Here is a 72,089-nt window from a genome sequence, read left to right as displayed (position 1 = left end):
AGAATTTAGTTTCTTGTAGCTGTAGGACTGAGGTCCCCAATTTTAGCCATTGGCTGGAGGCCATGATCATCTTCTAAAGGCCACCTGCATTCCTCATGATGTGGCATTCTCCATCTTTAAATTCTTCTCATGTTTCTAATCTCTTGACTTCTTCTTCTGCCACCAACCTGAGATAACTGTCTGCTTTTAAAGTATCACTGATGGGGTTAGACCCACGTAGATAATCTCTGTATTTTAAGGCCAACAGGCTTAGAACTCACATTACATCTGCAAAATCTCTTCAAGGCAGCACCTAGATTAGTGTTTGAATAATCAAGGTACAGGTAGCTAGGGGGCCATCTTTAGAATTCTGCCTAACACAGGTAGGAAAAAATCACATTTTCAGAAAAATAAAAGGATGTGCAATTTTTAGGCTTTCATTGCAAGAATTTCTAAAAGCAATGATCTCTAAGAAAAAGAAAACTAAATCCAGCTGGCAGACTGGAGATATGAGAAAGAAGGATGAACAAAGAAACAGGAAAACAGGAGTAAATTTAAACAAACGTGGACTATACAAAATAATAAAAGAGTCATAATATTAACTAATTGATGGAGGGAATAAAAATAGTGAAAGTGAATTAATGGATAAAAATAACGTAAGATGGGATAATGGTGAAGAGATACAAAGCATTTTAAGTACTTAGCTTTGTTTAGGAGCATGAAAAAGATATCAATTATCTTTAGACTCAGAAAGTCAAGTATGTATGCTAAAAATTTTAAGGTTAGCCAATAAAATAATAGAATTAAAATATATAACTTCCCAGAAAGTAATTATAATAGTAATATAAAAGTTCAATGAATCCAAAAGAAAGCAAGAAAGGAGATGAAAGAAGCTAGAAATAGAAACAAGTAAGAAGCATAACATTGTTCACTAATCTGTGAGGAATCTCAATAAATGTATGTGGACCCAACTCCCAAGCCAGAAGACAAAAAAGTGTCAGACGAGGTTTATAAAAATGCATCTTTATTCCATTTCCAAGAGATCCTCTTAAAACATAGAGAAATTAAAAGTATTTGGTGGTTGTTACATTAATCCATACAGGTATTAATATTGATAGAATATTAACAGAACACTGTGACAAAAGAAAAAATAGTCCATTTTACTGTACGATAATTTAAACATAAAATAAAAAAATAAAGGTAAAAGAATCAAAATTATATGCCAGAAAATACAAAAACAGCTTATATAGCCATATTAATATTTAATTCTATTAAAGAAGCTATTAATAGGATTAAGGAGATATCATAATCAAATGAGATTTCATAATCAAATGAAACATTAACAGTCCCTCAAATTAGTAAAAAAGAGTAATTTATTATGCTTTGCATAAAACCCAGTAACCATAAGGATAAAATTAAGCTATATAAATTTTCAAATATCTGTCATGTAAGAGACACCATGAACAAAGTTAAAAGACTGGGAGAAATATTTGTAAATTATATGAGAGAGAAAGGGTTACTTATTCTTTATAAAGATCTTAGAAAAAACGATAATAAAATAATAGCTAATGTATTCAATGTTGATTTTCTACCTCCATTTTGGATAGATGTTATTTAATATTGATTACAACTCTCGAGGTAAGTATTACTTATATCCCCATTTTCAAAAGAGGGATCGGAGGCTTAAAAAGATGAAGCAAGGTCATGAAAGCAAGGGACAGGATTTAGAATGCAAACCCTGCAATTCCGCCCCCAGGGCACGGGCTGGATTAAGAGCACCACACTAGACGGCATCCACAGAAAGGGAAGGAACAGCCCAACTGGAAAACTAAAAAAGAAGACGGAAAGTACCAGAAGCAATATACAGGAAATGCAAATAAGAAATAAACGTGTCAAATGCTCAAACTTACTAGCAAAGAAAATGCATATTAGAACAAAAAGAATATACATTTTTATCCACCAGATTTTCAAGAAAAAGTCACTTCAAATATCCAGGGTTTGTGATACTCAGGGGAAATAGACATTTTCATACACTTTTGGTGAAAATTTGGTACAGCATTTTTGGAGTGTAATTTGGCACTATTTATGAAAATATAAAATAAATAAGTTCTTTATCTCATCAAACTACTAGCAAGGATTTGGAAAGATCATTTTAGAGGAATGGTTATTGTAACATTGTTTAATTGTAAAGTACTCCCCCACTGCAGGGGCTACAACACAGGAGAAATGTCCTAACAGTGGCGGGAGGGGTGAAGAAAAGTTTTGGAAGATACAAAATTCAAAGGAGCTTACTTCACAGCTTTGAGGATCCTGAGGAATTGCATAATCTTCCTCCAAAAGTCGCTAAAATGGCCATATGGAGAGAGATGAACTCTCCATGTGTACCTCCTTTCAAGAGTTTCTAGAAATGCATCTGCATTTTTCCCTCAAGAGAGGTGTTTGCCTAGCCTTTAGGAGGTAATTATTACAGATACTAATCAAAACTCTGACAGTGATTTCCTAAGAGAAGTTTTCAATTTATATGTATATGTCAGCAACCATTATTTATTGTAAATTTAGTTTCTTTCTTTAGATGCACAACTGTGTAGAGTAAAATCTGGCAGAGTTGCTGATGACGTTAGGTCAAAGTGGTGAAGTATTGACTTCCCCCTGGAAACATATCATCTCTACATTATTCAACATCTTTATAATGCTGTTTGCATAGATAGATGTCCTGACATAAATAAGCAGGTGATATTTTTACTCTAGTACAGGTGATGTTTGTGTTGATTTCCCCCCTTTTCCCAGTTCCTAATAACCATGCACGTAAGTATGAGATTGCTGCCCAGGTGCCACCTGTGGCCATGTAGCTGCGAGGATCGGACACACGCAGATGTGGTTTGCACACAAGGCTCTGGTCTCATAATTCCACCCTCCCATCAATTGCTCCAGCCAACAAGAAAGAACCTGTTTGAGCCAAACATCTAGAAGCTCTTCATTGTGATAATACACTTTCCTGAAGGAGGGACAATGGATACCCTTTAATACAAGTAAAAACAAAATTTGAGCTGTCAAATTTCATGCAAGCATTTACAGAAGGAAAATGTACTTTGAGTATCAAAACAATGCTATTTTAGGAGACGTACTATGGGACCACAAAATAAGTGAAATTGGATTACAACAAAGTCTTTGCTGACTCTAGTAATTGGAGTAGAACTTCCAAATTTAAATCTGTTATGCTGAAGTGTGCTTTATAATCACATGTAGAAAACCAAGGTGATTTTGACAAACCAGTTCTTAATTTGGAAGCCTTCTTCATCACATAATGTTCTCGTCAGGCTCTTTTGAATGTCGGAGAGTTTTAACAGACAGGTAGCAAAGCACAACAGAATGTATGGGAAGGTCATATTTTCCAGGTGAAACTCTATCCTGAAGGGGTAAAGTCTGAGATACTGTGAATTTTTCATGGGATTTTCTAACGATGAACATGTTTTTCATTGTCATAAATTTAGTTCCCACACGGGAAGTGACCGTGAACGATAGAGTGAGAGCAGCTCTTTCCTGACAGTGCTGTCTGGAGCTCGGCTGGTAGACTGCTGCGCTGAGCTCTCTGCCAGACACCTGCACAGTAACAATGCGGCGTAATGACAGAAAGATTACATTCGTTTATGTTCTGGAGAACTACAAGGAGATCTGAGAACATCAGGTAACATGGTAATTATGTTTAAAGTAACTTGGTAATTTAAAAAAATATGTTACTAAGTAATCTGCTGAAACATGCAGTTATTATGGGGCTACACGTCCCTTTCCATTATGTTATCACCAAATTATGGGTTAGAGTTCCTATATCTACCTTTTGTTACTCTCTCAACAAAAGATGCGAGAGTTGAAACACTGATGAGGAGGGTGAGGAGTTTTTCCATACCACAGTTGACAAAAGAATGAAAGTTTCGAGCACAATGTAACGTATAATTTCTTTCAACTTTCTTCTTAAGCCAACATCTGAGCAGAGCAGGGAGGCTCTCTAGAAGACTATTTTTCTCATTTTGAAGCTGGCATCGTGTTCTGCTGATGGAAGAAGAAAGCAAGAGAAAATGTCATTCAAAGTACTCTTTGTAATGGCCATCTGGGACTTCATCTGAATGTCTGCAGCAGAAAATCCTCTGGCCATACCAAACAATTCCAGTTCAACTGCGGCTTGTACACAGCCACCATGGACACTTGCAGCGATTCTAAGTCACTAAGGTGTGAGCTGAGTTTATTGAAAGGTGTGGTCACACATGTTAAGGGAGCGAATTAGAATTGCGTTTGGAAAAGGGGAGTCAAAGGAATAAGTCTACACGTTCACCGATAGCAAGGTTCGTTGCTGGGAAATAATGCAGAAGGACAGGCAGCTGCAGTCCTGGTGAGAATCTGAGCTCCACCGTGACAGGCAGGAGAGAAGGGTCGACTAGAATCACTACACACACGCTCGGGCTCATTGTTGGCGGTGTTTCTAGAACATTAACGTGTTGAGATATTGGGCCATCTGTTCAGAACAGAATTTCTGATTAGATTGGAATGTGACATTAAGCTAATGACAGAGAAAGGTAAATTGGTGTGGAGGAGTAAAATCAAAATGAGAATTAACAAACACAGCAGAGGGATGAGTAACCAGAGGGTGAGAGCCACGAAGTGAAATCTTCAGGATACAGGACAAAGGAGTGAATACATATGTCAATCACACTCACACTCTCGAGGTCCGTGTTTTTCAAAGAGTTTTCTGTAGCTCGTTGGTGGTTCCTGATTTTCTGCAGAGTGATTCTCTGATAGTTTGAGAAGAGAGATAAAGAAATGAAATAATTTTGTGTTTATACATTTCACAGATTTAAAGGTCAGATTAATTATGATTTTCACAGATACTTCATTAATTTCTCAAAAGTCACTATGTTTGTAAAAGTTACATATACACAAAAACACTGGGTTATTCAGGTCCTTTGGGCTAATACTCAGCCAGTAGGGAATCAGTTGGATGTGGTTACCAACACCTTCCTGGTATTTCCCTGCTATTGTTTATGTTGTCACAGTGCCACTTTTCATTGTTACTATTGTGGTGTATTTTTGCCCCAACTTTAATAATATGAATTAATGGCTCAAAATTGGTCATTGCATCATGAAGCTTGTTTTCTAAACAATATTTTTGGAGTGTCTGTTTTGTGCCAGCCACATTTTTATGCCCTGGAGATACAGCAGTGAGGAGGACAGACATGGTGCCTACACCCTGACAGTCTAGTTTTGTGGTAGAGGGAGACAGACAACAAGTTACAAACAAACAAATAATGAAAATAATCAGCCCACAGTACGTAGGATGAGGAAATGGGGCTACCAAAGAGTGAGTTGTCAGAGAAGGCCACTCTGAGAACAACTGTGACTTGGATAATAAGAAGAATTGAGCAATGGCAAAGTCCAGGGAAGAGCATATCTGGTAGAGGGAACAGCACGAGTGAGGGCTCAGAGGTGGGACCAAAGGAATACTGCCACTTGGAATTAGATCACAGGTATTAATAAGGAAGAGGGCTTACTGGAAATTAGAACGTGAATCTTCATGTGTCTAAATCTGTTAGTGAGATGCTTTGCAAAAGTAACAATGAAAAGTACAAATAAGGCAGCAAATTCTGAAATATTTTATTCAATTATTTATTACTAGACTCCAGTGTGTTTTCTGTCACGAACAGGGTAACATAAAATTTTATCAACTAAACTGGTATTGTTTTGAGAGTGAAAGAGGTCACTGACATAATTTATATATATATTATATATATAATTTTTAAAATATTTATTAATTTACCTTAAAATGGGTTTCTTATATTGGAATTAAAATGTCTATTAAAACTATTTTAAAAACTAAATATCTTTCCTTAGAAGAACTACACACATCATGTGGATTGGCAGAAGATTGAATATTTACTATTTAAATACTAATTTTAATAATCTAAAAATTAAAAATAGCATAAGCAGAATAATTATTCTTGATATATATTCATGTTTTTTACAAGTTTTATAACTAATCTCTTTATAACTGTTATATTTCTGATGAATGCACTTACTTTCACAATAATATTACCTCTCATCTTCTACATTGCATTTGTGGCTAAGAAATCAGAAACTATGCCTTCGACTGATTCTTCTCTGTGGACCACATGTGTAGTTGAGAAGACCCTCTCCTTCTGGTGCTGAGATGCCCGGTAAACTAAGAGTAAATTCTGCTAAACAAAGGCCATCTTAAGTTTATTTGTTTATTTTAAAATTCAAATATTTAACCCACATATTTTCACAGCTTCCGTGTTTTTGCTTCAATTCAGAACACCTGCATTCAACAAAATTTTTATGCAACAAAAATTCATCAGATAAATTGTCTTTATTATATTTTTGAATGTCTTGCCAACTTTAGATTTTAAATGTTGTGGATCTTCTGAATTTCATTCCTTTCCAAATAGGAATGCACCATTATCTAATTAAAAATATGAGCTCCATAAAAAAATTCTTCCCATATTTAAAACTATTCCAAAACAGAACTTTAGAATTACAAAATTTGAATTGTATACACTTTGAGCTCTTATAACTTAATTTAGTTAACTTTTCCCCCTGATTTTTGGGAATATATTTCATTATCTCCTTTTTACTAGCTTTCTTTTTAATAGATAAAATTTTCTAAAAACTTCACATGTTGAAGTTTTAGACACTCCATTGAAACTTGGTTGAAATATTTCCAAGTAATTTTGATAAAAATGCAATCAAAATTTAAAATGCACATTATCTTTTTTTAATTTAATGCCACAGAAACTTTGGTTGATTTAAAAATAGTTGTCCAAAGGCTAAAGTATTTCTAGAATCCAGTTAATGAAGGGAAGCACAAAGGAAGCAGCATGCTGCTACGTTCTGCAACACACAGCTGAGTCTGGGAGTGCTGAGGTAGACTATGTAAGCAGGAGTTGTCCGAGTTAACTTCCATGTAGAGTATCTTTCTAGGTAAAAGATTAAAGTGTGCTAATTTGAAGCATACATGTAGATATGTATCACTAAAGCTCAACAGTAATTATAGAAATTGTTTAGAACTTTAACCAAAAAATGGTTTTAGAGGAGGAAGTGACTTGTCATTGACATCGTTTAGAATTGCTGGGTCATGTTGGTGATGATGGTATTGAACAAATGGTATTTGTGTTCAATTCTCGACAGATAATCACCCCTTTATCTCTGGTTCCCAGGCAGACCACCGCTTCCATCGCTCAATCTGTAGTCTGCATTGCCACAAGCAATTCCAAGCACGTTTATGCTCCTTAATTTTCTTAATTGAATGATAACATTGGTTTACCTATGATACAACACTCCACCAAAATTTGTGTCTCTACCATCACTCTCCTCCTATCCCATACACAATTTATCTTTAAGGTTGAACTTTTTAATTGAATTTACAATAGCATTTGCCAAAAATGTCAGAATTATCATCTTTGACAGAATGAATATCCAAAAGCTCTTTAATTTTATGAATTAGAAAAAATAGAATTATTGTTGAAATTTACTTATTTTTTATTTGAATTACCAGATGACACTGATACTTGCATCATTTAACTATTCACAAGATTCTTCTACTAATAGAGTCAACACATGAACATCAGTTCACTTTTTACACATCCACAAAAAATTACATGAGAAAATTAAGGAGAGCAGCTATTTGGTCTAAATGACGTTTTAGCTTACAAAATAATATGTAAACACAGAAGCATGTGATAAATTGTCGTTTTTGAGCAAAGTCTTTGTGAAAGTAACTATTAATTTTGAAGCAGATGCTGATGCTTTGCCAGGAGGTTTGTGTCTTCTGCTGTTGGTGTGGTGATAGCAATAGCAATAGCCCAAATAGCAGAGCCCAATTCCCAGAGAATGGAGCCAAGAGCCATGGAAAAAACACTCCCAGAGGGCGGAACTGGACCCTAATCAAATTCTTGGATATAAAGTCCTATCAGATTTCAGAATTTCTGTAGACCTTTGACTCTTGTGACTCTTCTGTCCCCAATTTTTGAATGTGTCAATAGTTGTTCTCTTGCCTCTGACTTACCATTCTATATTTGGTGTGTGTGTTGTGGGTGAGGGGGGAATAACTTGTCTCTTTAATATAGAGGTCTTCAGATCAAGAGGTGCCTAACTCAAGAAGACTTATTTCCACTTCTACCTGATTCAAATGATGAAACTCATACTTCTAACCTAAACCATGCCATAATGGGATGAGATTTAGTGGTATTGGGAAGGCATAATTGTACTTTACATGTAGGAGGGATGTGAAACTGGGAACAAATGGACAGAATGTGATAGCTAGTCTCATAGATGTCCCCCAGTGACTCGCACCCCTCAGTATTCACATCCTTTTACAGTGGCCTCCCACAGTGAGGCTGGGCTGGCCTGTGACTCGCTTTAACAAATAGAATATGGTAGAAGTGATGTGGTGTTATTTAGCAGCCCACACCTTAAGGAGAGCTAGCACATCCACCTCTGTGCTCCTGTTGCTCTGAGGCACACGTGAGATGCCCAGTCTTCCCTGCTGGAGAGAGAGGCTATCCGGAAAGCCCCTGGGAACAAGACACTACACAGAGAAAGATCCTCATGGAGAAGCACTGAGATGCCAGACTTGTGAGGGAAGAAGCTGTCTTGGGTGGTTTGGCCCCAGCCACCAGCTCAAGGCAATGCATTAAAGACCCTAAACAGGATCAGATAATTATCTGAACCTGGGGTTAGCTAACACAGGGTTAGCATTGGTTGTCATTCAGATTTAATCACCTTATTTATTGCACATGGATCTCACACACTATCAGACAATACCATGGTAGAAATTGGAAGATGAAAGAAAATTTTTAAAAAGTTGAAATGGATGGAGTGTCACAATAGATACAAATTTAGACTATCCTAGGCAAACCAGGATATATGGTCACACTAGTTATAAATTTCTGTAATTGATAGCATGAAGTAATAAAGGCTTTCATGTCATTTGCAAAGTCTGTGACTTCTTCAGTAAACATAATTTTTCCAGAACAAACAAAAATTATGCTTTTTAAATAATTATTTTTTAAAGTTAGTGGAGATAACAAAACTATAGGAGTATCAGTTTTAAGTGCAAAAACAGGAATATGTCATTTTTTTCTGAAGAATATGTAAAGCTAGACATGAAGTTACTATCAAATATATTCAGAGAAAAGTAAAAAAAAAAACTATTGATCAAATTCCTTTATCAAATGATTATGTTGGGTGTCTACAATAACAGTGGCATATAACAAGAGCAACTGAGCAATGGCTATGGTGAATGAATACAGATTTTGCTTTAAAATTGACTAAAACCACTAATACTCAGTGCATAAATAGCTTGGTATGTGCAAGACACACGCATAAGGAAGAAGTGGTTTACCACCTTTTGTTAGGTTTATCAGTTATAAGACATCTTACTAAAGAGGCTTTGCAATTAGTGACGATTGTTTTGTGAGCTGTGACATACACTGTAAAAGGTGCATCATGACCAGGATAGTGGTGTGTCAAGTAAGTAGTTGTGAATAAAAACATGCATCTGAACGGCAGTCTCTATCCTACTTCACCCTAACAGGAAAGTTTGGAGTAAATTTCCTGGCTTTGATTTAGTATTAAAGGAGATAATAAAATGTTGAATTTGACAGACTTTTGGTTTTTATCTCCAATATGTAAAGAGCTTAGCAGTTGTTATCCTGTCCTTAAAATAAGAAAAATCTGGACCAACTGACAATCACTGAGTTTCCTCAGGCTCATCATAACACTGATGTCACAGGGCAAATCATCATCCGCAAATCTGGAGAGTCAGGCACACCCAGGTAGACACAACACTCGAGATTTGTTTACCTGGAACAGGAGCCTCCAGATCCATAAGCCAGTAAGAACCCTTTCCTAGTAATTTGACTGGAGGCTGAGTGCAGACTAGCATGTTACCACGAAGTTCCTGGGGACCACAGTCATAGCAGGACCCACATTTTTGCAGGCTCTTCTGCCAGGAATCCTATCAGATTCTCCTGGGGAAGATCTGAGAAAGCTCCCCAGGTGGCCTGGGCAAGGGGCAGAAAACTGTAAGCCATCGTAAACTCCCCCAACTTCCTCAAAAGCCTCTTGTCCCTAATAAAGCCTTAATTTCCTGGGGGAAGGGCTTCGCTATAAAACAAAACTGAAACCTTATTCCAACTGGGAGAAGGGAACTCCAACACACTCCAGCCTACTCCAGCCTTCCTGGGTCATCTAATAAAAAGTAAATAAATAAAAGATATAGTCAACAGGGGGAAGGGCTTTAAGGAAACGGACTGGAAAGCTGTAGTGGGGAACGGACTTGGGCAGTGGGTGAGGGAGAGGCATTCTTCTGGAGGAGCTTCACAAATACTTTGAAGACCACACCTCTGACACACAGGCTCAATAAAATACTGAGACTAAACTAGAAGACCAGAGAATGGCCCCCTTCCCCCACACCTCACAGCTAAACTAATAAGCCTCCGGTAATAACAGTGGATTACAGCTGAAAGAACTATCAGAGGCAGACTCTCTCTGAGGAATAGTACAAAGGGAAGCTCCAAAGCCAAGAAGGAAGACAGAAACAAGGACACCAGAGGAAGCCTTTTTATAACTATAACTACAACAAAGACTAAACATGGCCCAGTTCCTTGCCAGATTAACATAAATCCTCACACTAAAGGTCTATTTACCCTGTACCTATTACCTTTTGCACCACACCTGCTTTCAAAAAAAAAGAAATTACAAAGCATGCCAAAGGCAAGAGAAAACACAGTTTGAGGAGACACAGCAGTGATCGGTGCAAGACTCAGGTGTGACATAGATGTTGGAATTATCACAGAGGGAGTTTAAAGTCACTATGGTTAATATGTTAGTGACTTTAATGGAAAAAGTAAACAACATGCCAGACCAGATGGGTAATGTCAGCAGACAGACGGAAATATAGTCAAAAGGAAATGCTGGAGATAAAAAACACAGTAACAGGGGCCAGCCCCATGGCTTAGCGGTTAAGTGCTCGCGCTCCACTACTGGCGGCCCCAGTTCAGATCCCGGGTGCGCACCGACGCACTGCTCATCTGGCCATGCTGAGGCCGTGTCCCACATACAGCAACTAGAGGGATGTGCAACTGTGACATACAACTATCTACTGGGGCTTTGGGGAGAAAAAGGAGGAGGACTGGCAATAGATGTTAGCTCAGGGCCAGTCTTCCTTAGCAAAAAGAGGAGGATTGGCATGGATGTTAGCTCAGGGCTGATCTTCCTCACAAAAAAAACCAAACAAAACACAGTAACAGAAATGAAAAGTTCCTTCAATGGGCTATCAGTAAATTAGACATAACCAAGGAAAGAATCAACGGATTTGGTGATAGAGCAATAGAACCTTCCAAACTCAAACATAAAAAGAAAAATGAAAATTACAAAGAAAGAGCATCCAAGAACTGCAGGGCCATATCAAATGTAACATATGTATATTTGGAAAAAGAGACAACAGGCAAAAGAAATATTTGAAGAAACAATAGCTGAGAACTTTCAAAATTGATGACAGACACCAAACTATAGATCCAAAAACCTCAGAGAACCTCCAAGCAGAATAAATACAAAACCAGAACAACAACAACAAACCACGCAGACATGTATATTCAAAATGCAGAAAACCAAAGAAAAAATCTTGAAGGAAACCAGAGGGAGAAGAAATCTTACCTACAGAGAGAAAGTGTTGAATTTAGCAAAATCATGTCCAATTTATTAGAAATGAAATATAGGAAATTAAAACTATTGGATGAAGAACTTGAGTTACAGCTCAATGACCTGCCATCAGGCTTTGACACTTTGGGCATATTACGATTCATATTGCAATTCAAATCATCTAATGTATAATAAATAATAATTAATTTAATAATGTGCTGTTTTATGTTTATTTATTAATGGTTATGATTTTTAAAAACTTACCTATTTTATTGATCTAAAGTTTTAGAGACATTGCTGCAGTTTTTATATTTTTTTAAATCTGAGGAACAAGTATTAGACATTGCCTCATCAAAGAGTTGCAATGGTTTAGAAAGAACATTTCTATCAGGAGGAGCCTTTAATGGCAGTCTTATTGCTAGTTATACCTATGTGAATCTATGACCTCAGTGAATATTATTTATTATCATTTAGCTTGTACAAGCTAAGAGAAATAGCTGTTAACATAGGAGATAGAATCAAGCATACCAAAGAGTAGAGTGCTGGATTGAAACAATAGGCAGGGATAAAGTCCTGAATTTGGCTTCCAAAATTTGTATTTATTCACGGAATGGGAGAGTCAGGCTGTCTAGCTGTTCCTGTGTGCATGTTGGGTGAGAAGGGTGGCAAACAGCGTCTTGGATTTTTAGTTGCCCATGAACTTAAAAACAACTAACATGATGCCATTTCTTTTAAATACAGTAATAGGCTCTGACTGTACTGCTAGGCTGTGAGCTCTAGATCACAAAGGTCTCACAGCACTGTTTTCACGATCAGGTCTGGGACAGTGTTCATTCTGGGCAGCACTATTTCAAAGAGCTGTTTATAAAGTAGCGTGAAGGATCTGGAAATGAAAAACACCCTGTGGCAGAACACATAATAAAACTGCGGCTGTTTAGCCAGGATAAAAGAAGGCTCATGGTGGACATTATTGTGCCTTTTAATATCTGAAATTCTGTCATGTTGAATATGTAGTAGCCTTATTTAGCTTTGCTCTTGGAAGGCAGAATTGTGAACAATTGTCAAAAGTTGCAAAAAATAGCCAACTGGCTTAATGTGAAATGGACATTTCCAACTTTTAGTGCTTTTCAGAACTCAAACAGACCTGAGTGACTGCTTCTCCAGAACAGGGCAGGAGGCATTCCTGCCCTGGAGTAGAACCATGGCGTTTTCTTCTCACTCTGAGTCAGTGGTTTGAAATCGTCTTTGCTTAGTGGTACAATAAGCAAAATTTTGCAGTAAATTTGTTAGTAAATAATCATTACTACAGTTATAAGTTAAAAATAATTGCTTCTTGAGCCAGCCCTGATGGCCCAGTGGTTAAAGTTCAACGCTCTCACCACTTCGGCGGCCCAGGTTCATTTCCCTGTCGTGGAACACCACCACCCATCTGTCAGTAGCCATGCTGTGACAGCAGCTCATATAGAAGAACTGGAAGGACCTACAACTGGGATATACAACCATGCACTGGGACTTTGGGGAGGAGGACAAAAAGAGGAAGATTGGCAACAGATGTTAGCTCAGGGCAAATCTTTCCCTGCAAAAAATAAAAATAAAAAAAATAATTGCTTCTTCACATGAGTTCAAATCAGCTTGGTAAATTATAAAAAAATATATTTCTGCATGTATTGGGATAGGTTACGATCCTTTGTTTCAGTTTCCTAATATCTTTTTAAAGTGAATACCTAAAAACTTAACAAAATAATCTAATGAGGCAATATTTTATTAAAATCCACTGTTTTGAATAAACATGCAGACATTTCTTTGAAGTATTAAAAAGTATAAAAAGTTTATCCATGAGCATATGAAAGCTGTCACCACATTATTTGTACACATGTGTAGGAGTCAGGGTAATTGTAGATAGAATTATTCCCATTTTTTGCCATATAATCAGATATTTGAAGAAATTTTCTAGAAAAAGTGTAATAAATTTGAAAAATTGGAAAGATTGTATTTTATATGAAGTATATGAGAAACAGTATTTTAATATGGTAGTGAGGCAGCAGGCATGACGTGGTTTCTGTTTCCAGTCACCTTGTCTGACTACTGGTTAGAGGTGGAGAACTCCCTGTGGAGTTGTTAGAGGAAGCTATGTTCCTGGTATCCTGCAGAGAGTGGGCTTGAGCCTGGAAGGAGCCATGACTAAGGGCCGTTCTTGAATATATTTCGGAAGATAAAAGGTGTGCTTCAGACAGCAGAGCTGATACTAACCCAAGAAGAAAGACCAGAATGTATGTGGACGTGACAGTGCAAAATAAGAGAAAGAAATATTCGGCAGTGTGGTCTTTGACCTGGGAATTCAATAAAATGAGCATGGTAGCAGGAGAAAGGGACCATTACAGAGCAGTGACCTGTGTCAGCCAGTCCTGGACCAGTGTTATAGTGAAAGAGGCTCAGGCTAAACAGCAATTCCAATCTTTACTCACATTGTCTTCAAATACTCTATGGGGTCAAAGTAAATAGTTCCTGAAAGCTCATGAACCTTTCCTTGATCTTCCTATTCTGTTTTTGTTTTTTTTGTGTGTGAGGAATATTGGCCCTGAGCTAACATCTGTTGCCAATCTTTCTCTTTTTGCTTGAAGAAGATTGTCCCTGAGCTAACATCTGTGCCAGTCTTCCTCTATTTTGTATGTGGGATGCTGCCACAGCATGGCTTGATGAGTGGTGTCTAGGTCTGTGCCTGGGATCTGAACCCATGAACCCCAGGCCACTGAAGCAGAGCGTGTGAACCCAACCACTACACCACCGGGCCAGCCCCAAACTTCCTATTCTTTAGTACCTAAATTCATTCTCCAAAGGCAGAGGGAGAAAACAAACACTCACTTATGCAGTCTCTTTTCTCTCACCCCATTCCCTCTCTCTCCTCTCCTTTCCACATCAGCTGTTGCTACATGCTGCCTTTTACTCTTCACAGTATACTTAACACTTCTCCACTATCACCTTCCCACACTAGACCTCTGGTTTGTGCTTCTTCTTTTGCCCTGCTTGTCTTTATCTTTATCAAGATTCTGTTCGGGCAGAATCCTTCCGTCCTTTTCTACTAGTTGAGAAGGGCATGTGGAGCCCAAGCAGGCAGCTTCTACATGCACGAGGTGAGGGGAGGCCACGGATACTCGCACTGAATCACTGTCATCTTATCAGAGGAGGAATGTAGCCGCTGAGGTGTGAACATCAAGCATTGCTTTTATGGAAATCTTTGTATGTGCTGCCTGATTGGATCATATACCAGGTTATAGACCATATGACGTGGGTTCAATGTCCCAGATTCTCCATTAACTAGTGGTTGTCCTAGTCTCCTAACCACTCAGGGGCTGGTTCCCTCATTTATTTATAAAGATTGTTGTATAATAACAAATTCCTAAAATGACACTGTGAGTTGAATGAGATATCAAAAGTAAAATATACTTTATGAACAATAAAACGTAAGTGATGATTATTTTTCCATAACTGCCTAGCCTCGAATCATTGGTCATTTCAATTTTCCCTTCTCATACCCAATGTAATTTGTTATCTATGACCTCTCATTATTTTCTTATTCCCGATTATGTGAACAGAGCTGCAAAATAACGAAATTTCAAAGTCAAAGAATAGGCAATAACGAGGTTAAAAGCATGGAAAATATCAGGATAAATCAAGAAATTTAAGGTCAATATAGTGTATTGTAAACAGATCATAAACAATAGGTGGGCATCATCCATCTATTCATTATTTATCCAACAAACTAGAACTTAGTGCTGATTACCAAGCAGGCACTCTCGTAGAAAGAGGACCTCCTTTTTGTGTTTCCACGAGGAGGGACTTCCATTTGAGTGATTTATGAGCTCTCTCTTTCTCCTACTCACGTGAAGTGACGTACCAGACTGCCTGACTCAATTTTCTCCTCCTTTTCTCTCTCCACTCTTTCTCCTTTTGGGAAGGACTGTGATTATTAAGGCTGTGACTAGCTGGGAAAATTCAATCCAGAGGAACAACATTAACCAGCTCACTTAGCAAACAGACCTAAAGTCATGCTCTTTAACCTAAATTTTATCAGAAGTGTAGGTTATACTTTAGTCTCCGTTTGTTTGACACATTTTGTTCCCCCAAATGTGCGTGGGGAGAAAGGGGCAGTTTTTATTGTGTATCCCTTACTCTGCAGTAAGTACTATGCTAGATGACTAGGACATAATTGGACCTTAAAATATTTTCTAACAGGTAGGGTGAAAAAGCGAACACAAAGGAAATTTAAGATAGATGATTCAGAAACCTTGGTTTTGAGTCTCAGAGTTACCATTTACTAGCTGTGTGCTTTGGGGGAAAGTTGGCTTAATCTCTTTGAGATTCAATTTCCTCATCAGTAGAAAGCGAGGAATCACCCTGCCCTTATTGAGATGATATGAGATCAAAGAAAAGATTGATGTGAAAATGTTTTGTAAACTCTAGTGCTAAACAAACGTTTTCCTAGCTTGTCTTCCTCATGTCAGCCTCTCCCACACCCACCCATCCCCACCAGCCAAGTCCCTATCCTGATTATTTACCTTGCATGTCACAGTATTTTCCTTGTCTCCAAACAGGGATTGGACCCGTAGTCCTGAAATCCAGTTCCTAAACCTGAAATCACCAAAAACTGATCAGTCCTAGATTCCATTTATCAACTGTTCCCTATTGATATCTCCAGATTATTTTACCCAGAGAGCTTGTCATTGACCATCTCTTGCCTAGATTTCTGCCTATAGCTGATTGTCATATTTTCCTAGCTTTGTGCTTTCCACATCTTCCTAAACATATGCATATATATATGCCAATATATAATAATGTCAAGAAGGTAAAATGTTGAAGTTTCTTCCTTCTTTTATTTTTAAATAGGTGATACATGTTGGTTGAATCCAACCCCTGTAGTGTGAGTTAGTTCCAAATAAAATTTATGACCTTAAAACCTTATAATCCAAGTCACTCTTGGTAAAAGCAGCTGAAAGTGCCATTTATAGAACTTATTTAGAGATTTTCCAGATAATAAGGATTGAAGAGAAACACCAAAGACTGCCCCAGAATAGCAACTAGGGCATTTCCTTTGACAGCTGCAGCAGACCTAGTGGAACTCTAAATCAGTCTCAAAACTGAATTGAGACTCTGAAAATAGACTAGCTTGCTAACAATAGTGTATGGTCCTGCGTAATTGCTAAGGGGGAAAAACACACAAAAGAGAAAGAAATAATACATCCTATTATTCATATTATTTGATGATACTTATGAGTCATTAGAGAGAAAATTCACCAGAAAATAATATTGCTCATATCAACTCCCATCTAGTTAAAAAATAATAATAATGATTCTATTGTTACTGAAAGTAGATGCAAATGTAGATATGTCTTGAGAAGGGCACTGCCATTTCTCTTTGAAACTCTTTTGAATAAAGATACTCGTGCCCCCATCTACATGAGGTCAGTTATTCCACCTTTACTGTATACTTTGGCTCCAGCATCGTTTCTTCTTTGTATTGTTAGGCAGAGTGTGAGAGGCTGCTGTTGATGACGGAATAATAACCACCTCTGAGATCTAATGCAGAAAGAGATTTCATCCTTGACCTTGGTAATACATGCCAGGATTTATCAATCCTCAGTGCCAGGTTCTCCAGCCAATTCCTTTGGTCTATCCTCAGGCAAGATGGAGGTTGGTTAAGTGCCACCCCGGGAGAGGAAACCTGTGAGCCTGGAGCAGATTCTGAAACACACATGGGCTCCACCAAGTGCAGGAGCTGGCTGGGCAGCATCTCTAAATCTTCCAGTATTTTGTCAGTTTGGGAATACAAAGGTGTATGCAGAGGCATTGCTGTTAAAATAGAATCCAGAAATGATGTTTCTAGGTGTTCTGGCTCTTTGAATTAGGAGTAGTACAGACGGCACTGGATTCATTTGATTTTCACAATATGACAGAAGAAAACACGGAATAACATGTTTGTGATTCTGGGCTGTAGAAAGCCTTATGAAGAAAGATTTAAAATTCAGAAGGCTTCCAGAAAAAGACAGATAGATTTATTAGCATCAAACATAAAAACTTATGGTTGGGAAAAATACCATAAATATCATTAAAACTTACGAGGCACTCTAGAAGAAAATATTTGCGACAAACAATAGACATATTTATATCCCTAATACACACACAGCTACTAAAAATCAACAAGAGAAAGATAAACAATTTAATAGAAAAATGGTGACCAAATATGAACAAGTAACTAATTCATAAAAGAAAAAAATACAAAACATAATGTCATAAAAACAGCAATTATAATTAGATAGAAGCAAATTAAAACTATATCATTTTATTTCCCACATTTCCCAAACAAAGAAAAACAAAATGTAGCACCTCAGCTTGTCAAAGGTATGGAGAAACAGTATAAGACAGTATTGGTGGGGCTATACTTTAGCACAACTTCTTTGGAAGGTCCTTGGTTGTATTTAACAAAACAAACAATGAACAAATGCTATTATTCAGCAATTTCAGCACTTGACAATGATCTGTAGCGATGCTTACTCATGTGTATAATGATGCATACACAAGGATGTCCAATCCATATCATTTATAAGAACAAATGGAAACAATCTAAATAATAAATAGAATAATTTCTAAATTATTACAGTATAACCATACAATGTGTTACTATGCAGTCATTAAAAAAGACCATGTAAATTTTTCATGATATATATATATATTTTTTATAATTTTATTTATTTTTCCCCCCAAAGTCCCAGCAGACAGTTGCATGTCATAGTTGCACATCCTTCCAGTTGCTGTATGTGGGACGCGGCCCCAGCATGGCTGGACAAGCGGTGCGTCGGGGCGCGCCCGGGATCCGATCCCAGGCCGCCAGCAGCGGAGCGCGTGCACCCAACCGCCAAGCCACCGGGCCGGCCCTCATGATATATTTTTTAAGTGCAAAAAGCAAGTTACACAGCAATATGATAACTGTGTTTATAAAATAAATTGTGTGAGCATGTGTATATGCATATAAAACAGAAAAAGCCTGAAATGACATCTGCCAAACTTCCAATTATAGTAGCTTCAATTGGATGAACTGGATGTAATACGCTTCTCTCTCTCTCTCTGTCTGAATATATGTAAAATATGATATATCTTGACATTTTTCTTGTGTTTCTCATATATTCAATAAATTCACCACAAATGTGTAAAACATGATTATTCATAAGATATCAAACTGACTTTTTAAAAATTGTATTTTATAATTATAATAGGATAGAAAAAGAATCTTAATAACGATATTTCTAATTTCAGGATAGCTTGAAAAGGCCATTGGCATGATATATAATGCTAATCGTTATAAATGTATTAAATATTAAGTCAATAATCATCAAAATAAACAAGGAATTTCTACTGCTGTAATACTAGACATCATTTACATAGAACCTATGTATCACAAAATAACCCAGATGACATATTGTGAGATATTTTAAAGAAAATATTCTGCGATCAGAAGAATCAAATTGAAAAAGAAATTTAGAAATTTCTTGGAGAGTAAAATTTTCCATTTTGAATAACAATAACGTTTTTAGCATAACCTTGTTAAATAGCTTTAAAAACATGTCACAGATGTTCTGTTGTCCATCTTAAGTTTTAAGCAAGCACAGAAACAAAACCTCACAGTTTACAAGTTCAGAGGAACCTGTTTATGTGCTTCTGCCTTATTTCATAAAAATAGAGGAGCTGAAAGAATTCTCAGTGAAAGCATAACCTAACTCCTCATTTCGCAAATGAGAAAGCCGAGGCTGAGAGACCAGAAATATTAACCAAGGCTCACATAGTTTGTTAGAACTCTACTGGACTAGAACCCTGCCTGAAGCCAGAATCACAAATGGTCACTGGCCTCGTCACTCTTGCGAGAGAGGGTTGAGAAATAAGAATAGAGAAAAGTGAATTAAGGAGATAGAAATGTATGACATAATGTATTGCTTAAAAGGTATGCTGTGATCAGGGGTACATGTGTGTAATATGAGATTAAGAAAGAAAGTGTACTGTGCTGGAAAAGTCTGAAGGTGATCCAAGAGGGGACAGGCTACATAGAAACTAGAGAGAAAGATAGCTCCTGCAGCAGAAATAGACCTGAACAATATCGGGAGGTTAGTACTGAAGTTATCTTAATAGAACTAGCATCTGTGGGGACAATAATAATAGCAAATTCTTATGAAGTGCTCAATATCTGCTCTTTAAATGTAATAGTTCTCTTAATTCTCCTAACTGCCCTATAAGGTAGCTATAGTTACAGCGCAGTTAACCATGGACAAAATAATGCTGCGTAACACGCACGCACTAAATCTTGTCAGCTTCTACCAGCAAGCATTTCCTTAGCTCCCCAGTGTTGCGGGCAGGCTGTCCTCCGCCGGCTTGCTCAAGTGTCTGAGAATCTGCTGATCTAGCTTGAGCTCTGCTGGGGTTTCTCAGCTCTGTTTCTGCGTCTCTCTTACCCTTCTCCCGGGTCTAGCAGGTTAGCTCTGCCGTGTTCTTCCCATCATCATCCGGCAGAGGTGCCAGATAGGAAGCCCAGTTGCAGAGGGACTTTCCAGCCTTTCGTCACTCATCCTCACTAACTTCACACTGGAAAAAACAAAAGTTACTTACAGAGCCAAATCCAAAGTCAAGGGGTGTGTAAGAACCTCTGACCCATGAAGGAAGGTGGAATATTATATTATAATAGTAGAAATATATTATTGTGGTTATAAAAGTATAAATATTATTATTTATAATAATTTGCTGAAAGACACAGACCTAATAAACAGTATAAAAGCCAGATAGATTGGAGTCCACGCCTTAATCATACGTGGTGACCACTCTTACAGGGACATCACAGTTGTGGAATAGCTAAACTGGAACAAAAGTGTAACTGTGCAAGAAGTGTTGCCAAACAGACGACTCCAGTAAGCACATCTGTGCATGTGTGACAGCTCTGATAACAGGGAAATTGGAAGGTCAATTTGAACTGAGAATAGTCGAACTCATTTGAAATTCAGTTGATATCTAGCTGCACAGAGAATAGTTCTTTCCGTATTATCAGAGGCACCAAGAAAATGATGTTTAGGGCATAATATGCTTAAAATGCTTTAGAAACATTTTGTAGGGTTATTTTTTAAATTAATTAATTTAGGGGACATGTAGTAAATGTACTTTGTACAAAATCGCAAAGGTACTGTACGGAACAGGGTGAAGTGGTCCTCCTCCCAACCATAACCTCAGGCACTCGGTTCACCTCCCCAGGCTCGGCCACTGCCGCAGGTCTGTCGCGGACACTTCCACGCACGTCTGGTGCACGTACAAACACGTGGATAGTGTTCCTTTTTTATTGCAGATGATGAACCTTATACCTAAGGTTCTGCACCTTTGCTTTCTTCCCTTCCACGGTCTTCAAGATTGTTCTAAAGCAGTTGCATCTTCCTTTCTAATGACTGCATAATATGCTATTCATGCACAGACTATTTTTTCTTTCTTTAACAAGCCCCTGTTGATGAACATTTAGTTTCCAGTCTTTTGGTGTTTAAAAAAAGCCACTGTGATTTTTCTTGGGTGTATGTTATTTATGAAGGACTACATCAGTAGCACAAATTCCTAGAAGTAGAATTGTTGGGTCAAAAAGAATGTGCATTTTGAATTTTAGTAGCTCTATTCAAAGTGTACTTCAGAGAGGCTGTGTTTTTCTCTTCCCATTGACAATGAATGGAAGTCTCAATTTTCCCAGGTCCTTGGCAATATAGTGTATTATCAAACTTTTTAAGTTTTGCTAATCTAAGAAAAACATTATGTTACAGCTTTAATTTGTGTTTCTTCTGATATGAAGGAAGTTGCTAATCTTTTCATATCTTTGAGCCATTTGTACTTCTCTTTTTCTAATCTCTTTATTATGTTCTTGACTGTTTTTCTCTTGGGCCTTACTTTTTTCTTAAAAAATTAATTTATAAGAACTTTTTCATGAAGGAAATAAAAACCATCTCTTGTCTTGCCAGTTTGTTTGTATAGTTTATACTTCATTAATGGTGTTCTGTGCCATACAGATTTTTTTTTTTAATTTTAATGAATTAGAATTTATCTTTATATTTTTCAATGGCTTCTGGATTTGTGTCATCCAAAAGCTTCTTCTTCTAAGATTACTAAATATTCTCTTATGATTTATTTTAGCACTTTCATGGCTCATGTTTAAGTGTTTAAAGATTTGTCTGGAATTTATTTTGATGAGGGAGTGACACAGGGTCATTACCATTTATTGAAGAAGCTAGCTTTTCCCCACTAGTATTCAATGGCCCATTCATTAAATTTATCATTTGCTATTTAGTTCTGGATTCTTTATTTTATTTCCAATTTGAGAATATTTTAATTTCTGTAGCCTTGTAATATAGTTTAATATCTGGTCAGGCTAGTCTCCTTGTGTTTTCTAGAATCTTCCTGGCAGTTACCGCACAGTGAGTTTCTTCTCTAAGCTTGCAAAGTGGCTGGAGAGGCTGCATTTCTGAGTTTTCTCCTCAATATCCAAGTTGCTATGGACCTCCGTGGTTTAAAATACTGTATACCTCTACGCCTAATACTGCAGTACTAGAGGGAAAAACTCGTTTGTGTGCAGGTAAAAAGGCTCATATAAAGGGGCCGGCCTGGTGGCATAGTGGTTAAGTTCGCTTGCTTTGCTTCGGTGGCTCAGGGTTTGCTGGTTCAGATCCCAGGCATGGAACTATACATTGCTCATTAAGCCATGTTGTGGCAGCATCCCATATACAAAATAAAGGAAGATGGGCACAGATGTTAGCTCAGGGCCAATCTTCCTCAGCAAAAAAGAGGAAGATTGGTAACAGATGTTAGCTTAGGGCCGATCTTCCTCACCAAAAAAAAAAAAAAAGAGTCTCATATATAGATGAATAATGGGAACAGAATCCGAGGTGTCCACCAGTCTGAGGGCCCATAGCTTCGAGGGGCTCACTGGGCTGGATTGATAATGGACATTTAGCAGCCATCTGGCTTACTGGGGACTAGTTTTTCTTCACTGACACACAAAATCCTGGGAAGTGAGAAAATCATAGGCTGAAGCCCAAGTATTCACAGCTACATGCTTTAAAAATATTTTCTCCCCAGTGCAAAAAAGAAAATTGAAATTTGGAAGCTACCTAATTTTATTCATATTCATATTCATAATTCATGTAAGAACTCATTTGTTCAAAAAATAGAATTTTCAGAGACAAATACAGTAACATAGGAATATGATTTATAATCACAAAGGACTTGAACTTTCTATCATGGGTCATTTTGCTGATGGGCAATTTGAAACAAGAAGTGTTTTCTTTTCTACACTGTGCACACAAATGTTGTTTTGGTTTATTGCCATTTATTCTTATTTAAAAAGGAGGAAAGAAACTTACTCATCTCACTTCCTAGTGTTCCAAGTCCAATAGGTCTGCCTCTTGCTCTATTTTTACCGTTGTGTTACAACTTTCAAAGTTATGTAGTTCATCTTTGTTAAATACAGACTTTTTCTGTTTTTCTTCTTGTACTATTATCATCCTATTCAGCTTACCTTATAGCTGCTAGGAAATATTTTACTGTCATGCAAAAAAAATTCATATTCAACTTAAATTGATTGAACTTTTAGTAAGTGTAAGGGACTATGTGAGACTCTTTCATGTCGTTTGTATCATTGAACCTATAAAATTATGTGAGTTAATATTACTTTCAAGATGGGAAAGTGAGTCTCATAACTGTATTTCCCAGACTCCAATAACTCATTAATGTTGGAGCAAGAGATTCCAGGTGGCTCTGAGAGCGTAACTACAAAGTGCTACATGAGTTGCATCTTCCTTTCCCTCCGGCTCACCTCACACCACTTGCCTCTTTCCCCACTAAGCTCTAAGCGTAATGGCTTCATTTCCAAGCTCTTTCTCATCTGAAGGACTTGATGTGACTCTCCCCTCTGCCTGAGATGCTCTGCACAACCATCTGCGCATGTGTGGCCCCTTCGTGTCACTCCTTCTCCACTGTAAATAGCACCATATCCAAGAGTTCTTTCCATCTAGGGTAGCCAGCCAGTCACTCTACTTGAAATCTCAGCAAACCCTAAGAAATACCTACCACAATTCCTGCCTACTCATGTGTTTGTTGTCAGTCTCCTCTCATAAAAACACAAGACCCACCAGAGCACAAACACTGTCTTCTTCCCCACTGTGTTCTTAGTACTGAGAACATTGCCAAGAAGGTGTCCAATAAGGATTTGATGAACGAATAGATGACTGTCTCTCACTTCCCGAGACAGAGCTAAATATGTGGGGGTGGGGGTGGGGGGTGAAGGTAGGAGAAACACGAAACCTGGTCTTTGCCCTCAGAACTTGTAACCCAGCACCTGGTGTGTCTTTATGCAGAAAAAGGCATATGGGACTGGAATTACATTAAGACTGTGGGGCTAGATTTAGCAGCTACTAAAAATAAGTCTCAATATATAAGTTTGGATGTTAGCAAATCCATTCCAGATCTTTAAACTAATTTTATACACAGACATAAACTTATAATACACTGTCTAAAAAAATACCATGTATCAAGGACTTAACTACAAAGTAAGTTTGGAAAAATGCTGTGCCCACACTTTAAAGCCTTTCTTGATGTAGAAAAATGTGATTTAGTGAGATGCCTGGGAGAAGCCTTAAAGGAGCTGTGATAGAGAGAGGGACCAGTGGAATAGAGGCCAGAGATCTCAGGGAGCTAGACTTGTGTTTCCCTGAGAGTAGGGATTACTATGTGTATTTCTGATTGTACGCCTGATTCCCACCTTATCCTTTCCCATAGATGACAAACACACGTTTGTTGAGTTAATGAGAGGCTATGGGAGTCAGATCCAGAGGAGAAGGCATGATACGTAACATAAATTCCACACAGGGTTTTATTAGGTGTATTAAGGCCGGGTACTCTCTGGAGGCAGCTGGGGCTTCTCACAGGGGGCTCTACAGTGCTTCCAATGGTTCGTTGAGTGTTTGCTTTCCTCAGAGTGAGCCCGTGGCACTAAAGTCATATTTCCACAATCTTAACATGAATCCAAAGGCTAGTGTGAGATTGCTGTCGGTCTCACCATATACCTTATTAATCAACATTTCAGGAAAATAAATGAAATAAAAGCAATACTTTTATTTAAATATTTTCACTAATCTTATATAAAAAGTATTTTGCTCCTATTCCTTTTGGATATAGTTGTTGGAACTACAAATTTCTGTTTTCTTGCCATTTTTTAAAAACTTAATTTTCTCCAATTATTATAACATGAAAAACAGAAACAATCACTATATTTTCACCACCTAAGGAGAACAACTAAATATTTTGATGTTATTCCTTAATAGACCTCTTTTGCATATTTAAAAATCATTATGATTATGTTGCTCATTGAATTTTATGTACTGATGTCAAATAAATTTGTACATAAATTCTCACAGATTTTTAATGAATGCAAAATATTATTCCATGTAGGAGGAGACATAATTTACCTAACCTACTTTGTCAATATTGTACATAGATTTCCATTTTCCCCTTTTTGACGTAAAGCTCTTTTATATTATTTTAGATTATTTGCGATCAGAATATTATAAATGTTGTAAATTCAGACTTTGATCACAGATTATACTCTTATATCGCAAGAGTGAAAAAAGGTAAGGAAATTTTTAGTTTCTTGATATCTATTTTCAGACTGTTTTCAAAAGTTTGTGAAAAATATTGCTTCAGTGACGTGTAAATAAGGATCTTGTTTCCTCATATGCCCATCAGCATTTAATAACATCTTTAAAATACAACTTTCAGTTTCACAAGTGAAAAAATAAGTTTCTTCCTGAATTTCAATATCTTTGTTTACATAATGAGGTAAAACATTTCAATATGTGTTTTGACCCTTTCCTCTTTTGTTAGTTGTTACTAGCTTTCTTGAAGATATTATATTAATGCTGCTGTTTCTGTAGTGATGGTTCTCTTTCTACTCTTGGGCTATAACAAATGAAAGGTCCAGCCTCTTTCAGAAGCTTTGAATCATTCAAAGCCAGGAGCGTACCTAGCAGCAAAGAAAGAAATGAGCTATGCAATTTCTTTATTATTATATCTACATTATTAGCTCAGTTATGCTTAGACAAAATCTTACAAGAGTCTTTATTTTTAAAAAACAGGAGAAATATTCAGAAAGTTGAAATAAGTCCAAAGTCAGATATCTAATAATTAGTATAACAGAATTTTAAGACTTTGTGGTTTCAAAACTTCCCAGTACATCAGGGGTACTCATTGATGGCATGCATCTCAGCCTGGGTGGGAAAGTGAGCTTTCATAGCACTGAAGTTTTCCACCTACAAATTCCCATATATGCATTTTCATGGAGTCATCCAGAGCTTCCACTAGAGCAAAAAATATAGCCACAGGTGGCATTACCTTTCACTTAGGAGGCCCACTGGACTTACCAGCAAAGACACTTTCCATTACCTTTCTCAACCTAACGTGATTCTTAGAAGCAAAGCTCATGTATAAGATTGTGTTCTTCTTCAATCCCTTTATCTGTCTCTAGTGCAGAATGCCATCTCCTGCTGATCTCTGCTTTTTGAGCCGGCATTTGCTGCACATGTTTCAAATGTACATGGTATTTGAAAAATGATCCTTCATCTGAACAAGCTTTAGAGAGCTCATTCCACAGGCTGTGCACAAAGCTAGGGATAGAATGTAGACCTGGGAGGCACGGGAAGAGAGCAGACGGTCTTGGGGTATCTGATATAATCAAACCAGCCAATGGGTGTTTTCAAATGCTGGAATGACTTTGTTTTTGCTTTACCTCACATGGGCCATTCCTTGGCATTCTACAATGAATCGAACAACTTGCCCTACTCAAAACTTCATGTGTCTGAGTTGTAGACATTTGTGAAATTAAAACTTTTGAAAGTTAACGATTTGCATGTCAAAGCCCTACAATGTTTATAACATTATCAGACAAGAAATTTTCCACAGCCACTTATGAATATGCTGAGCTCTTCACATTAACATTTCTGGATGTCCTAGTTTTGAAATGGAAATTATGATGTCAGAAATACCAAGTTCATTTCTCTCGGAGCGGTATGAATGACGCCCAGACCCCATCAGCACCCAGACGGTCTAACAAGCGACGCCCATGGAGAAGGACAGTAAGGAAAAAGAGCCCCCTTTTCCTTAGCTCACCTTCTGATTTAACATTCCCATCCTGCAGTATCTTAGGGACTAGATGGAATGGAAACCTCCATGTCCTGGATGAGCCATCTTTATTGGATTGTTGCTTATTTAACACTTTTATTGATGGGTATGGAAGGGAGACTGGGAAATAACGCTAATAAAAGGAAGTTTGTGACTTTTCTTTAAAACAGATATTTTAATATTCTTAAATCTCTTCCCTCCTTCCCTCCTTCACTCCTTCCTTCTAATTCCTCATTTCATAGGTGTTTGTGTAGGATGAAAAAACATGACACTTATGTTTCAAGGTGGTAGTGTTGGTAATGTCCTGGCCAACCAGCAGGCAAGAATATTCTTCACAAGCAGGGCCTGAAATAGGTGAGGAGAGTGAGCTTGATTCTGTCAGTACAGGGATGCCGCCTGTCTTTATTTAAAATTTGGACATTTTGTTCATTATAAATTTTTTGCATTAATTTTCATTTTTTAAAACATTGCACTAAAATATTATGTATCTTGATCACTGAGTTTACTGGTACCACTTAAATTTTATGATACAGGTGAATGCCTCACTTGCCTTACCCTAGGACTCTCCAGAGACAAATGCAGTAGACAAAAAAATTAAGAAAACCTCTATTCAGTAATTAAACTCATAAGCTATTTATAAGAAGCTACCAGAGACAAGGAAAGATAAAAGCCAATTCTACAGAAACCTCCACGGAGGAGGAGCGGCAAGATGAAGCTCTATAACTAACATATTAGCAAAATAATTACATTTGCGTTCATCTGTTACTTGTTACTAAGTTCTAAGACCGTTCTACTTCTGTGCTTTTAAATGAGAAAATAATATTTATTCTGAAGTAACACATTACAGTCATGTGTCGCTTAACAACGAGGATATGTTCTGAGAAATGCGTCCTTAGGCGATTTCATCATTGTGACATCACAGAGTGAGTCACATAGACCCAGATGGTACAGCCTACGCCACACCTAGGCTCTCAGGTACTCATCTTAGGGGACCACTGTTGTATATGCGGTCCGTTGTTGACCAAAAGGTCGTTATGTGGCGCATGACTGTAATTTAAATTATTTTTCCATTTAAGAAATTCTTTTGAAATGTGGGATTTATGTTTTTTATCAAAAACAACATCTTTATTATACACTGTCCTTTAACTAGTGTTTTCCAATTGCCTCATCCCTTTTCAGAATCACATCTTGACTTCTTTTAGTCACATTTGTTTTAGAAATATCTGTGATTTATCTACAGCTTTTTTCTTGTTAGCTGTGTGAAGTTTGAGAAATAAATAGTATTATTCCTATCTCTTCTGCTTAGTCAGTTATCAGAGACTTTTCACTGTGTATTTTTATAACTCTTCACAGTGGGTTTAGTTGGTGATATGATTACCAGGCTGAGGGGTTTTTAATTCCATTTCCAAGTACACTTCACACCATGTCCCTGCTGTCAGAATTCCACACATCGGAGAGGAGGTTTTTGTGCAGCTAACTCTCTCTATAGTCAGAGTTTGTCTTATTTCAGAGAATTTCTGTGAGTGATTACTACTCAAGTGTGTCCCTAGTAAAGAAGATGTTCACCTAATCAGAGCAACCTGTTTCTCAGTCTCTTACCCCAGCACGCCATGACGCTCTTAACGTGTCTTCTGGCCTCTTCTGCAGGAGGACTCCAAGCACCTCCAGTGTAATTACACACTCTAAGGACGCCTGTGCTACGACTGAGGAAACGAGAAGAAGCAGAGTGCTGCTAGTTGGGCTTGCGGTTCTTGCTGTGCAACAATTCAAGGTGTCTATTTTTCTTCAGGGTCTATAATCTCCTGTTAGTTGCCTACTGTTTCACATTTAATTTAAAGAAGTCTCATTGGAAATTTGCAGAGGAGCGAGTCTGAATTGCCTTCCTACCAGAAAGGAGTAAACATCTGTCTTTGATCAAGCTCATAATTAGATCAGCTAAAGCCAAAGATGAAATAAGGTGAGTAGATGATAAGTTGAAAGCAGAACTGAGGTTTTGGATGAAGGAAGGGAAAAGAACAGCAACAATTAAGCAAAAATCTATACCAAGGGCCTGAGGTTTACACACCCCAGGTCTCTTTCTTGTGGCCCAGCCAAGAATGTTCACAGAGTCTGTCTCCATTCATCACACCCGCCCTGGCAGCTCCACTTTGAGCCTTAGATCACAAACGCATGTCACCTCCTCATGGAGAAACACATGCATTTGCCTGGGTCTTCCCCGGCAGAAAGCACATCCATCACCGGGGAGGTACGTCTGTCAGAGACGCTGTGGCTAGGACACTGCACGGAGGGACTAGGGGCCTGCTGGTTCCCTTGCCAGCTTGGTCTGCTTTGTGGTAATAAACCTAAGGAATGTCTAAACCTGGAGCTGTCAAAAAGAAGAAGGTTGTTTTTGTTGGAATGTCTGGGATTTTATTCACTTTCCCCAAGATTCCTATTTCAGAAGCTTTAAATTTTATGGGTATTTTTTAAACAAAAAAATGGTGAGTTTTAAAATGTGGTTCTAAGATGTGGAACCCCTTGAGAAGTCTAGATTTGGTTCACCCAAAAAATCCAACTAAACACCTTGAACTTAATCTGAACTTCTCCCCTGCCCCCCAACTCAATTGCAACATTTTCCACTCATAACATCACTACATTATAACTTTGCTCTCTGGCAAGTGTGTCATTAGTGATTAGCAAAACACAGTGAAACAATGACATCATGTCTATATAATAATCAGAAAAAATGCTAAATATTAATGACTAAGTCTCAGAATGGAATTTGAACAATGCCAGTGGTGGCTAGGTTCACTTTATATATTCTGATCTCGTGAAGTTTAAATAGATTGATTTCCACCTCCTCCTCCTTGCCTGATTTCTGCCCTTCCCCCGTTTCTCCACTTTCCTAGCCCCTTCTCGTTCCCAAGGAGTTTGTAATAAGAAGATCTGTTAAGTTTCAAAATCACCCAACCTGCCCTCTGATCTTGTTGGAAGCTTTTCTTCATCTCCAGCTGAAAGCACAGCCCTCCTGTAGATTCAGGTACTGCTTGAGCTTCCAGACGCTTCACGGTTCACAAGCAGTGGTCGAGGGATGGAAGTTTTAAAGCACACACATTATCTAGATGAACGCAAATAAAAATCTGTCTTGCCTACTTGGGTAGTGGAAACCAGAAATATATATCTCAAAAGCAGTGGAATGCTAGAAGCTCACAAAGCAATGGAATGTTAGAATTGGAATTCAGTCCAACACCTTCACTGACTGTCTTGAACATTTTTAAAACACAGTAGGCTTTTAAGCTTAAGCCAGAGTGAATTGTAAAGGAAATATCACCCATGTGGTATTTGGAAACTTCCAAAATGCCCTGAACCATTTGCCAACTCATTGGCTTCCCTAAGCTCATTATTTTTTCTAGATCTGCCATTAATCTTAAAGTCTATATTTTGGGGAGAAATACATGTATATAATTACAAAGTAAATATTAAGAACATGTTCCTGTTGGTATATGCTCATGATGGTACTCTCTCACCATTAGTATAGTAATCACTTTGTTTTGTTTTCTTTTTAAAGCAGTGGTCTAGCATTCATACTCTAGTTCAGTAATTTCTAGAGTATGACATGAAGGCCAAATTTTGTACAATATACTTCAAGGTCTATCATGGAGATCTCCTCCCTCTCTTTATTTCATAGTAACTCACTTGTTATCTGCTTGGATATGAATTTCCAAAAGACAAGAACTCTTCTGATGCACCATCCTATTTCCCATGCAGAGTAAATGCTCAGTAAATATTTGTTAGAATGAATGAATCAATAAATGCATGCTGTTCTTTATAATATTTTATTTGAAAAAAAATAAAGTTTGAAAATCACTGTTATCCTTGCTGTCTTTTACTTCTGGTATACCTTTATGTGGTATATACTAGAAATGCTCAGGCTGGCTGTGAACTCAACTAACTTACCATTGTGACTTCTGAACATGAATGGAGTACCAGTACCAATGTCCAAAGCAGCCGCATTGTTACTCCATTGATAGTGAAAATTTGTAGACTCTTGTGCTAGTTTGCGTCAGTGACTTCTGCTTCAGAGATTCCTGAGCATGTGGTGATTTTAATGAGGCTAATAGATTTTGAGACTCCAAATTAAGCATCTAGAGAGGACCCAAATGAGGCAGCCCTTTTAACAAGCCCTCTCTGTTCAGTGGCCCATTCAGCATTAGAAACTTCCCGTGAACTCTGTAGGTGACCTTTTTCCTTTTTTTTCTTCCACTTAATCAGATCGCATGAGACTTTTGGGAGCCTAGTTCTTGAATGTTGAAAGTATAAAAAACACACACTTTTTGGGTACACTGCCTTTGCAGGCATATTAAAATCCTCTTGAAGGCTGTTGTCTTTTTCTCATTGAAAATATCAAGTCTGTTTTCTATATAAACAGGCATTTTCTTTTACCTTGGTGATATTGTTTTACATTCCAACCTTATGGCTTAAATATTTTATTTGTCTCAAAATCATTTTTTTCTGATTATTTCAAACAATCTCACTCATGTTGGAAAAGAATTGTTAGTGACCTTTCTTTCAACTGAGGAGGAAAACAAACATACAAATAGTATTTTTCCCCTGTACGATTTGCAATGGTTAGTTAGTCACACATAATTTCTCTGGGTCAAGCATAACCTACGAGAAAGAGAGAAGTATGAAATGACCTTTCTGAGCATCCATTCCACATGGCATTTGCCTAGAGACTCTTGCCTAGGCCACCAACTTGAGGAAAAAAATGACTTCAGCATTTGGAGACTAGAACAGTGAAGGTGAATCAGATAAAGGCATAGAAGGACTATAAACAGAAGAGCAGGTGATCTGTATTTGCGAATCGGGTTTATTGATTCGTGGCAAAATGACAGAGCGGATGACATTGGTCTCTTGTCATTGGAGTCCAATCTCCCATCTGCCCCTGTCTTGCTTCTTGTCCTTCCAGCTCCTCCCCATTATCTCATTCTATAGGGATGCCCTCTCATATCTCGGCCAATTGTAATGGACAGCAGAAGTTGTCAAACTTTTTCTGTAAAGGCCAAGGGAGAATGCACTGCTATCGAGTCTCTTCCTGTCTCTATTTTTGTTTGTAGTATTTTACTGTCAAAGACTACACCTCCCAAAATGCAATGCCTCACCATGAATCCACTTCCTCTGCCCTCAGTTGCTTTCTGCAAGATGAAACCTTGAATGAATATAGAAGGAAAAGTACTGGTGCAAGTGGGAGAATTCCAGTACTCTTGGAGGCCTCCCCTTCCCCCTACCCTGGATTTACAAGCCACAGCAGGGGGGCAATGTTGGTGCCTCTCATATTTCTGAACCAGGGGGCTGACTGCCTACATTCTGGCAGCCAGTCTCCTGGTTTCTGACAACTAGGTGCCATAGCACCATCTATCTTTTGGTTACTTGGAATTTCTCCTCGATTCTGGAATAAACTTGATTGTTGGCCCTCACTTTTAGTGAGTGGTATTAGAAATGTATACTTACTATGCGTCTTTCCAGCTACACTGCTGGGAAGTAGGGAGTGGAGCTGCTGATCACATTTAAAATAAAATCCCTGATCAATACATTTTAGGTGATGAATTAGCTATGAGGTATTAAGATTTTTGCCACAGAGATGTCATTTACCTTAATATTTGGAGAGATTATAAAAACTGAATGTATTTGAACAGCAGTTTTATCCTCTAAATGGGATGTGCTTAAATAGAGCTACCACAACCTAAGTTTCATCATTAGACACCTGGAAACTCCAAGTAGATACTGAATATTTGTGGCAGATTAAGAGAAAACTGGATCACTTGGAAGACTGGTAATGGAATCCTGGACCTAGCTGAGCCAGATCCACTCAGAGTGGGAAAACTCAACACACTATTCAACTTACTTTAGAGATTACTGCCAGATTTGGCTGTAAAGACACCAAAGGTGAGGAATAGAAACACAAAGTAGAGACTTCTCTAAGCTCACCAGTCGGTGCCCAGAGTAGACCAGTCCCTAGGGGAACTGGACACCTCTCCATTTTTCCTTCCTCATTTCCAGGGTCTAAGTTTGACTCATCTATCTCTGGTGTAAACCACTCAGGAAAGGCCCTTCGTCCTGTCTGTCTTTGTAGGTCCTCACAGAACCAAGCACAGAATGACTGCTCCAACAGTATTTGCTGGGGAAGTTAAATCTACCATAAGTGGTGCCTGACCTTCAACATCTCATCCTCCTTTGTTTGCTCCTGTACCTGTGTCTAGGCAAGACTTTATGCCTCTTGATTATCCCTAACAATTTTCTCCACAATAAAAACTGTCAAGGTCAATTACGTGTCACTTAGGTGTTTTAATCTTTGCACAGAGATGTTATTTTTTCTTGCCATCTTGGAAGAATTTCACAAGAATTTCAGAGACTGACTAAATGATTGCAGAATTTCTGCATTTCTGCCAAATCATATTCAATAATAACAACAAAAATAAATAGCATTAGTCCTCGAGTCATGCAGGAGCAGGTTCAGGCAGAGAACAAAGCATGACATGTGTGAATTGGCCAACTAACATGGTTCTTACAACATTGGCTCTATTGTCAGCAATGATAAAACCTGAGAAAAGGCCTTGGCAAGTGTGCTGTACATTATTTGTTTTTGAGCTTTGATAATATGTTGGCTGTGATGTGATCTTTATTACACCATGAGATGTAAAAAGCAGCTTGCTTTTAAAAGCCATTGCCAATAACTGACAGATATTTATTTCAATGGCACCCAGTGATCTGAATGTCTCATGTCATTCTGTACTAGCTCACTTTTCCATGAATAACTTACCATATAAAAATGACATGTTTAGACTTGAACTCATTATATAACCTGAAGTTAGTGAGGGATGTCTTGGAAGGCTAGGGGAGAATTGTTGTGTCTCTAGGACAATTCACTGTGTTTCAGTTCTTGATTTAGCTCTTACTGTATGTGATGGCCAAAGTACTTCGTTTAGTGATGAAATATCTAGCAGACCAGCTTTCACAAGTTTGTTCTAAGGTATTTTTGCTTAAGGTCAACCAATTATAATAGATTCTCTGGTTGTAGGGGTTTTTTGGTATAAGTTTGTTCATAAAACGAGAACTATAATGACATCCAGTTTTGTAAAAACACGCAGGGCTGAACTTATCAAAGCTGGAGTAGCAGATTGCTTAGTACCATCATCAGAGCTATTTCCTCAAGGAATTTTCCCCTAGAGAGTCAAAGAAGTTGCATTGTGGAGGCATTAAAAATGTTAAACCTCCTGGGAAAATCACGGGTGGTGGGTTTTCATTTAATTAGGTCACATTTAGCTCTAATATTTAGTCTATGTCATTGTGCTAAGCGATTACACGTTAACAGGAAGAGGGGGAAGGTGGTCATTAAGGAGCATAATGCATTATCTAGGAGTGAAGAAGAGGGGGAAGAGGAACTGAGCAAGGAGTGGTCCCAGGGCACTGAAGGAGGGCAAAGAGAGGCTGATACATTTGTCTTGATCAGATTTCTTGAGATGACAGGAGGCTCTGTTCCAGAGATTGAAAACTGGCAGCCATGCTTTCTTAGGCTAGTCAAGTATTTTGAAAAACTTTGAGTTTGAATGCCTTTAGGTGGAACACGCGCTAGCTGGTACCACAAACTCTAGTGTTTCCATAGGCTAACGCCTAGGTCCTGAAGGCTTCTGAGTTTAGGAACTCAAATCTACCACGTTTGATCTTCATGTAGAGCTCTATTGCTCAGTGTGGTGTTGGAGTTTCAGACAGTATGTGAATTCTCCAAAAATTCAAAAATTTTGAAAATTCATTCTGAACTTCTGCGGATTGGTGAGGAGAATTAGCAAGTACATAGTTGTGTTCACCTCCAAGGTTGTGATCCTTTGATCACAGGTCCCCTGCATTCAAGCCACGCTCCTCCTGTTCCCTTGTACTCCTCAACCAGTTCCTTCTGGTCTATTGTCCACCTTTCATCAAACAGGTTTTTCCCTCAGCTATTTCTCTTCCTTGTCACAAATATTTGCTATAATATAAATGTATATCTTTTTTAAAGGATAAAATATAAACAAAATTTCAAATAAATTCTGTTTTTTTATTTCTTAACTTTTAATGAGTACTAAAAGAGCTCGGCAAGTGGAAATAGTCATTGCCCTGCAATTCAAGATTGTGCATTTAGGGAGCCTGCCCCGTGGCGTAGTGGTTAAGTGTGCGCACTCCGCTGCTGGCGTCTGGGGTTCAGATCCTGGGCGCACACCAACGCACCGCTTGTCAGGCCATGCTGTGGTGGCATGCCACATAAAGTGGAGGAAGATCGGCATGGATGTAAGCTCAGGGCCAGTCTTCCTCAGCAAAAAGAGGAGGATTGGCACAGATGTTAGCTCAGGGCTGATCTTCCTCACAAAAAAAAAAAAAAGATTGTGCATTTATACACACACAACACCCACATTCATAAGTAAGCTGCATCGGAGCAGAAATCATGTGTCTGGTTCATTTTTTAAAATCTCTATTGTATAGTTTTAGAGCTCAATAGACAATTTATATTTGTTGAATAAATAAATGAATATATCAAGTCCTCTTAATGCTTAAAGTCCCACTTTTAGTGTTTTATCTCTTTTAGTTACTACTTTGATTTATTTTTAAGATAGAAATTTCTCCTAAGAGTGGTAACATTTGAGCTCTTGTAATTTTTCTACAAATTCTTGAAGATGAAGGATTGAGTTGGGAGGGCATTCGACATTTGAGCAAAAGAAGTAAAGGGACACTGTTGTTAGGGGTAAGAAGAAAGGGCAGAAGAGAAAAGAACAAAGAAAGCCAATCCTGCAATTCCTGAAAAATGTCTGTTTCATCTAAGAGTGACATTGATGTGGCCCCAGCTCACCAGAGACACTCCATTTCTTCTGAAAGAGTGAAGGAATAAATAAAAATGTACATGAATCGCATATAGAGCAAATCATGATTGATCACATTTCTGGAGTCGTTATAGCCCCTTTGCCTAAGTCATAGAGCAAAGGAAGCCTCCTTCATGGCCAGACCACCTCTAAAATAACAAAAACTGCCATTTTGCTTCTTTTACTGATTTGGAGAGAAATCAAAATCCAGCAAGATGCTGTAAAGACAGGTTGTCTGATCCACCATGTTTCAGACCCACTCTCATCTTGAGCGTATGTGTGTACCTTTTGGGAAAGACTTTTATTCTTTGCTTTAATTTCTAAAGCATGCTGATCTATGTTTCTGCAAGGAATAGAGAATTGAGCTTTTTTTTCATTAGAAAGTGAAATGAAATCCACTGGTTTCCTTCATATATTTTCTAATATTGAACATGTCTTATGTACTAAGCATCGTTTTTATTACAACCACTCTTCTTAAGAAAGCCATCTATTGTGTTCTCTATTTGTTTCCCCCTAGTCATTCCACAACTTCCTGGAGGCTGGATCTTTCCTTATCACTCCATCCACACAGTTCTACAAACGTGAATGATCTTCATCTTACTAAATCTGAAGGAATGTTTTTCAATCTTCTTCTTCCTTGACCTCCTGGCAACACAACAGTTGACCAATCTCCAAATCTTCAAAAATGTCTGTCCCTTATATTCTGAGACAGTATTGTCTACTGATCTTCCACCTATCTGATCACTCCTCATTTTTCTTTACATTGTCATTCCCTTCTTCTGGTCATTAGATGTTAGAATTACTCATGGCTCAGTCCTAGGCATTCTTTACTTCTTGATATGTACATTTTTTCAACTAAGTAAACATAGTTTTGTTTCCCAAGTTCTAATATCCAGTCTTAACCGGTAGTGAGCTCCAGATCTACATCTCCAACTGTGTACTCAAGATTTCTTCTTGGATGTCTTGAAAGCATCATAAGCTCAACATGTCAAAGAAAAGTAAATTCATCCCAACCCTTGCAGCCAATACTATTCTACTGTTCTCAGTAGAAAGATACCACAATACATTATGCATGCCAGTTCAAAGGCTTTTGGTATTCGATATGTATCTTTTCTTGTAAATTCAACTGGCATTTGGGAAATAGCACCGGCATTTATGAAACTAAGCATACAAGAAATATAGCAGTCATTTATGCATTCACTCATTTATTTGACAAATATTTATTCAGTACTATCAGCCATGCATTATTCCAGGCAGTGGGGATACAGCAATGGACAACATAGACCACAGTTCTTTCTTTACGGAGCTTACAATCTGTGAGCATCTTTCTTCCTAAACATCCATATCCAATCCATCAACCTACATCTTACCGATTTTACCACTGAAATCACTTTTAAATCCAGTCTTTCAATCACCACATTAAAATCTTAAACCAAGCTACCATCTTTTCTCCCTGTATTAATACAATTGCCTCCTAACTGGTTTCTCTGAATCTCTCTGGCTATCCTCTAATCTATTTTCCAGATTAAAGTTGAAGCAAGCTTCTTCAAAACAACAGCTTTATTTGGATATAATTTGCATACTGTACAATTCACCCATTTAACCATTCAATGGTTTTTAGTATATTCACAGAATTGTACAACCATCCACATAATCAATTTTAGAACACTTTTACACCACAAAAAGAAATCCCAATCCCTTAGCAGTCACTTCTCCTTTCTCCCCAAATCCCCCAGCCCTGGGCAACCACTAATTTACTTTTTGTCTCCATGGATTTGGCAATAATTTCATATAAATTATATAATTCATATAATTCCGTATAAGTGGAACCATACTATATGTGGTCTTTTGTGACTGGCTTCTTTCACTTAGCTTGATGTTGTCAAGATTCCATGTTTTCAAAGCATCCATGTTGTAGCATATATCAGTACTTCATTTCTTTTTATGAGGAAATATTGTTCCATTGTATGGATATTCCACATTTATTTATCCATTCATCAGTGATGGACATTTGGGTTGTTTTCACTTTTTGACTGTTATGAAGAAAGGTGTTATAAATATTTATGCAAAATTTTTTGTGTGGACATATGTTACATTTCTCTTGGATTTACACTTAAGAGTGGAAGTGATGGGTCATATGGTGACTCTATATTTAACATTGGAGGAACTGCTAAAATGTTTTCCAAAGTGACTAATCCATTTTTCATTCCCACTAGCAGTGTGTGAGTGCTCTAATTTCTCACACCCTCGCCAACACTTCTTGTTATCTGTCTTTTTAAGTTATATGCACCCTAATGGGTGTGTAGTGGTATCTCATTGTGGTTTTGAATTAAAAAATCCCTGAGATGGAGCCTCTTTTTATTTGCTTATTGGCCACTCATTTATCTTCTTTGGAGAGATAATTCAAATCTTTTACCCATTTTTAAATTGGGTTATGTGTTTTTTTATTATTGAGTTGTAAGAATTCTTTTCTATTCTAAATAGAATTCTCTTATCACATACATGGTTTGCAAATATTATCTCCCATTTTTGAGAATGTGTTGACTTTTCTCTTTCTGGATGGTGTTCTTTGAAATGCAAAGTTTTTAATTTTGTTGAAGTCCTATTTATTTATTTATTGTTTGTTTGTTTGTGCTTTTGGTGTCATATATAAGAAAATTTTGCCTAATCTAAAGTCACAAAAATTTACTCTTATTTTTTTGTGAGATTTTTATAGTTTTAGCTCTTACATTCATGTCTTTGATTCATTTAGAGTGAATTTTTATACCTGGTATGAGGTAGGGATTCAACCTTATTCTTTTGTATGTGGATATCCAGTTTCCCAGCACCGTTTCTTGCATTATTGTCACTATTATTGAATTATCTTGGCAACCTTGTAAAAAAAATTTACCATAAATGTGAGAGTTTATTTTGGTTTCATATATTTAGGGGCTCTGTTGTTAAGTGCGTATATATTTATAATTGTTATGTCTTATTGATAAATTATTCCTTTTGTCATTATGTAGTGTCCTTCATTTTCTCTCACAACAATTTTTGTTTTAAATTTTACTTTGATATTAATGTAACCACTTCAGCTGTTTTTTGGTTACTGTTTGTGCAAAATATCTCTTTCTATCATTTTACATCAACTCATTCATGTCTTTGGATCTAAAGTGTGTTTCTTGTAGACAGCATATAGTTTGATCATATTCTAAATTTATTATGACAATCTCTGCTTTTTAATTGGAGAGTTTAATCAATTTACATTTAATATAATTACCAATAAGGAGCTATTTACTTCTGTCATTTTGCTCCTTGTTTTCTATATGTCATATCTTTTGTGTTCCTCAATTTCTCCATTGTTGGCTTCTTTTATATTAATTAGATATTTTCTAGTGTGCCACTTTGATTCCCTTCTCATTTCTTTTACTATATGTTTTTAGTTATTTTCTTAACAATAGCATCTTAGTTATACTAATCTAGTTTGAATTAATACCAACTTAGTTTCAATAGTATACTGAAATTTTGCTCTTATATAGCTCTGTTACCATCCTTATGCTGTTATTGTCACAATTACATCTTTATTTATTGTGTGTTCATCAACATAGATTTATAATTATTGGTTTATGCAATTGTCTTTTAAATCCTATAGAAAAAAGAAGTGATAAACCAAAACACGTTAATACTGACTTTTATATTTACCTATGTAATTACCTTTGCTGGTAATCTATTTCTTCATGTGGATTAAAGTTACTGTCTAGTGTCCTTTCATTTCCACCAGAAGGACTCCCTTTAGCATTTCTTTTAGGGCAGATATACTAGCAATACACTCTCTCAGTTTTTGTTTATCTGGGGATGTCTTAACTTCTCCTTCATTTTTGAAGGATAGTTTTGCCAGATATAGAATTCTTGGTTGACAGTTTTTTATTTCAGCACTTGGAATATTTCATTCCACTGCCTTCTGGCCTCCATTGTTTCTGATGAGAAATCAGCTGTTAATCTTATGGAAGATCCTGTGTACTTGATGAATTAATTCTCTCTTGCTGCTTTCAAGAATCTCTCTTTGTTTTTGGACTTCTATAGTTTGATTATAATGTGTCTTGCTGCCAGTCTCTTTTATTTACACTATTTTGAGTTTGTTGAGATTCTTGGTTGTGTAGATTAATGTATTTCATAAAATTTTGATTTTTCAGCCATGATTTTATTAAATATTCTTTCTGACTTTTTCTCTCTCTTGTCTCCTTCTGGAACTCCTGTTATGTATGTGTTTATATGCTCGAAGATGTTCTATAGGTCTTTGAGGCTGTGTTAGTTTACCCTCATGATTTTTTCTTTCTTTCCCTTGTATTTGGATAATCTCAGTTGACCATCATCAGATTCTCTGATTCTTTCTTCTATATGCTCAAACTTGCCATTGAGCCCCTCTAGTAAAATTTTCATTTCAGTTATTGTACTTTTCTACTTCAGCATTTCTATTTGTCTCCTTTTCATAATTTATATGTCTTTATTGATAGTCTCTGTTTGATGAGATATTATTCTTATGGTTTCTTTAGTTCTTTGTATATAATTTTCTTCAGCTCTTGGAGAATATTTTAAATAATTGATTTAAAGTCTGTTTAATTCCTCATGGGCATTTTCTATAAACTTTTTAAATCTTTTTTATGGGCCACACTTTCTCGTTTATTTGCATGCCTTATAATTTTTTTGGTTGAAAATTATAATTATGAATTTTATAATGTGGCAGCTTTGAAAATTAGATTCTCTACTATCTTTTTCTGCCAAGCTTTTTGGTTAGTCTATTGTTTTACCCAACTATTATCGTTTTCCAAGGTGGCACAAAGTAATACATTTGCCTTTAAATGTTTAAATGCCCCTTAAGTAGCCACCTCAACCCTTAGAGAGTTCCAAGTTAGGCGAAATAAAGACAAGCCCTTTGAGTTGGCCCCTCAGGGAGCCACCAAATAGGTTGAAACAAACAACTACAAATCTCTGAAAATAAAGTCTGTTCTGCTCCTTATCTTAATAGGTAACTGTACTGGGGATGTGGGCTGTTATTTTCAAGGCTGCTGCCCAGCTGAGGAGTGAGGGATGGGGCCAGAGTAGTTTAAAATAGTACAAAGCTCTCTGACAAGATTCAGCTAGTTTTCTTGACTAAATCATCTCTTAGTTGTTTTAAGCTTTTGATTAATTTCCACAGTTCTGAAAAAATTAATTCTGACAGTTTTTGTCAGTTTATCTATTGCTTTTATGGATGGATAGACTTGAAATCCACTACTTTACAATTTTCACTGGTGTCACTCAAAAGTTTATTTCTAGACTCTTAATTCTATTCAGTTGATCTATATGTCTATTCTTATGCCAGTCCTAACTACTGTCTTGATTGTTGTAGCTTTTTGAAGCTGGTAACTGTGAGTTCTACAACTTTGTTCTTCTTTTGCAAGCTTGTTTTGGCTAGTCCCTTGAATTTTCATAGAAATTCTAGCATGAGCTTTTCAAATTCTGCAAAGAAGATAGTTGGGATTTTTATAAGATTGTGTTGAATCTGCAGATCAGTTTAGGGAGTATTGCCATCTTTACCATATTAAATTTTCCAATTCATGAACATTGGATATCTTTCCATGTATTTAGATTTTCTTTAATTTCTTTCAACAATGTTTTGAAGTTTGTAGAGTATAAGTTTTCCACTTCTTTTGTTAAATTTATTTCTAACTCTTTTATCCTTTTTTACAGTATTGTAAACTGTTATTGTTAATTTTGGTTTTGGATTGTTTATTGCAAAGGTATATAAATGCATTTAATTTTTGTATGAAGAAAGTTTTTAAAAATACAATTATGATCATGACATCTCTGTGCCTAAAACCTTTCAATGGCTTCTAATTTCTCTTTGAATAATGACAAAAATCCTTAAAATAGTATAGAAATGCCTTAATGTTCTGGTTTCTGCTCATTTCTTTTGCCTCATCTAGACCTGCTTTTTCCCTCACTATCTGAGCCATACTGGCATGCTTTTGATCCTCATAATCCAACGTGATCCTTTCCAACACAAGGTCTTTGCACATGCTATTTTCTCTACCTAAAAAGTTCTCTTCCTCTGCCACAAAACAACAAAAAAAAAGCTCTTTGTCTGGTTAATGCCTATAACATCTGCAGATCTTGGCACAAATATCTCCTCTTCAGGCAAGCCCTTGTGGATAACCAGTCTAGGTCAATTTCCTTTGCCATATTTAGCACATCTTTCCTTTTCTTTAGAGTCCTTATGATACTTTTAAATTGTACATTCATGAAAGTGATTATTTGATTAAGAATGTATACAGTATTCAATGGACCACAAGCTTTTTAAGAGGAAGACCTTCCTTGTATTTGCTGCCCGTTGCTTTCCCCCATCTAGTGCCGTATGTACTAGGTAATCAAATTTTTGTTTATTGAAGAAATGCATGAGAGAATGATCTGTCAAGAAGTTTTATGTATTGTCTCATTCAATCATTCATAATTTTAGATGAGTAATATCCTCTCTGATTTAGAGTTGGAAAAAATGATGTTTAGAAAGATTAGGTAGCTTGTCCAAATTAAAACAACTACTCATAGTAGAGTCAGGATTTAAAACCAGATCTCTCTTACTATAAATCTATGCTTTCAACCAAACTGTTACACTACTTCATCCAATTCAGGATAAATCTGTACTATGTCCAAGGAAAGCTCTTAGTGGAAGTAGTTAATTAATATAACAAAGAGGAGAAGAGTTTGTGATCCATGAGAGAAATGCGTGATGAGCTATGAAGAGGATGCCATAAACCCACTCAAGGTAATAGCAGATTTAGAGTGGAAGATAAGACTATGAATCATTTTTCCAAAGTCTTTAATGAAGGAAAGAAAAGCTCAGAGGTTGGTGGATGACATTAATGGGAAAGGGTAAGAAGAAATTTGAGTCAAATGGTACAGATCCCCAAATACAGAGGTTAGGGGGAAAACATTTGGAGACAGCATAGAAAGCAAAGGGAACACTCATTTGACCTTCTCTTCTTAAAATACTAATGTGTGAGAGAATAAACTGATGTGAGAGATTAAGGAGAATGATTTCCTCAGAGGAAGACTGATTTCAATTAAGTCAAGGAGATGGAAGAAAACTGTAAGATGAGTATATATATAAATGGTAGAATGTTGGTTCTTGAAAGGCAGTTTCCAAAGGGGCATTAGAAATGTTTGGGAGTGAGTGAGGATTGGAGGTCTACGTGGGGTGCCAGGAAGTAAAGTATATTATGGAAATTGACTGATGAAGAGAAGAGAGAGTCCTAATGAATTTTGTCCTAATGGTCTTTTTGAGGTTGCTAGCTGTGGAGTAGTGGCCAAAGGACTTGACTCATTTGCCTTGGGGTTGATGAGAATCTTTGTATCTGTATTCTGAGCTTACTTGTCCTGGGGTGGTACAATTTCAGGACCTTCAATATCATAACATAGCCTGGGGTGGTGAGCCAATGGGCACAGAAGCATGTAAGTAGTGAGAAGGTATGACAACTGGAGTGACTGCAATACAAACATTTTAAATGTATTTAAATCTAAAATATTTCTATCTAACGCACAGAATTTTTAGAAATTTATTTTTAATATTGCTAGGATGCTCATATTCTTAAGAAACATGAGGATGGTGAGATCAGTGTAAATTCACTCTTGTGAATACCAGTATGGAAAAATGGGGGACTGCAGAAAATAGAATGAAGTCTCCAAGGCAAATGGCTGGTTATAGATGTGTTTGTTAAGCCGGGAGAAAAGGCCTGAGAGAGAATAATTCAGGAAGGCAGAAGTGTGGTGACCAGGAGAGCTGAGAAACAATGAGGGGCCAACTGAGAGAAAATCAGAGCCTGCAGGGTTCAGTACACTGAGAATTTGACTCAAGTTTTGTGGAGAAAGTTGATAATAGCTGACAAGCTCTCTTTCATATGTGTATTACAATCCTCTTTTGGTGAAGTACACTTTCCTTATTATATCTATAGTTCAAAACGTGACTTGGAATCTAATGCAACAGTTTCTATAGCCATATTCATTCCTCACATGTAATGAAAAAAATTAGGTCAATCCTTGATGAAACTTTCCAATTTATTCTACCTTCAAATTAAAAAATTTTCCACCTTCCCTCTCAATTCCAGTGGAAAATTTTCATTGTAGACATCTATTCTATTTCCTATTGGATAGAAGGGTAAAGGTAATACAGTGTTGCTTGGGAAGCTCATCATGTTTCCCAGTTAACTTTATAATAAATTTATAAAATTTAAAAGAGAGATTTTATTTGGTCATTGTGTGTAGTGGGTAATTTCTGTTTGTACTCTCTCCTTTCAAAGAATAAGGAAAGGTAATAATGATCTTAAGACATTGGAGGAAAAGTGCACTTTCACTCTGATTCATCCCTTGGGGCCCATAGTATACCACATGGGATCATAGAGTAGAAAAACATCTCCATTTCCCAATCCCACAATAATTTGAAGATAAATTCTCCTATTACTAGGTAAACTTGAGAATACTTACCCCTGTATGTTTATGATCAGCAGAATGGGTTCTAGAATAGTTTAAAATTGAGATCATGTCTACAAATCCAAAGCATCAAATACTGCTGTCAGGGATTTAGTGGAAAAAGCAAAGAAAAAACATTGCCAAATCCCTTTTCTGATCATGGCAGCCAAATATAAATTCCCTAGTCCCTTTCTAGCTTGTTCGGTTTCCCCAATGTATTGCATTTTCATCCTGTAAAAACTTGTTTCATCTAAGCTTGAGTTCTAGGCACAGCCCTTTCTCATTCTTAGATCTCATGACAGGATGAACACTACACTGTTGAAAAGATCCTCATAAAGGATAGTAGCTGTACTCTTGAATTGTACAGGAAATGGTTATAAACATGTTTAAATTTGACTAGAGTGAAGTTTGAGGTATGAAGTTTTAACTTTGTACCTAATTTGAATAGCTTTTTACACACATATAGCAAGTGTTTTTGAGCAGTGATGAAAGCCTTTCTGGGAGAAAGTGCCAGTTTAGCTAATTTTTTTCTGATAAAATAAAAAGACGAGACTGGAAATTTAACATTTAAGACATCATCAAAAACCATGAGTATTTAAATTTTTTTTAGTCTAAGAAGTTGCAAAGCCAAAGTATTCTTTCCAATTAAAACAGTAATTAATAACAGCCTAATTTATTATTTATGCATTAGACCGTGCCAAATGGCAAATTAGGGGGAAAAATAAACAGTATCCATGCAAACTATTTGAAAAGGCAAAGTAATGCATTTCTTGTTCCTTTTCCACCAAGATTTTATTGTCAATTTCCATTATTTCTAGTTGACTTGTTCAGATTCAGACTCCAAGCCCAATGATCTAAATTTATTGACCATTAGTCCTGCTCCAGTGTTCCAAAACTTCTTGCCACTACACTAGAATGTGGATACCAGATGTTAGCAATGAACTGACAAATTGACTTAATTGATCCTTAATAATAACCATAGTGTATGTGAGCACATTTGATAAATGGGCCTCAGTTCTCCCTTTGTGTTTGATGAAGAGCTACTATACCTGACTCATAGGTGAGATTAACCTGTAACCTGTCCCATTTCTTCTCTTCAGCTACCTAGCTGTGAGCAATCTAGATATTTTGTTAGTGCTGTCGAGGGGATTCTGACTCTTAGAGACCCTGTGTACAGCAGAGCAGAACTCTGCCAGGTCTTTTTGTGCCATCCTCTCATCCTCCGGCACTATACCAGACAAGTGCTATTCACAGGGTTTTCATAGCTAATTTTTTGGAAGTGAGTAGCCAAGTTCTTCTTCCCCTAGTCTGTTTTAGTCTGAAAGCTCTGCTGACACCTGTCCATAATGAGTGACCCTGCTGGTATTTGAAATATCGGTGGCATAGCTTTCAGCATCACAGCAACACACAGTTGCCACAGTTTGACAACCAACAGATATCTGAATCTAGATATTAAGATTAATTAATGAGCTCTGGAATCTCATCATCTTCTCCTGCTGCTCTGGCCTTGTTCTCCATGCTGAGGCTGGAGTGAAATACTGGAAGCTTTTGAACATGCCATACATACTCTGATTTTTTCTATGGTACTCCTTCTGCCCTCAATGTCCTGTTGTATTTTTTTTCTCACACTGCTCTTTGATTCCTCTCATCTCCTGTCTCCACTCTTTCTAATTTTTCATCTTTCTCTTGTGTCCTGAGAGTCCACTTTCATGATAAATTTCTACCCTGTGCCACCAAGCTGTCACAGAATTTTTCCTCTAACACATAAAGAAATCTTGGCTCTACCCTTAAGTTTTTCCTTTTATGCTGCCTCTGAAGCGCAAGTTTCCTGGTCTATTCAAAGCCCAGGAGAGGAATTGGTATTCCTTGAGCTCCTCAATGCCATTTCTAAAGAATTGTTCTTGTGTCTTTAAGTAAAACTACTTTATCTCTAAGTTAATACTACCCAACTTTTCCAGTCTCCACTACTCCTTATTGTTGTAATGAAGCTATGTACATTTTGGTCATTCTGCTATAATTACTGAAGACATTAGTACCTAGATCACAATCATATTCTACCATCAATCTGGCCAATTTCAATATTCACATGGCCAAAGTAGCCAACACTTCAGTACCTAGGTTCTTGGACACCATCAAGACTATTGATCTTCACCTTTGCCTTCTTTCAAACCCCCTACACGCTTCAACTCAGTGTCAGAAAATTTAAACTCTTCCATGAGGAATTACTATCCTTCTGTCTTATATTCTAATGTTCACTATACTTGCTCATTGTCCTTTGGAGACCTCCAGTTTCTTTGCTCTTCAATTATCCCTACTCTATCAATCTACCAGTTTATACCTAGGCTCACTCATTTCCTTCCTTCTTGACTCAGTACAGTGAACAATTGAATGCTTTCTCATTTAACTCTCTTGTATTCTTGTCATTTCATTGTGTTCCACTCAAAGACATTCATCCAGGAAACTGAGGCCTTTTCATATGAACTATGCCCAATCTCCCCCTTCTCCCCTTCAGAGGTAGTTATAGCTGCGTCTATTAGTATCTCATTTATCCCTTATCATCTCAAGACCAGTACCTCTTCCTGTGTTTATGACCCCATTCTCTTTTGTTTCTTCTAGGATCTTGTCTCATCAATTAGACATCTTTCCTATTATACGGTTAATCTCTCCTTTCCTATTGACCCTTCTTTCTCTATTTTCATTTTCAATGAATGATGCCCGTATTTTCAGAGTCACTCAAATTAGAAATTGGCAGCCATTCTGCATACTTTTGTCTTTAATGCCCATATCTACTTAATAATAATAGTAGTAGTAATAGCATCTAATTATAGAGTGACTACTATGTGCTAGCCACTGTTCTAAGTGGTTTATATGAGTTATTTCGCTTCATCCTCACAACAATTCTCATCACTATTTTGCAGATAAATACACCGAGGCACAAGGAAATTCAGGAGCCTCCCCAAGGGCACACTGCTGATAAGTGGGGAAGCAGAGATCAAGCAATAGTTGCTGGCTGTATCTCCTGAATATATCGTGAAGTTTCCTACCGTAGTAATATTGTCTTATTTCAGGCCCTTGACAACTCTTGTCTCAGTAGCAATAGTCCCCAAAATGCCTTGCTGATTCCTGTCTTGTACTCCTCAGATTCTTACTCTCTGGTATTTCCCCAACAGATTAGTCTATTACAAATATTAGTTTAACTCCTTTAGTTTAATATTAGCAAAACTATGAGTGCTTGGAGTAAAAATGATAACTGCTTTGTTTGGATCAATCCTGTAACTTCTTCTTTTAAAAAAAATTTACATTGATGATTTATAAATGTTTGAATTGGGCTAAAGAAATCTGATAGATTCAGTACATGTGTGTGGTGATGGGTTGTAATTAGTATTTTGGTGGTGAACATGATGTAATCTATGCAGAAATAGAAGTACAATGATGTACACCTGAAATTTTTACAATGTTATAAACCAATGTTATTGCAATAAACAAAAATTAAAAAAAAAAAAAGAAAGAAATGACGGAAAAAAAAAAAGAAATAAATTATATATCGTATAAAATTTAAAAAAAAAAAAAAAGAAATCTGATAGAGATGGAATATAATGAAGTGGTCAATCTTGGATTGATACTAATGGATTCAAATCCTGATTCCAACACTTACTAGCTATTGGATTTGGGGCAAATTCTTAACCTCTCTGTGCATTACTTCCACACCTTTAACATGGGAACCCGAATTATACCTCTATCATAGGGTGGTTGTTAGGAATATATTAAGTTAGTTAACATATGTAAAGTGTTGTTAAGAGCATTTGGTATAAACTGCTATATCTGTGTTAGCTATCATTTTCCACATGTGGAAGCTATGCAAGCTGGTTGAAGATCAGGCTTAGAATTCAAAATAGTCTTGATAAACTATCATACTTTTCATCAGAAGACAATAACAGTTTGCTTGCTGGAGTTCATTATAATAAATATCTGTGATGAGCTGCATAACAGGGCTTTGTGTGGGAGATCTTGCACTTTGGAGGACTGAATCACGTTGGAGTCTGTCTTCTAGTATTTGAAGTTGCCCTCCTTGATTTGGAAGCAAGAATAAAGGCTATTGCCAAAGTAATTTCATATAGACTCGTATCCTCTTCCAAACAAGTGTGAAGTTTCTTTTAGAAAAGCATAATGGTTATAATCCACATGACATAATTTTCAAGATACTATGTTAGCACCACAATAAGCCAGAAAATCAATCTTCCAGCCACCACAACCCTCTAGGAAACATTTGTTAGACCATTTGCCATGAGAAAGAATGAAAGTAGGCCTGGGGGCCTCTGGGTTAGTGGGGGAGCTCCATCTGGAGGGGTTGATAGGGGCAGCCTGCCGGCTTGGGAATGGTAGCTTTGCCCAAGGTTTTGAAGGTGTAGAAGGGACATAAAAGGTGATTTGGACAATCGTGGTGGTTCATGTTGACTTGTCCTCCAAATCATCCCACCACTTGGAATAGTTATCATTCAAAACCTGTCTCTTGAGCTAATGCCTACTCCACTCTTTTTGAGCTCCAAAAGACCTAGGCTCATCCACTGAACATGTGGTTTTGTACAAAATTTGATGCCAATTATTTATAGTCCAATAATTTATCTTCTAAGTTCAAACTGGATACAGTCGGTAGTCAGGTACACGAAGCAATGATAGATTTTGAAGTGTGTGATAAAGAGAGAAAACTAAAGATGGATTCAACCTGACCTTGGAAATAAGTGAGTGACTTACAAGAAGAGGAGGGGCCCTGGGAACCAAAAAAGACAGCTTGACAGCAGACAGAAAACGATTTAACGCTCAGACAGTGAAGAAAATTGAGATCCACAACTATGGCCAAAAGATACAACCCAAACGAACAGCTCCGAAACGAGAGCTGCAGGACAGGCTGTATTACATAGACTTTTCCCATCACAAGATGTAAGCTAATCTACTTGCTAAAAACAAACACATTTCACCCTTGAGAGCGTATTAAGTGCTCTGAAAAGGGTCTGGGATTTAATTTGTAAGACACATTTCACCAGATATTTAGAATTTTCACTGTAGAATTCCTGGTCTCTAGTGTTCTTTATTTTCTAATTCCTGAGAAATAATCAGAACCATATTCACTCAGGGAGCAAGCAGCAGCCTAACATTTTCCTAACCCTTATATTGCCCAATAAGTAAACTCTCATGTATCAAATTTCTTTCCTAAGTAAAACTTTCAAGGAATTTAACAACAAACCACCCACACACATACTATTTTTATAAATAAAGCAATGATCCAAACATGCTGGAAATTACTTTATCCATTGCTCTTTCTGAGGGGGAAGTGGTGACAATTGCACCTGTTTTTCTGTAATGGTACTATTTGTATTTTCAACTTTAAAACTTTGAAGAATATCATAATTGTTCAACAAACCTTTATTGAGCACTGACTGTATAGCCAACTGTTCAGGTCATGTCACGTAGCATAGCTACACCTTGTTTAGTCTTTTTGTAGATCATCCTATATCTGTTAAAACAGATACAAAGAACAATTGTATGCTCACAATATTGCTTTAAATGGCTTGAAGAAAATGTATTTTTCTCTATGCTCTACAATCAGAAAACACATAGTGATTAGAATAATAATTAACTGTGAATCCACCATTCGATTACTTGGCTTATACTGACTCGGGTACTAAAAATATTTTGAGGAAGTAAATCAGATTATCTGATAGGCCTCTGGTTAAAAGATGATAAATGTTGGGGATGGGAGATTAGTGGAAAAGTGAAGTCATGTCAATTTGAGTGGTATTTAAAATGAAATAATATACATGCCATTTGAAAAACGGAAAAACACACGACTTACCATATCATGCTTTATTTGAAAGGCCTGTCGTAAAAACATTCTTAAAAGACAGCTCAACTAGAATGTGGAATTCTGGAAGGTGTCTGTTTCTCTCATTTTTAATTCATTCCTCCTTATCAAATATTATTATTTCTATAAATTCTTTCTGTTGGTGCCTTTCTCTTGGTTCATCTCTTTTCTCTTCATTTCTCTTTCTACTGTGAAGTTCAAGCCCTCACACTTGACAAGTGCAGTGGCTTTCAAACTACTCAGTAACCTTCCAAGTTGTAATCACAGACCTACCTAAAACATTCTATGACGACATCATTTTCTTGCTTAAAATCTCATGGTGTTTTTCTAGAACCCAATGATTGAATCTAGGCTGGACCAAAAGCGTAGGCATCTTCCAAAAATTGGAGCTAAGACTAAATATAAGGAAAATGATAACGAATATACAAGAAGTTCAGGCTGGGAAGAATGATCCATTGAAATCTTGAATACAAAACTAAGATATTCTACTCAATTTGATAGGCAATGGACGTCTATCAGAGAGTTTTTTATATCAGTGGTATGCTTTAGGAAAATTAATCTTGGTGTGAGGTTTAGCATGAATTGGAAGGGAAAGTGCCTGGTGCATTGGGCAAATGCCCAACAACTAAGCTATCGCAGTGATTTTAAATAATAAATAGTGAGGTCTTGAATAAGGGCGATGGCAGTGAAAATGGAAAAGAGGGGAAAGGTACGAGTAGGCTTGTCATAATTTTGTCATTGATGGTAAGTAAACAGTCAGGAAAGAAAGAGAAATGTAGAGTCAAGCAGATGCAATAATTGCTTGTAGAAATCTTTTATTGCCTAGTTTTATCAGCAAAGATTTAGAGGTAAGTTTCTGTTCAATAGTTCTAGGATACAATTGATTATGACTTTGATTTTCCAATGGGTCAAGTAGAGAAAAAAGAGGTGTTGAACGATATGCTAGCTACCATCAGAGAGAGCCCGTGGATGCTCTGACTGCTAACTCCTGTGACCTCTTTGAAGCTGTGTCCTATGACCTCTTTGCAGCTCTCCTAAAGAAGTGCCTGCCATTCCTTACGAGAAAGGCCTTGCTTGCTGTCTAAATGGGTCACATCCATCAAGACATCAAAACAGTGGGTTTAGGCGAGAAAAGGCAAAGAATTGCCGTGCATTAGCTGCAGTGGGCTGGGGGATTTCCACACTAAAATGGGCACCCATGATCAGAATAGAGGGGCTTTTGCAATCTCAAAGCCACTCATTTTGGGGAGGACACTGCAGGTTACCTTATCAGCTGTGCAGTGCTGTGCTGCAATTACATCATTACCAGAAGATAATCTCCCAGGCTACTATCCTATCCCACATTTCTATGAGATCAATAAACATCATAAATAAATAAATACCATGGCACATTTACTTAGTTAGCTGTGTTTAAGGGTTTTCAGCTGGGAGTAGATCTGTGACCTTTGTTCAACTGTTCATGTGCTATTTCTAGCTGGATGTAATGCACTGAGTTCTGGAAATCTTACAAGACTGTCTTTCCCTCTGAGCCTGAGGTCAAGTCCACCAACAACTTGGTAGAAGTGTGTTGGGCCACTTTTTTTTACAGGCAGAGAGGATCCGCTGGTCAGGATTAGCAACCAAAACCTTCCAACTGTTTCCATTCATAGCCAAATGTGCTTTGCTGAGTTCATAACTTAGCAGCCGGTCCCCAGGGCACTCATTGGAAATGAGTAAGTTAGGAGACAGGAAAGACTGGCTGGTTTTCGCTTTATACGTTCCGTTCCTCTCCCATTTTAGACTGAAAGAAACATCATGCATGTGGCTGGAGCGGCTCAGGAGCCAAGCCCAATGGCACTAATGGTGGAGGAGGCCATTCTTGGGAACTCTTAAAGGCCAAAATGCTGTTTTTAGAAGGAAAGTGTTTCCAGGACTATATCGTGGCCTTTAACTTAATTAGCCAATTAAAGAAAGAGAGTCTCTCAAAAGAATCATTCAAATAAAAGGAAGCTGCCTAAGGCTGCTTCCAGGGAAAGAAAAGAACCTTTTGCAATGCTGAGGCCAGAGGTGTGGGTGTAAGTTTTCCAGGGAGTATTGTGAAAAGCTTTCGAAAATTCATTAGAAGTTCTGGATGGGCTCCTGCCCTGGGAATCTGTGGGTACCTGAATTTCAGACTTAGGAGGCGGCCTCTCAGAAAGGTCTTACCAGAAAAACATGAGAATTTCTACCTATATTCCCATTTCAAAACTCAATTTTGGGTTAAATAAGTAATACATTTAACAATATCATCAGGAGGCTTTTTTATTGTATTAGGGCAACAAGAAATTTAAAATATTGAAATATAAAATATTTTCAATAAAATTTAAGGATCCTCTTTAAAATTGAAATCTTCACCTTTTAAATGGTACTTGTCAAACGTGGGGAATCCAAAATAGTTCTAATCAGTTCTAAAATTCCCTAACTCAATTGGACTTAAGTAGAATCTAAAGATATGATGCCCCAAAGTATATCCTTGATTGAGAAACTTTTTCCAATAATTAAACATACTTCTATTCTAGCCTTTGCTCTCATAGAACTCATATTCTAGTGGGAGTTCTAGTGGGAGTTCTTCTAGTGGGAGAAGACAGTAAATAAATACTCAAATAAATATAAACTACAGCGGTATTAGTGCTTTGGAAAAATGTAAAGCAAGGTAAGGAGAATAGAGTGTGTGTGGGGGGGTGTGGGACATCTTATGGGGATTGATATAAAACAAAATTAAATTCATAAAAACATTCAGGTTGTCATCTGAATTATTCAGGCTCTTGAACACCTGCTAATGTGAAAATAAGAAGACAATTTATTTTCCACTTTGGTTTTCTTTATAGATTTAATTCATGAGGTGATTTGTTAAACTTTTCATTTTGTTTGTCTCATGTGATCTCATAACTTTAGTTTCTTGAGACAGATAGAGAGTCGTGACAAAATCTTGTTTAGACAGCATTTGCTGATGTTCGGAAGAACGTGTTACTCACATACAGAAGGCATTTAATGTCAGTTGCTTAAATCCTTCCTTCTCTACTAAGTTTTATTTACTCATTGCCCCCTTCAGTCTTATTAGATTCACTTAGCTTTGTAGAGTTACCCATCAGAAATTTTTCTTCCAGTACTGATATTTATGCACAGTATAGGGAAACCAAGCAGTTTGTATTTGAATGATACTGAAGACTGCCAGGCATTTTTCAAATATTTGGAAACAAAATATAGTTGTGTGTGATTGCTTCCTCCACCATTGAATATTTAGTCAATGGGCTTTTTTGGGGAATTCAATTAGAATATTTCTCATTTATTTTCTCAACTCAATAGATGACATTAAAGAGAAGCTAATTTCCATGGAGTTGGTTAAAACATAAAATTTTTTTGTTTCTCACAGAAATAGAAACATTTCTTTTGGAAATAGTACATGTTCTCAAATGGCAAATGTATCAACATTTCCTCAATACTGAGTTCCTGAGTTTAAATAATTTCCAGATAAGTCAAAATGTTCAGCACACTGTACTTATGTGTTCAATACTTGAGACTTCTTGAGTCTTGCATTTGCTTTAATGACAATGATTTGTCAATGTATGAATATTTCAGTTTAAAGAAGTCATCGTATCTACCACATGGCCTCACATTAACACATTGCAGGAAGCACATTTCTAATCGACTTCTGCACTCTGGTTTTGCAGAATCTCTTTCTGTGCATTTTATGTGGTTATTTTAAAAATAAATTTTATGAAGTTTTCCTTATTCTAAGATAAACTCATGTGCATTGTAGAAAACTTGGGGACATTTCTCATAAACCTACTATAAAAGAAAATAGTTTTGGGGGGTGTATTTTCATGTACCCTTTTGCATGAATATTTGCATTTTGGGGTTGGCATTTTTATTGTCTTGTGAATTGTTTTCCCGTGTCATTGAGGATATATGAAAACATTCTTTTTTTGGGGAATTGCAATAGTAGAGTAGTCAGTAGTCAGTACTGAGGACTCTCCAGCCAGGTATCTGGGACAGCTTGTTTGGGAACCGTTGGTACAGGGCATTGTACATTCATTGTGCTCCTCAGTTCACAGCACACCATCATCAGCAAATCCCGCAAGAGTTCTCTGATTTTCATTCTTTTATTCTTCATCAACGTTGCCATAAATTTGACTTGTTTAGCTGGTACAGTGAACACTTATTGGTATTTAATAATGTATTTCTCTTTATATTTAATTGATTTCTGCCCCATCTTTAATATTTTCTTTTGACTTATTTCTTTTGTTTCTTATTTACTGCTCTTTTTCCATCATGGTGATAAAGAAATAAAAAAAAACCTCCTGTGTGTAGTTTCCTAAGGCTGCCATAACAAAGTACCACAGACAGGGTGGCTTAAACAACATACGTGAATTTCTTTACAGTTCTGGAGCATAGAAGTCTGAGATCAAGGTGTTGCAATGCTGCTTCCTTCTGAGTGTGTGAGAGAAAATCTGTTCCAAATCGGCTTGTAGATGGCCATCTTTCTCCTGTGACTTTGCGCTGTCTTCCCTCTGTGTCTGTGTCCAAATTTCCTCTTCTTATGAGTACACTGGTCATACTGGATTAGGGCCCATCTGAATGACCTCATTTTAACTTAATTACCTCTGTAAAGGCCCTGTTTCTAAATATGGTTACATTCTGAGGTATTGGGGGTTAGGAAGTCAACATATGAATTTTTATGGGGGGACACAACTCAGCCCATAACACCCTGTTATACTAGCATTTACAATCTATTGGGAAAAGCCCTTTGATAAATAACAAAGAAGTCCAATGGTGATAAGTGCTATGACAAAATATAAACCAAGAGGAATAGTGGGGGCTAGGGCAAAGAAATGAGGCCAGCTCTAGCAAAAGCATTTCTCTGACGTACTGGGACGTAGGTAACCAAAATCATGGCTGCAGCGGACGGGCAGCACTGACAAGAGAGTGGATATTTTCTGCTTTGTGGGGTAGCAATAACTCACTTTTTGGTGAAGACTTGTCTTTTCCTTGCGGGTGGGATACCATAAAGGGCTCTTTTTGTACAATTAAGGCACAAAGTCTATTCTTTTTATTTGTTTATTTATTTTTTGCTGAGGAAGATTGGCCCTGAGCTAACATCCATGCCCATCTTCCTCCACGTTATATGGGACGCTGCCACAGCATGGCCTGACAAGTGGTACGTCGGTGTGCACAGGGGATCCGAACCTGCAAACCCTGGGCCACCGCAGCGGAGCATGCACACTGAACAGCTGTGTCACCGGGCTGGCCCCCACAAAGTCTACACTTGAAGAGAGAGGCTGAGACAAGTAGTGGCTATGCTGTTTTGCATAATGTTGTAAAAGGCTATATTCAAGGTCAATCGGGCAGTGGCTCTAGAGAAATTATTATGATGTTACATAATTTATGCTACACCTTTGTATATCGGGTCCAGGAAAAGAAGGAGGAAGCTGGGGCTATGAGACTCTGGGAGAGATAAGACGAGGGAGAGGACTCTAGTTGGAAGAGGAATACCCCAATGCTTCCCAGCTTAGGAAGAGAGCCACCAGAGGGGGAATCCCCTGGGAAATGGTCTTTTCACTGAATTTTAAGAAGAGTTATGTCTGACATGCGGTCTAGGTTTTTCCTTCTCTGAATTGTGCTGTTCTTATGTTATTCCAGATTTCCAGTAAACCCTTGGGAAACTGCTGTGGCCTAGCCTCACCTCTCCTGTGAGGTGGCTCTGTGTCTTCTGAGACCTGAGTCTTAGGAGTATCACTGACTTGAGAGAGCAAGGCCCTGAGACAACAGTAGTCCCTGAAGGAGCTTGATCAACAGCAGGGGTTAGCACGGCTCAGGGTCAGCTCTTCAGGTTTCTGCTGAGGGATGGGGGCATTCTGAATACTAAGGGAAAGGACCTCTATTGACTTATCATCACAGGATGGCAGTCTTAGATTATTGCTATGTGTTAATAGATTGATTGTGGAAGATGTGAAGTCTTGAAGACACATGTTTGTACTCTAGAAAGATACTAACTAGCCATTTCCTTGGCATTAGTTTCCCCCTAACTTACCAAGAATTTTGTTTGTGAAATAGCAATATAATACCCTCAATATTTCATAAACATTGGTTTTCTCTTATTAGTAAATTTAAGCATATCTGGCCCATACCAGTAAGTGCTCATACACATTTGTTAATAAGTGAATACCTACTGTTATTAAATATATCGTTGTGAAATCAATTGAAGAGTTATACTCAAAATGTAGAAAAATGCAGTTTTTTAAAGAGATTTTTTTAGATGCTGAGGAGCTGATGGGTTTGTTAAAAGTTCTTAAGTCCAAAATCTGAGTGAAAACAGAGACCCAAGACATCAAGAGGAGTGCTGGGCCAGCCTTCACCTACGGGCATTTGCTGACACAGGTGAATCCAAGGTTTTGTTTTGAGGGTCTCTTGGGGTGATGAGGATATGGATCAAAAGCTAGAGCCTGCCCATCATACTCAGTCTAACTGGAAACCTGGCCCCTCCAAAGGCAGGATTCCCCTGAGGCTAGAACTCAAGAAAGTGAATATACTCTGACCTCCCACCTCTCGGGAAATGCCCAGGGGGCTGCCTTGGTGCCAGAGTGGAGAGGGGCACAGAGAGACGCGGAGAAGCCATACTCGAGCTGGCCCGATTCACATACCTGGGTGCCAAGGGTACTCAAGACCCGACTTCAATTTGAAGATGTCCTAGGCCAGTAGTGTTTCTAAAAGCCTTACAGAAGCAAAAGCAAGGCTTACCTGGTAAAGCGCACCTTATCCGAGGTGCTAAATAAATTCCACAAATACTTTCCCAAGAACAATATACAGAACAGAGCCAACAATAAGCAATCACATGAGAATACAAGGCAAAGCAGGAGAAAATTTTTTTTAAAAAGGATAACCAAAATAGAAGGGCAAAGACTTCAAATATTGAAACCATTAGATTATAAATCAATTATGCTTCTACACTTAAAAATGTGCTAGGCTGGGGCTGGCCCAGTGGCGTATTGGTTAGGTTCCTGTGCTCTGCTATGGCAGACCGCGGCCTGGGGTTCACCAGTTCGGATCCTGGGCACAGACCTGCACACCATGCTTATCAAGCCATGCTGTGGCAGGTGTCCCACATATAAAGTGGAGGAAGATGAGCATGGATGTTAGCCCAGGGCAGACCTTCCTCAGCAAAAAAAGAGGAGCACTGGCAACAGATGTTAGCTCAGGGCTAATCTTCCTCACTAAGGAAAAAAAAAGTGCTAGGCCTTAAGGATTTAAAGTACCTTTAGGGAAACAGAAAGCTGTATAAAGTGACCTAATACATTTGAAAAAGATCCAAATTGAATTTTAAAAGTAAAAAAAGATTAAAGGTATAACATGCGAAAGAAAATGAAGAACAGAAAAGCATTAAAAGTGTGAGTGAATCTAAATGATTACTGATTATAAAACTGCAATAATAATAATTTCCTGAAGTGTTTAAGAAAAGACAGCAACCAAAATAGCATACAACCAGGAGAATGCATAAACGTGCATTGTTTAAAGGTCCTTGTATTAGCATCTGGTTGGAGATTAAAATAAGTAATTTTACATTTTGTCAAGTCTGCTTATTTTAATTTCTAAGGTAACAACTAATAGAAAAGAAAATAACTTCTGAATTAGTAGAGAGAAAAACACAGAAGTACAAAATTTAATCAATAAAAAGAAGTCAAAAAGAGAGAAAAACATAAAATAGAGAAATAAAGATATCACAAAATATGATAGTACATTTAACCATAATTATTTCATTAAATGTAATATGGTAATTATATGAAATAAAAAGCAACTAAGTACTCCAAGACAAATATTTTCAGAGTATATTTTTAAAAACTCAATTATATACTTATAGGAGACATATCTAAAATATACCTATGTTATAAGGATATAGAAAAAGATGAAGAAAGATATACCACATAAATACCAGCCAGAGTTTTACAGATATAATATCATACATCATATATTAAAAATTTTGCTGCTACAATGATAATACACATTGATATGACCTATATTAATATTATACAAATAGAACTTAAAGTAAAAGGCATTCCTAGAGATGAAGGACATCACTTTATAATGACAAATAGTTCCACTTGCTAGGAGATAACATCATTCATATTGCACATTGTAACATATCCTCAAAACACAAATGTAAAATCTCTGGTCCACAATGATGAAATCCACAAAGCTTTGAAAACTGAAGGACTTGTAAGTTTGCTGCCAAAACCTGGGCTGACTTGACATGATATCACTTATAGTCTTTATCCACTGTGGTGGCTTTGTTCTAGAATATTAATGGGTTTCAAGACTCATGGAAGGTGAGTGCTGCTCAGGGTGCTGCTCCGCCCCTGCTCTAGGTGGTATATAAGATATGGTACATGCTCTGTATTTCAAAACTGAGTTTGCCTCTTAGGGAGAGAAAGTGGAAACTGCAAGAAGAAACAGAATAGCCACAAACATAATTATAGTGTAGATATTTACCTCATCTCTCTGAGTAATTGATAGAATCTGCTGACAAAAAATTGTGATTAACAAACTTGGCCAAGTGGATGTAGAAATGTCACTGTGCCCAACTATTGCAGAAAAAATATATTCTTTTAAATGCACATGGAACACTTTTTTAAAATTGACTATATATTGGGCATAAATGAAATGTCAACAAATTTCGGAAGATTGAAATCATACAGAACATGTTTCAAAATGCAAATATAGGTTACAAATTGATTAAGAAAAGAAAGGAACTAACTATCAAAATGTAGGGCTGGTGGCCCCTTCAGAGGGTGGGGGGGATTTGCGTTTAGAAAGGAACACAAGCACTTCTGATATACTGGTAGGGAAAACAAGGAAAGCATAGCCTCGATCTCAGCATTTTTACATTCTAAAAGATAAGCCATAAAAGAAACATTGGTGATATCTTCAATGTATAACAAAGGGTCACTTGTTTGCTTGAATTAGTAATGTAACATCTTATCTTATGGTAGTGTATATTAACAGGAGACTGTGGTATACAAAAATCACTTAGAAGCAACTTTTGATTATAAGGTACCACCGTGTAGAGGTGATGACTCTCCAGCAGTGAATCCTAACATTTGTTAACGCTTATTACATTTACAGTCCTGCACTAGGGTCTTTAATATATATGAAAATACAAGCCAGCTCTTTAAGAAGCTTACACCTTCAGAGGGAAAAGACGTCAAAAGATGACAAGCAAGGGAAGGAATCATAAAAGCTATTTGATATATAATGCAGCTGCTACCGTCTCCGGGAGTAGTGGGGCAGACTCGATCCCGAGAGCTAAACTAACAGACAGAGAGTAGTGCAGGGAGAATGAGAACTTTCCCTGGACATTAGAAACAGGAGACGTGCGCAGACGGAAGGGAAACGGCACAGCAAGCGGGCGTTGCGGGCACGACAGCCTGTGCGCAGAGGCGGAAGAAGCGGAAGTGGAAAGGCCTCCAGGGCGAAAGATGCTCGCGGAGTCACCGAGAAAGAAAACAAACGAGCTGTGGAGGTGATTTTTCTGTTGCTTATGTATTTTTTAAAGAGTGGAAAACAATCAATTGATTTAGATGTTCGACTATCTACTGAGAAAGACTAATCTCCCTTTCAGCTACATAATTCTATAATATGACAAGGATTAAAAAAAAACCCCAGTTAATAATTTAATTCTTCTGATTTCTGCTGCATATGACGGAAATATTACTAACCCAGGATTTTGCAGCTTTCTAGGTATTTCTAGAAGCAGGCAACAAATTAGAGAGAATGTGAAACTCTCCTGCAAGTTACCGTTTGCATCATTATATCATTATATACACATTATCATTAATTAGCCAAGTTAAACAAAAGGAAAATTAAATCACAGGTTTGAAGACCAAAAACAAAAAGAGCAAGAGAGAAATAACTGAATTCCTCTAGATTTATTTCTTAGGAATCTCTGCAGGCATTTACCAACACTTCAAGCCGTCCCCGAAGGGCACTGTTGAGAGATCTTTTACAGCGGAATTGCACAAAACGTCAGAGAACCTGAAGTCAGGTCATTCTGTCAACTCTTGCTACAGTCACTTTCTAGCTGTGTGCTCTTTAGAACTCACTGAACTGCCCTGAAGCACGTTTTTCTCACAGACGGTCTCACGTCTCTGTGCACAGATTGCCCCAGTTCAAATCCGACCTCTACCACTTGTTCTCTGTGTGACCTAGAGCATGTTTCCTTGTCGGCAAAACAGGAATAACAGCGTACTTCACAGAATTGTTGGAAAGACCTGAACAGTGCTCCGTATGTATAAGTGTTCTCCCATCCTGTAAGGCTGAGGTCACAGCGCGAGGCTTCGGGGTGCACCACGGTAAAGAGAGCCCAACGGGATGCTCAGCAGCTCAGAGAGACTGCTCTGCTCACATTTCCTTAGCCAAGTAAGTCACGTGATTGCCCCGATCTTCAAAGGTGTTAGGAAACACCGTTTGCCAAATGCAGACGATGGGAGTGGGTGAGAAGAAGGGAAATATTGGTGATAACTAGGAACGTCTTCCATAGTTATCACATGGAGGCTATCTGTTTTGTTACTTAAGCATAATAAAATACAACTCATGACTCCTTTAGATAATTTTTCCAAATAGCCATCAACTGCTTGGTAAACACATTGGGAGGTGTGCTGGTACTTCGTTACCTTGGAGATAGCTGATTGTACCCAGTGACTCAGGGTGCCACACGACCACCAAGACTTCAACTGCTCGCAATGTTACAGTCAAATGAGGGGCTCACAGAAGCTCAGGGTAAGAATCCCCTAATGGAGCCATGGGTTAATTGGGATATTGGAGTCAGATTTCATGAATTCAAAATTCACATCTGCCACTAAATAATTGTGACTGTACGTATTTACTTTCCTCTCCCTGCAGGAATTTCTGTATTGGAGATAGCACATACCTGACACACAGGATGTGAAAAAGATAAAATCAGGTGGCTTCTGTTAAGTGCTTAGTAAATTGTCCCTATGGAGATACAATAAATGTTACTTGTTACTACTACCACTATGAAGCAAGTTGAAAATAGAAAGATCATTTTTTTAGAGAATACTTATTTTACATATAAGAAATAGAAAATGGTATGGTCAAATAACGCCCTGGGATTTGAAGACACTGGAAGTTTTCCAACGTAAGTCATTTCAAATGACATAGTATAGTCAGGCAGCTCATAGAAAGATCCATGGGGAGGGGAGTGGATTTAGGGTGGAAGAAGGGGGGTCACTACAATGACCTGTGTATGTTTTATGTTTGTATGTACGTGTGTGTATATATTTCTATATTAAATGAATCGACACAAAGAATATATTCATATATTACTTATATAGTAAAAATAATTTAAATGTTATAAAAATTAATGGCATACCATAGATAGACAGTCTATCAAGAAATGATAGGAAATTTTTCAGGATAAGCATAATTATATACTTTTTAGTTGGCAATTGATAGAAAATTGTATAATCTCACTTATGTTATAGCTCTACAATTACTTAGAAATCTTTTTGGAAGCAACATATGAGACTTAGTAAAGTTAAAATAAGGCACTAGGAGAAGTTGAAAAAATGTAAGTAGGTAATCCACTCAGGATTAAATATAATTTTGAAGCCCACTTCATATAGATGAAAATCCATAAAAAGTCATTTCATGCTTCTGTAAAATTGGTTTCAATTATTTTCAAGGATTAGTAAACATTGGGAAAGGTGAACAGAATAGCCCGGTGCAGCCCATTTAATAGGATGGCTAAAATTAGCCTTTAAAATGAATACTGCATTTTTAAATTAAAAAGTTGGACCAAGTCCTACTGAGGCTTATCTGGGTTTGGCTTTGAGCCTGCAAAAGCACTTATTATGGTCAACCTCTGCTACTGAAACATTTATTACAGTTGGATGGAGACAGACTTGGTCAAGGAGAAAGATGCCTCTAAATGCATTCACATTTGATGCCTGTGTTTCACTATATTACAATTCAAAGCAGTCTATTTCACATCAGGACAGATTTCTCTATCTCCTTTCCCATTTTAATTTTTTTAAGTAAAATTTTTATTAAGGAGGTGTAGAGCTTGATTAAGCTTTAGAAAAGGAACATTTTTGTATACCAATGCCCATATCAAGGAATAGATCAGACATTGCTCACATGCCAGCAGTCCTCCTGATGGTCCATTCTCCTGCTACCGCCAAAAGTAACCACTGTCATGATTTATAACACCATATATTAACTCTACCTGCTTTATAACTTTCTAGACATGGAATTGTATATTATAGACTCTTTTGTTTTGACATTATGTTTTGACATCCAAACATGTTCACACATGTAGCAACACTTCGTTCATGCTTGTTGCTGTATAGTATTTCATTCCATGAATATACCATAATTTATTTCTCTGATCTACTATTCATGGGCATTAGTATTCCAGGCCTGGAAAATTATGCATAGTGCCACTATGAATTTTTAAACACCTTTTAATGAACATCTGTATGTCTTTCTATTATTCATAGTCTAGAACAGGAATTCGTGGGTCGCAATGCATGTATTCAGACTTAGTAGACGCTGTCTTTTTTGGTTTCTGCTCCCAATTCCAATGTGTGGAGTGGGGTTCCCCCACACCTACAACAAGCAATTCTCAAACATCAGCAGGGTGTCCAAGAATTCAACTCAATCCTGACACTATCTATCCAGAGATAGCATCAGATCATATAGATTAAGGGTTCAGTACTATGGGACTGTCCCCCACCCCTCATGCTCCTTCAGATGCCAGTTGCAAGCCCAGATTGTTACCTGTGCTTCTGACCGACCAACTACAGTTTGGTGGTTCCAATGACTCCCGCCTTTGGTTTCAGATACTAGTCCCAAGTTCAAGTTATTGCCTGTACAGGCATACCTTGGAGATATTGTGGGTTCAGTTCCAGACTATCGCAAAAATCAAGTATCACAATAAAGTGAGTCACACAAATTTTTCCATTTCCCAGTGCATACAAAAGTTATGTTGGGCTGGCCCTGTGGCATAGTGGTTAACTTTCTGTGCTCTGCTTCGGTGGCCCAGGGTTCACAGGTTCAAATTCTGGGCGTGGACCTATGCACCGCTCATCAAGCCATGTGTGGCAGTGTTCCACATATAAAGTAGAGGAAGACGGGCACAGATGTTAGCTCAGGGCTAATCTTCCTCAGCAAAAAGAGGAAGATTGGCAACAGATGTTAGCTCAGAGACAATCTTCCTTACCAAAAAAAAAACCAAAAAACTTATGTTTACACTATACTATAGTCTATTAAGTGTGCAATAGCATTGTGTGTAAAAAAAAACAATGTACATAGCTTAATTAAAAATACTTTAGGGCCGGCCCCGTGGCTTAGCAGTTAAGTGCTCGAGCTCCGCTACTGGTGGCCTGGGTTCGGATCCGACACACCGCTCGTCCGGCCGTGCTGAGGCCGCGTCCTACATACAGCAACTAGAAGGATGTGCAACTATGACACACAACTATCTACTGGGGCTTTGGGGAGAAGAAGGAGGAGGACTGGCAATAGATGTTAGCTCAGGTCCGGTCTTCCTCAGCAAAAAGAGGAGGATTGGCATGGATGTTAGCTCAGGGCTGATCTTCCTCACACACACACACAAAAAAATGTTAAAAAATGCTCACCATCATCTGAACCTTCAGCAAGTTATAATCTTTTTGCTAGTGGAGTCTTGCAGAAAACACAATATCTTTGAAGCACAATAAAGCAGAGCACAATAAAATAAGGTATGCCTGTACTTCTGACCGACTGGGATCAGAGGTTCCCATGATACCCTTCTTGGGTTTGATTAATTTGCTAGAGCAGCTCACAGAACTCACAGAAACATTTTACTTACTAGATTACCAGTGTATTGTAAAAGGTTATAACTCTGGAACAACCAGATGCAAGAAATGCACAGGGTAAGGTATGGGGAAGGGATGTGGAGCTTCCACGCCCTCTCCTGGAGCCTCCCTCTCCCTGAATCTCCACATGTTCACCGACATGGAAGCTCTCTCGAACCTCAGACTTTTGGGTTTTATGGAAGCTTCATTACATGGGCATCATTGAGTTAATCATTGGCCATTGGTGATTGATTCAACTTCCAGCCCCTCCCTACTCCAGGGAGGTCAGGGAGTGGGGCTGAAACCTCTAAACATGTGGTTGGCTCCTTTGGCAACCAGCCCCCATCCTAAAGTGCTGTCCCAAAGCCACCTAATTAACATAACAAAAGACACATTTATCATTCTCAACACTTTGACAGTTCCAAGGGTTTTGGGAGCTGTGGGCCAGGAACTGTGAACAAAGACCAAATATACGTGAGAAATATATTTTGGTTGTCTGAATGACCAAATGTTTCTCATAAGTCACAATATTACAGTCCACTTCCTGGTCTTCAAACATGGATCCCTTATAACAAAATAATTATATAAGTCAAAAGATACTGGCACTTTACTAGAATCTCCTTCATCATTAATAACTATCCAGTCCATCATCATATGAAATATGACAGACATATGAAAATGTCTCCCAGGGTGAGGCCACTGAGGTTTGCAAGCTTCCATTTGATCTTGTCAGGTTCCAGAAGCAGGGGTGGTCTCTGCAAATACATAGCCTCACGCTTCTGGCATCTGGCACGCATATTCTGAGAGATGATACAGGTCTCCTGCTCTGAGCTTCTCACAGGGTATTAATAAAATGCTGGATTTCCCTTGTTGCATAATCCATTTATTGATCCCTGCATCCTCAGCTGTTATTTCTCTTTCTCTCCATTTGTCATTTATTTTTACCCAGACTTTTCTACCGTCGGAAGGGACATTGGGTTCAGCCACTTTTCTGGTCCAGATTGCAGGCAGCAATACTAGTGTAGCCTCTCCCTCAGTCCACTCCCACTCATATAGGGCAGGGTTACAGAGTTCTCTAGCTCTAGTCCCCGCCACTAGGCAACACAGCAGCATTCACTGTCAGCCCCCACTTTCCCAGATGGGGTGAAGGCACAATCTACCCCATTAGGCCCTTAGGACTTGTGACACAAAGATTTAAAGGTATAGTTACAGTTTCTTGCTTAGGAGTCATCCCTGCTTCCAGCACCTGCAGTTGCTTCCCTGGTCCTAGGGACTGCATCAGGTAGGAAAAAGGTAGTTGTGGTGATGTGGGGAAGAATTGTACGGTCACAGCAGCATCCTTCCCACCCCCTCTTCCCCAGATCTCCCAGAAAAGCAGAGAAATCTATCCAGTGGGGACCCTCCCTTAGTATCCCTCATATTGAGTCTGAGCACACACTCTTGAAGGTGTGCAAGCCAGCCTCTCATGCCTTTTTCACCCCCCGTTTTAGATAGCAAACGTTTCAACTGTCCATTCCAATTCTCTATTAAACCATTACTCTGAGGATGATATGCAATATGATATGTCCATCTGGTGTAACATCTCTTGGCACTATTGGACACTATGGGCTGTGAAGTGCGCTCCTTGGTCCAAAGAAATGTAACCGGGTGGTCCAAATTGGTATAGTATTTTCTGTTCCAATACTTTAATAGTATTTGGAGCATCTGTATCTACCACTGGGTATGCAAAGCCCAGTCCAGAGTAAGTGTCTCTTCCTGTTAAGATGCGTTTGTACCTCACTTGCCAGCCATGGCAAGGGCCTTCCCACTAGTGAATCTGCGGTACCTCAGAGGATGCAAGCGAATAAGTCTAGATTCAGCCCATCTCTGCATTGCTGCAACCACCACATCCACTCATTTCGTAAACCCAGGTGGCCATCTCCAGAGAGTGCATCAAAAGGTCCACTTGGTGGTTCTGATCACCATCCAAACCTGGAAAGGGGATTCTTCTGATGGGTATTGACTTGTCCCCCTCTAATGTACCCCTTAAATTCCCAGAGTGATTTCTATAGGGCCACACCCCACACAGGCATCCCTCTAATGGTCCAGTTTTCCATTGCCCGTCTACCTGATCGTTTGGCCAGGCCACTGGCTACTGCCCATGAGTCAGTGAAAACCTAAACATAGGTGCTTTTGGTAAAAGGCCTGTTCAATTCTTCCATGACTGCTAGGAAAACAGCATGCAGTTCAGCCCACTGAGCTGATTTGTTTTTTCCTTCTTCCATCTAAGTCTTGCCATCTGCTGGTCTTAATGTGGCAGCTTTCCAAATGGGGTATTGTCCATTCATCTTGGAACTGCCATTCATGAACCAAGCAGCTCCTTGTTGTTCACTTGAGAGCTGTTCACGGGGCACTCTCCACATGGCAGGCAGTTCCGGCAGCTCCTCAGGTGGCTGCAAAGTCAGTGTTGGAGGAAAAGAGGCTATGTGGTCAGGGATGTGGTGGGTGCCGCCTTGCATTCCCCAGGCAGCACGCTTTTGTATAAATCATTTCCATTTGATTATGGAACTCTTCTGGCCACTGCCTTCCTTATTAGTGTTTTTTCGATATGACCAAGACATTATGGGTATCTCAGGTTTCATGATTATTTTATGTCCTTCAGTCATTGAGACAGTCTTATCGCCCAAGAGCAGGATGTCTCTCAAATGGTGGGTACTGGACAGCAGCATCTGGGAATTTTCTGATCCAAGATCCCAATGGTCACTGCTGGGAAGGGCTCATGGGCTTTTGCCATAAGCTCCAGTCTGCATGAATACAGGTGGCAGACACTTCCAAAATCACATCTGAGTCGGGGAGCATAAAGCCCCAAAGATGCTGAGAGAGCTACTGCCTCTTGTCATTCAGACATGGCCTGCTTTTGTTCAGCTCCCTGCTCAAATATGGCTTTCTTTCCAGTACTCTTATAGATGGGAGCTGGCAACATTCCCAGATGTGGAATATGTGTTCTTCAAAACCCACAGAAACCAACCAAATACTGGGCTTCTTGTTTGGTCCTAGCGCTGGGTAACAACAGCAGGTTACTTTTAGCCACTCATGGAATAGGACTGCCTCCTGCCCAGGTTATTCCTAAGGGTTTTACTGTTTGGACAGGCCCTTGGACCTTGGCTGAATTTATTCACCAGCCCCAGTTGGTCATGTGAGTCACTACTGCATTCAAATCAGTCCTGGCCTGCTCTCCAGTTTCTGATATTATCATAGTGTCATCAATAGAGTGTACTATTACACTCGAGACCTGCATCAAGTCCAAATCCCTTCTGACCAAACTATGACAATATGATGATGAGTTCAGATAATGCTGTGGCAGCACAGTAAAAGTAAATTGGGATCCTTCACACTTGAAGGCAAACTGTGGTTGGCTGTTTTCCGAGAGCCAAACAGAGAAGAAAGCATTTGCCTTTAGCCAGCTGTATTTTCTCTATGGTTGAAACCATGTCCGAGACTGCTGAGGCTGTGGGCGGAGCAACTTTTATTTAAGCCTCAATAACCTTCTGTTGGTCTCCAAGAGCCATCCGCCTTTCTCACAGGCTGTACATGGCTATTGTATTTGTTGGTACTAGCACTCTAGCTTCTAGCATGTCATTAATTAAAGTGGTACTCTCTTTTAGTCCACCAGGTATGCTATATTGTCTTAAGTTAACCACCTGTGTGGGCTCAGGCGGTTCTAGTGGTTCCCATTTAGCATGCCCAATTAAAACTGCCCTGAGGGCAGATTTACATGCCTTCAGTCTTACAATATTAGGTAGGAGAAGCAATCCTCAGTCAGACATAATATCCATCCCAATAATACATTCAGGTAAAGGAGATGCAACCACCTCACACCAAATCTGTTCAAAAACCCCAATTTTAATCCAAACTTTCACCTTAATCCCATCAACTGTTGCATATCTATATCCTCCCAACCTAACCTTAGGCCCCCCTTAAGACTTCACCCTTAGGTTTTCAAATTACAATGCATTGGGCTCCTGTATCAAGGAGTCCCAGAACAGTTTCTTCTCTCCTTGGCCATTTTACCCACATATGTGCATACAGCCTTGGGTCCCCAGCTAGGGGTAGGGCCAGAAGACCCTGGCCTCTATGTCAATCTTTCTTTGATTAATCTTCCTAAACGTTGCCCCAAGGAATTCCTAGTCAGTTTCTTATCATAATCTTTGCCTTCTTGCTTGAATTCCTCCAAGCCCAGGTGAATAGAGTGAATTTATTTGGGGCCCTTTAATGTTGGGGCACCAAAAAGGGGTCCCATTGGTCCTCCCAGTCTCTGATAGCACTGCATCAATGCCTTTGTTTCAACTCCATCAATGTCTACTCTATTCATTCCATTTCTCAATAACCATCTGAAGACTGCCACTCTGCTGTGTTGAGTCCCTTGACTCTCCCCTATGTGTCTCTCTGCTTTCTTAATTACTTTAATGTTCTTGGTATCAGTAAGACTCATACGGGGAAACTGAGTTAGCAAATCTGATAAGGCTTCTCAAACTGTTGTTTGAATTTGTAGCAGTAAAGTTACTTGGGGTACCCATGCAACAGGAGTCCCCTTAACACAGCATTTACCATAACCTGGGTGATGGGCATATTCAGCGGGTATCCCGGTCATCACAAAGCCAGTCCCCCATAGCTTGCATAGGAAGCATATCAGTTGCTTCATCTGGGGTGTTCCATTTGACATTTATAGGGGGAGTTGGACAGTCCCCCTTCTCAGGATAAACATACGTTACAGTGGCTTTTATCCAGTCCATCAGGTGGCTGTTCCCTTGGGAATAACTTCCTGTGTGTCTGGATCACGTACATTGATCTGTGATTGATCAATGGCTAGCTGCAGGTCCTACATCATCCACTCTGCAGCATTCAAAACCAAAGACACAGCCCCCAGACTGGTTACTCTCATCTCCATTTTAGTAAAGGCTCTTCAGGAAGCTGATGATACTGATCCACAAAATGAGCCAGTTCCTTCACACTAAATCCCCCTGGTTTCAGTCGTTTCTTGGTTTCGCCCTACCCCTATATTAACTACTTTCTTGGTGACCATCAGTCTTAGAGGTACTTTCTGTTGTCCCTGTGTAATTTTTTCCTTTCTAGGCAGCTTTGAGGCTAATTAGCTGTGTTTTTGACAGAATTTGTCCATTTCCTCTAAAATGCTCTTATTATCTTTTTAATATTTACAGACTCTGTAGTGATGTCTTCTTTCTCATTCCTTGTAATTGTTATTTACTCTTTCTCTCTATTTTAATTGATAAATTTCACTAGGGTTTATCTACTTTATTACTCATTTAAAAACCATTACTTGACTTTGCTGGTTTTCTCCATTATGTATTTGTTTTCTACTTGATTGATTCCTTCTCTTACATATATGGCTTCTTTCCTTTTACTTTCTTTGGAAGTGATTTAACATTATCTTTCTAAGTTCTTCAGATGAGGACTTAGGTTATTGATTTTCAATCTTTCTTCTTTTTCTACTATATTCTTTCAGGACTATAGATTTCTCTCTAAGTATATTCAAGACTATATATTTCCCTTTATCTGTATCTCACATGTTTTGATATGCATGTAATCAGCTAAAAATATTTTCTAATTTATATTTTGAATTCTACATTGACATAGGAGCCATTTAGAAGTTTTTTCCTTACTCTCCAAATAATTGGAGATATTATTTTTGTCATTTTATTATTGACTTCTACCTTACTTACCATGTGGGGAGAGAAAATACCCTGAATTATTTCAGTCTTTTAAAATTTATTAATATTTGCTTTATGACTCAGCATGTTATCAATTTTGGTAAATTTACACTTGCTGTTGAAATGAAGTTTGATTCCATTATTGGTAGTTGCAGTATTCTATGTATTACATTAGCCCAAGTTTATTAATCTTGTCCAGGTTTTTTTGTCTGCTTTTTTATCACCTATTAAGAGAAGTGTATTAAACTCTCCCAGTATGATTGTAGATTTGCCTATATCTCCTTCCCTTTTCATCTATCTTTACCTCATATTTATTTGTTTTGTTCTTTATTTTATTTACATCATTTGTTATTTATTCATATTGATATTGAGCAATGGGCTTGCTCTGCTCACTGAGATCTGAGCTAATTAATCACAACCAGTTGGAGATCAAGAAATGAAGTTTAATTAGATTAGCCAGCAAATTGGAAGACAGGTGACTAATGTCTCAAAGACCCATCTTCGAAGACTACAGAATCTTGAGGCAGTTATATAGGGAAAATGGGCAGTGAGGAGGGGGTCCAGGGATGTTGGTCTCCAGGCATGACGGGCTCCAGGCATCATATTGTTCCTGTCTTCTGTAAGCTGTGATGGATACTGTGTAGGTGTGTTTCTCACCTGTGGTCAGCCTGTTCCTGGAAAGAAACTCCTAGAACAAAGTTTTTAATTTATCAAGCCATTGGGGAGTACATATGTAACCAGAGGCCATAAATCAAGAGAGCATGTGAATTTTTTGGAGTATGTGCAGAGCAGCCAGTAGTCACACAGAGGAGGGGCTGGGGCCATTTAGTGTAACAGGCTGGCCTCACTTATGCTCACTTACAATATTATTTATATATTTAAAATATTAATTGATACATAGAGATTTATAATTATATTTTACTGCTTATCATAATAAAATACCCTTCTTTATCTCTATTTACGACCTACTAAAAGTCTGCTTTGCCTGATATTATACTGGTATACGAGCTTTCTTTTAGTAAGTGATTATGTGATACATCCTTTTTCCATTCTTTTACTTTTAAACTATTGTGTGCATCTATTACAGTGATTCTGCTGTAAGCAAGTCTAGTTAGATTTTATTTTTTTAATCTAGTCTAAGAATCTTGGACTTTTAATTGTCATATTTAGTCTATTCGCATTTAATCCAATTGCTGATGTATTTGGGTTTATATGTATCATCTTATTTTTCATTTTTCTATTCGACCCACTCTTATTTTTGTTGTTATTTCCTTTTCTGTCTTTTCTTGTTTTCTTTTGTATGAATGAACTATTTCTTTCTTTTTTTTTTTTTTTTGTGAGGAAGATCAGCCCTGAGCTAACATCTGATACTAATCCTCCTCTTTTTGCTGAGGAAGATTGGCCCTGGGCTAATACCCATGCCCAACTTCCTCTACTTTATATGGGATGCCACCACAGTATGGCTTGACAAGCAGTGTGTCAGTGCGAGCCCAGGATCCAAACCTGTGAACCCCGGGCCACTGAAGAGGATTGCGCACACTTAACCACTGTGCCACCGGGCCGGCGCCTGAATCAACTATTTCTTAATATTCCTTTCTCCTCTATTAAGTTGTTATCTATACTTTCTTTTATTATTCCTCAAGATTAATATTTTGTCAGACGAGAGATTACATAATCTATCTTTGACTTTTTACCATGTGATAGAATTTAATACCCTTTACCTTCCTCTTGACCTTTTACATTATTGTTATTTTGCATCTTCTATTTTCTTTTTAACCACAGAAGCCTTTATTGTTTTATTATTGTTTTGTTCAGTAAATGTTTATATTTTTCCTCATATTTACTCTCTCCTTTGCTACTTACACATTCTTGCTCTTTCATGGTTCCATTTGGGGCAATTTTTCTTCTTCTTGAAGATTCATTTCAGCATTTTAGTGCAGGCCTAGTCTCTCCATTTTGGTTTGTCTGAAATCATTTTTATTTTGCCTCCATTTTTGAAAGAGTTTTTTTGGCAGATATAGAATTCTAGATTATTTTATTTCAGCGCTTAAAAATACTGGCTGTTTTTAAATGGCTGAAAGGGAAGTCTTCTTGCAGTTTTATTGCTTGCTTTTTTTAAAGTTGTGTCTCATATTCTGTCTGCTTTAAAATGTTTTCTGCTTTTGATACCAAACCTCTTAATCTCAAATTCACGTGCCTGATGCCCAGTAAGCCAAACACTGAGACACTGGTGCTTGGAGATGGAGAAAATTTATTCAAATTGGCCAAAATGAGAAGGTGGGAGCATAGGTTCTCTTAAATCCACCATAACAAGAGCAGAAAGCAGGGGGTTTATAGAGCTAAAGGGCTTGGCATGAGGAGCTTCGGGGAAACAAAATGTTCACTC

This window comes from Ceratotherium simum, chromosome 10 (genome assembly GCF_057802395.1).
Source record: "Ceratotherium simum simum isolate JZ-2026a chromosome 10, ASM5780239v1, whole genome shotgun sequence".
Classification (NCBI taxonomy): domain Eukaryota; kingdom Metazoa; phylum Chordata; class Mammalia; order Perissodactyla; family Rhinocerotidae; genus Ceratotherium; species Ceratotherium simum.
The sequence above is the reverse complement of the archived record's forward strand: the minus strand, read 5'-3'. Positions refer to the sequence as shown.